Raw genomic sequence first — 72089 nt, 5'->3', positions numbered from 1 at the left:
CAGCTATGAAGAAGCAGTCCAGTGGACCACTAGGTCTTAGGTTGACCAACTTTCTTTTGTCCTACAATGCTAACCCATGATGCTACAGACACCTCATCGGCAGATCTACTGATGGGCCGTCAGTTAAGAATCCGGTTTGACTTGGGTTTCCCAAATTTGGTTGGGAGGGTGAAGGCACGGTGGCCTCCCACAGAAAACAAAATACTTTTATAACAATCATTTTTATTGTCACAAGTAGGCTTACATTAACACTGCAATTAAGTTACTGTGAAAATCCCCTAGTCGTCACATTCCTGCGCCTGTTCGGGTACACAGAAGGAGAATTCAGAATGTCCAAATTACCTAACAGCGTGTTTTTCGGGACTTGTGGGGGGAAACGACAGCACCCGGAGGAAACGCACGCAGACACGGGGAGAACGTGTTGACCCCGCACAGACAGTGACCCAAGCCAGGAATCGAACCTGGAATCCTGGAGCTGTGAAGCCACATTGCTAACCACTGTGCAACTGTGCTGCCCATAAAAGGTGACAGACCTTTCTAAGTAGGTGACCTGGTCCTTGTCAGAAACCTTTCCTCACTATGGTTACCAGGCCAACTTGTGTCCAAGTCAGGCCAGTCTCGTATGTCATGGACTTGGGTGGCAACACGGTAAGGCAACACTGAGACCACATGAGAAGCCGGGGGACCATAGCACCAATCTCGGAACAATTGGAGCCAATGGTCAGCACAAGTGCTCTTGCAGTGGAGCTGGATCAAAGGGGATCCAGATATTTCGAGGAGGCCCCAGCGGTGACCCCAGACCAGAGGGGAATAACACTGTAGGGTAGGTTGACCCCAGGAGCATTCTGCTAAGTGTGACAACATTGTTACCTTTGAGCTGGAGGATCCAGTTGATGGATTCGGACAGTCCACGAGACCCTGAAAATCTCCTGATCGTGAAACATACTGATGGGCTATTTAGAACATAGAACATAGAACAGTACAGCACAGAACAGGCCCTTCGGCCCTCGATATTGTGCCGAGCAATGATCACCCTACTCAAACCTACGTATCCACCCTATACCCGTAACCCAACAACCCCCCCTTAACCTTACTTTTTAGGACACTACGGGCAATTTAGCATGGCCAATCCACCTAACCCGCACATCTTTGGACTGTGGGAGGAAACCGGAGCACCCGGAGGAAACCCATGCACATACGGGGAGGACGTGCAGACTCCACACAGACAGTGACCCAGCCAGGAATCGAACCTGGGACCCTGGAGCTGTGAAGCATTTATGCTAACCACCATGCTACCGTGCTCTGTCTCCTTAGATTACTCAGTTTTATATCGTATTTGTATGTAGTCTATTTGCACGGACATCAATTGAGGGAGTTAAAGGGAGAGGTATTGTAGCATGGCCCCTTTAAGGGGCGTGCCCTCACGGTCCAAGTGAGTTGCTCGGGGCCTATCGTGCGGGACTGTGTGAACCCTGACCAATGAGGGATCAGCGTGGGTCCTGGGAGTGGGACTCTAGTCAGAGTGAACCCGGGAACAAAAGTGTTCACACCTGTATTATAGACTCTGTACCTGTACATAAGATACTCTTGTTGGTTGCCAATAAACACTTTGTTCTTCATTACTACCATCTACTTGGTAATGCCTCGAGCCACCACGTTATTAAAAGCGCCCTGGTCCAAACTGATTGCCAAGCAAAACTGCATTATTCAAGTCACTTGTTGTCATGGAATAGCGAGATCTTTAGAAACATTTGGATATCACTTTTCCTTTCAACCTTATAGAACAAGAATCGACAAGACGAGGGCAGACTGATGGCATAATTCACTAAACTAAATATCACTGATCTTCTGTTGAATTGAGAGTCAGTTTATGGTATGGAATTCTTGGGCTGTAGATTGAGATGAATTCTTGTGCCTCACATTAGGTTGTTGACTCCAACCCTGAAACATTCACAGTCCAAAGATGTGCAGATTAGGTGGGTTGGCCATGATAAATTGCCCTTAGTGTCCAAAAAGGTTGGGTGGGGTTACTGGGTTACGGAGATAGGGTGGAGGTGTGGGCTTAAGTCGGTTGCTCTTTCCAAAGGCCGGTGTACTCAAAGGGCTGAATGGCCTCCTTCTGCATTGTACATTCAATGATTCTATGAACTCCAGCTGAACACTGACTGCATCTCTCAATTGCAGTATTTCATGAAACCCTTTCAAGTTCAAGGTCACTGTGGGGTTAATTTCAATCTACTCCGTCCTTCTGGAAATTGAGGAGATTGAGTGCAACCGTGATTTTACATTGATTTTACTGATCAGGCAGGGTGTAATATCAGTGTTCTACCTGATCCCACAGGATTCCCAGCCTCGGGTTAGGCTAGAATTCACCCCAGTTTGGCAGACTATGCAGTCTTTTTTCACTCAACTTGAAAACTAGGAGAAGGAACAAATATCATGAGCAGAATTTTCCATCATCCGACGCCAAAATCAGGAAATGCAATTGGGCGGAGAATCGGTTTTGACGCCGAAATCATGGCGGATGCCGGGTTCACGCCAACTAGGAATTCTCTGGTGCCTTGATAGCGGTGTTAATGCATTCCACTCTGCACGTACAGTAAACACCGTTGGCATATCATTAGCAGGCCTGACCCAGTATTCTCCGGGGCTTCCACGGTTCTCCAGGTCCACCGAGGGGGAACTCCCAATGGCGAGGTTCACTTGTGCTTTCGAAATTGTGAAACAGGCGCCGTGGCTGATGAGGGGGAGAGAGGGGGACATTGCAGGAACTCACCAAGTCTCCGCAGGCAGCAGCCTCTAAACCCACGACTGCTACCATCTGAAAGGACGAGGGCAGCAGACACATGGGAACACCACCGTCTGGAAGTTCTCTTCCAGGCCACTCACCATCCCGACTTGGAAATGTATCGCCCTTCTTTCAAAATTCCGGGTCAAAACCCAGGAACTTCCTCCCTGACAACACTGCGAGTGTTTCCAGAAAGAAGCTCACTTCAACCTTCTAGAGGGCAATCAGGGATGGGGAATAAATGCTGGCCTAGCTAGCAATGCCCACATCCCGCAAAAGTGAATTTAGAAAAACAATTACAGCTATTTGATTTGACCTGGGATAGCTGGGGACTGTGAGTACAAGCTGAAACATAGGTATATTTAGAACATAGAACATAGAACATAGAACGATACAGCGCAGTACAGGCCCTTCGGCCCTCGATGTTGCACCGACATGGAAAAAAAAAAACTAAAGGCCATCTAACTACACTATGCCCTTATCATCCATATGCTTATCCAATAAATTTTTAAATGCCCTCAATGTTGGCGAGTTCACTACTGTTGCAGGTAGGGCATTCCACGGCCTCACCACTCTTTGCGTAAAAAACCCACCTCTGACCTCTGTCCTATATCTATTACCCCTCAATTTAAGGCTATGTCCCCTCGTGCTAGCCACCTCCATCCGCGGGAGAAGGCTCTCGCTGTCCACCCTATCTAACCCTCTGATCATTTTGTATGCCTCTATTAAGTCACCTCTTAACCTTCTTCGCTCTAACGAAAACAACCTCAAGTCCATCAGCCTTTCCTCATAAGATTTTCCCTCCATACCAGGCAACATCCTGGTAAATCTCCTCTGCACCCGTTCCAAAGCTTCCACGTCCTTCCTATAATGAGGCGACCAGAACTGTACGCAATACTCCAAATGCGGCCGTACCAGAGTTTGGTACAGCTGCATCATGACCTCATGGCTCCGGAACTCAATCCCTCTACCAATAAAGGCCAACACACCATAGGCCTTCTTCACAACCCTATCAACCTGGGTGGCAACTTTCAGGGATCTATGTACATGGACACCGAGATCCCTCTGCTCATCCACACTACCAAGAATTTTACCATTAGCCAAATATTCCGCATTCCTGAATATTATTTAGGCAGGGCTTTTGACAGCATAGCTTCACAGAACAACTTACCAAGGGTGCACGAGAGAGGCAAATAGCTCAGATCTATTTAAGTCAAATGAGCAAGCATTTTGAAGAGAAACCGTCCATTGGTGAGTGACACTTGAGAGGACAGCAGGAAAGGGGACTTGATAGGCCAGTGATTTTTCTGACCGTAGGATTTTCCATGTTTCTAGCCAAAACGATTAGAAATAAGACACTGCAGCGAGTGACTGAAATTGTTTATTTGTCAGTGTGACAGAGAATCCCATCAGAAAGACCTTTCACCCACACACTGACCAAAGTAAAGTGTAAACATCTTGTTTAGTTACACAAAAGTTCTTAACACATATTATTGGGCGTTGACTTTGCAAAGGCCGACCTGTGCCACTGGATCCATCATGTTTGCTTACTATTTTTTTTCTTTCAATTGTTAAAGGACAAAAGAGGAACTAAGGTCTGTGTACCACTGAGCGTTGTTGTTCATGAGCTATGACTTGGATCCAAAGTGGGGAAAAAGGTTACACACATAGAGGGCTGTTAACATGCCTGTGAGGAAGTGAAACCTAAAATTGACACTTGTGCAATGGGTTTTAATTTACGAAGGTGGGAGGAAGGGATGTTGTTATAAGCTTAGTTATTTTTTGAATATACATAGTAATTCAATGTGTTTTATGTTATTTGCGGTTTTGTGTATTTATGTTCTCACAATCTAGATTGCCCCTCATGTTTTGTAATGTCTTACATCATGTGGTGAATGAGATTCACACGGTATTATAAGTTACCAATGTCACTCTGTTCCCATTTATACGTACCGATATTGTAAGTGGTGTTGCACTACCTGACCACCAGGGGGAGTAGCTCTGGGAGTACTCGAGTGTTTGTACTGGGCTCCCCCCTTGGCTCCGCCCAGAACTCCTCCCCCTGGAGCTGCTGTATAAACATCCGTGCCACAGAGCCAGCCGGCCAGTTCATCGAAAGTTCAATGGCGAACAGGCTGGCTCTGTTGTAAGCATATTAAAACCGCTATTCTAATCCTACAAGCATGTGTCCGTAGAATTGATGGTTCCATCACGTCACAATTTATGTTTTCAAATGTTTAAATCATCTAGCCCAATGGGCGGCTCTTAATCTTATTAATATAGGTTCCCCCTCTCAAACACTCTCAATATGTGCTGCACTGTGGCACATTGGTTAGCACTGCTGCCTCACAACGCCAGGGACCCGGGTTCGATTCTGACGTTGGGTGACTGTCTGTGTGGAGTTTGCCCTTTCTCCGCATGTCTGTGTGGGTTTCCTCCGGGTGTTCCGGTTTCCTCACACAGTCCAAAGATGTGCAAGTTTGGTGAATTGGCCATGCTAATATTGTCCAAAAGGTGTGGTAGGGTCACAGGGATAGAAGTGGGGGTCTGGGAAGGGTCCTCTATCAGAGCAAGGGCTGGTGCAGACTCGATGGGCCACTGTAGGGATTCTATGAGTCTATTCTATGATTCTATGTATGGACATTTAGGACCAATAAATGATCCAGTGATGGTCCAGGTTCTCGTTCTGCCTGCCTTCTTGCCAGCTCTGTATTGGAGGGGGTATTTTTAACACAGTTCCTGCAGTTCACGCTACCTACATTCAGGCAGTAGTATGACAGTCAGTATCAGCACTTCAGAAATACAATTGTGCATGGATCTAGAAAACAGTGGGCTGATATAACATCATACATTTGTGCTATAAAATAAGCATTCACCAATGTGTGTAGTGGAGTACATAAATATGTGGCATCTCATGTCCACCCTGTCAGATATCCATATCTGCCTTGTAAGGAAAAGCACTACATCTTCCATATTTCAATGTTAAAAACTGGTCACCGACCCTTTGCAAACAAGTCTGTGCCATCTTCGTGAATCATTCATACGACGAGGCCGTATATGATTTTTTTTCATGCACAGGATGTGACTGTCATTGGCAAGGCTAGCATTTATTTCCCTTCCCTGAGATTTACTGACATCTTTTCTGACATTGACCTCCGGCCTTTTCCTTTTATGTTGCCTCTCAGTGGGGTTGGGTAGTGGTGGGGGTGGGGGTGGGGGAGGGGTGAAAATGTGGTGGGGCTGGTGTGTATGTGTGGGGTGGGGTGGGGGAGGGGGGGGGTGCGGAGATTGATAGTACAACCTGTGCGCAGCATGTGCGGATGGTCAGGCTTTAACATGTGACATAACTTAAAAAAATACAACAAAATGAGCAAAAATGAACCAGTGGTCGACGTTTGCACACACATGGCTAAGCAACTGCTAATCCAAATTAGACTGCCTGGTACAAATTGCCAGCCTAAATCTAAGTCAGCATAATGTAAATTCCATCTGCGGAAAGCTGTGATTTTCCATTTAGCTTCGAATGCGCCTCTCTTTGGAAACAAGTAATACATTCCAAACACATGCTCTTGGCAGTTAATGCATTTGCCCAATTTTTCTGAAATAGACACCATAGGAAATGCTGTTCTTTTAATTTTAATCCCATTCTAAAAACTTAATGGTGGGATACCTGCAACCTTATGTTATATGTACTTTGAGGCGGCATGGTGGCACAGTGGTAAGCACTGCTGCCTCATGGTGCAGAAGACCTGGATTCGATCCCAGCCCCGAGTCACTGTCCGTGTGGAGTTTACGCATTCTCCCCATGTCTGCATGGGTCTCACAATCACAACCCAAAAAAGATGTGCGGGGTAGGTGGATTGGTCATATCTTTTTATTAAAACAGTAACAAATATAAACAAGGCCAAAGGGTACAAACACTAATTTTGTGTTGGAGAGAGCATGAAGGCACTGCAGAGATTCAAACTCAGGATCTCCTGTTTACTAGACAGGCGCTTTAACCATCGAATCCACAGCGCCAATCTTTAGACTAAACTGCCCCATGATTGAAATTTTTTTTTTTATATGTACTTTGAAAGTGCTTTCTTATTAACCGATTTTCACTAATCATTATGGGGATGGGGAATAGATCACTCAAGCTTATATTCGCCAGGACACTGGAGACCAAAAATTATCGGTTGGAATTTTATCAGTTGATAAACAAAAAATATTAATAGGTAGGTTGAAAACAGAAATGACAGTCATTTTATCTAACTGTTGTAAGGAATGAGCAATTCTGCAGCTACATTAAGGCATCACATGAGGGCTTTAATCTTACATATGTTTCAATATGTGGGGCAGCACGGTAGCATTGTGGATAGCACAATTGCTTCACAGCTCCAGGGTCCCAGGTTCGATTCCCGGCTTGGGGCACTGTCTGTGCGGAGTCTGCACATCCTCCCCGTGTGTGCGTGGGTTTCCTCCGGGTGCTCCGGTTTCCTCCCACAGTCCAAAGATGTGCGGGTTAGGTGGATTGGCCATGATAAATTGCCCTTAGTGTCCAAATTGCCCTTAGTGTTGGGTGGGGTTACTGAATTATGGGGATAGGGTGGAGGTGTTGACCTTGGGTAGGGTGCTCTTTCCAAGGGCCGGTGTAGGCTCGATGGGCCGAATGGCCTCCTTCTGCACTGTAAATTCTATGTAAATATTCATATTTAGGTGTTTGGTAATTGTAAAAGTAAGGAATTTTAAATAACAAGTATGATAATTATAGGTTTGGTTGCCTGTTTGGAATTTGCATGTAGATCTTGAAATTTTAAATGTAGCTTTGTCAAGTTCACAACAGTGATTTACTTTTTAGAAAGTAATTGGCATTTTAATCTTGTTATATTTGAATGTTGATACACAGTGCTCGACTTTTATCAGTGCATACATGTAGGTTTTAGAATTTCCAGAAATTGGTGTTGCATTTTTCGATATGAGAATTTGGCTTCATACAGATGTATTTGAAGTTTTACGTGCAGTGGTTAAATTTTTATGTCTGAGAATATACCTTTTTACATGTGGATTTGAATGTATATTGAGTATTTGAACTATTATGCCTTTTTCATTTCTATCTATATTTACTTAAATGGGCACATGAACCTTTACATACAATCTTTATTCAAATTGTTTACTCGTGTGTTTGAATGTTTCCACCTTGTGTATTTAAACTTTTGAGAGTGTGTTGTCACATTATTATTTTCAGTCTTTTAAATTTTTATATTTACATGTTTTAATTTTAGATGAAGGCATTTGGCAATTTTACAGATTTCAATTTTTAGAAACAGGGATGTGGATGATGAGATATGTATTTGAACATTTGTTCAGTATATTAATGTTTCTAAATATTGTCATTGGCTATCCTTTGCTGGCGAGGATTATTGTCTTCCATGAATCCGAAGATGGCTGATTCGGCTGATTCAGAATCTGCAGATTTTATAACATGTAGGGCAATTGATCTCATGTGTGATGTCTATATTATTTAATATATAAAGGCCATTTGTGACGAATGGAGGATTTTAGGAACATTGGATTCTAATTATTGAGACAGTTTAAAGGTTAAAAGCTTGGGGTTATAGTGTGTTTAAGTGCAATGGTCATGTTTTTAAAAATAATTTTTTGTGTGTGTGTAAAGGCTCGGAGCTTCCAGGAGCCAGAAGGCAAAATTGACTAAGAATTCTGGTTTCAATCTAGGCCAATGCCCTGTGAGTTGACTGGGGGAAGTCCCTGGGGAGTTAACGTACTTTCAGTCTGCAGAACTAATTTGTTTTTCAGCTTGGGGAGATGATGTCATTGCTGGATGGAGCCAAGGAATGTAGAGGGTCAGTTTTGGAGAAGGCTTTGGAGAGAGAAGAGTTGACGACTGATCTGTCTGACACTGGGTCCATAATTCTTTCAAAGTAGGATAGGTATAAAAGAGCAAGAATATTTAAAGCAGAGCAGTCTTACCTGGAGACAAAGAAGAAGGTGAAACACGCTGGGTGAACCACTTTTTTGAAAACATTCAGCAAAATCATGAAGGGGTTCTAAGAGGAGCCAAATCTATTTTCTAAAACAAGTATTTATTATTCTATGCCCCATGTTGATTTTAAGATAGATTGGGAGCTGTATGAACCCTGTTTCTTCATTCCTGAAGCGAATCATTCTTTCCACACAGTCTTACAAATAAACTAAAAAATTGGGGTTTCAGTCCAGTATTTTAGCCACTGTTGGGGTTTAGTCTGGGATCCTAAAACATTGGAATATATACGTATATATATTCAACACCCTTTGGTAATGCCAGTGGGAAATAAGGACAACATGTAAACTTCAGGTGAAGTGAGAGTCTGGGTAAATTGGTGCCATAATCTGGCATTTAGAAGAATAAGAGATGATCTTATTGAAACATACAAGTTCTGAAGGGGCTTGACAAGATGGGTACTGTTGACAGGTTGTTTCCTCTGGCTGGGGAATCTAGAACACAGGGGCGCAGTCTTGGATTAAGGGGCCGATCATTTTGGACTGGCTTATACAGTTAGATATTACACTGAGGTGAAGGGGATCAAGGGATATGGGGGGAAAGCAAGAACAGGCTTTTGAGTTGGATGATCAGCCATGATCATAATGACTGGTGGAGCAGGATCAAAGGGCTGAATGGCCTCCCCCTGGTCCTATTTTCTATGTCGCTATGTAAATATCTTTATTCAGAGGGTGACAAATCTTTGGAATTCACATCCCCAGAGGGCTGTGGGCGCTCCACCATTGAGTACATTTAATGTTGAGATGGATTCTGCAACTCTCAGTGAATCAAGGGATACAGGGAGTGGACAGGTAATTGGAATTGAGGCAATAGATCAGCCACAATCTTGTCGAATGATGGAGTAATCTCTACCCCTGTTCCCATTTTATCTTGTCGTATGTAAGTAGGATTAGCGACTGGGGAATAATTGGACAAGGGTTCACAAATAAAATTCAGCCCACATTTGAAGCTACATATTCTGTCCTACATTTTTGTTTATTTCCATGATAAGACCTGGATTTTTCATCCCCCAGGGGCGCATGCTCAGCAGTCCCAGAAACCGACGTGAAACAGTATCCTGGCCGCAGCTGGCCCCGGAGCCCCATTTCACGCCAGATGGCCAATTAACAAACGGTCAGTGTGAAAAGTGCCCCGTGAAAGGCTGAGTGCTGCTGGAGAGGGCAGGAACAGGGCAGGAGCTGGAAAAAGAGAAGGTGCGAGCTGGTACTTCTGCTGTGCTCCCTCAGAGGGACAGCCGTCGCGGAGCTGTCTCAGGGAGCTGCTGACCCATGAAAAATCCATCGCCATGGAAAACTTTACAAAGAATGTCTATAGGCAGCACATTCCAGCACAGACCTCATGTCCCCAGACATCGTTTAACATTTTATTTCAGCCCTGAAATTTCATCCTGACATGGATCGAGGTTGCAGCTGAAGCATAAAGGCCGCCTGGCTAATCACAGGCCTGTCAACCATAAAAGCAGACAAGCCACATCAAATTGTGTTCGATTGACCCTTTAATGGGCTAAGTTACCATTTTGATCGTCATTGGGCACACGTGCCGCTTGCCTGCAGACTGAGATACTGCGCGGTGTTAGTGGGACACTTGTCTGATGTCCTTTTGCACGACTTCAAGCACTTCCGGGCCTTGCACGTTAATGTCCGAGCACCGTAAAACTTTGGCTGAAGATCCAGTTTATCCAGTATTCATTATTGAGATGTTAATAATGGATATTGACCAGGACATTAAGGGTAACGTCACTGCTGCTTTTCAAAGTTGTGCCTTTGGATCTTTTATGTCCAGCTAGACAGGCGACTTAAAGTCTCACCTGAACGGCAGCAAATCTGATAGTGCGGCACTCCCTCGGAGCTGCACCAGAACATTAGCCTTGATTTCTGTGCTCAGGCCTCTGAGACTTGAACCCGCAATATCCTGACTCTGAGGAGAGAGAGCTTCTAACTACACCATGGCTGACACTTGCAGCCAGAGCTGGAGAAATAACTTTGCTTGTCATGAGTCCTGTTTGCTGTGGTTTGTGAACACATTTGTTAAATAGACTGTTTGCGGAGTAAACAGAACAGGTTTGCTGTAAAATCAACTGCTTGCTGTCGGTCCTGCCAGGCCTCAATCTCATTGGCTGACACAGTGCAACTCATTATTGACACTTGCCAGCCAGCTACTCTGTCAACGGAAATTTTAAATTTTGCTGCCTGCCAAGGATAGTCACTCCCATCTCACCTCTTAAGTTCTGCTCTTTTATCCATATTTGAACCAAGGCTGTAATGAGGTCAGGAGCTGAGTGAGCCTGGCAGAAACCAAACTGAATGTCAGTGAGCAGACTTTGCTGAGTAAGTGCCGCTTGACAGCACTGCTGATGGCTCCTGCCATCAATTTACTGGTGACGGAGAATAGACTGATTGGGCTGTAATTGGCCAAGTTGGATTTGTCCTGCTTTTTGTGTACATTGTAGATGCCAGTGTTGTTGCTGTACTGAACAGCTTGGCTAGGATTTACAGCAAGTTCTGGAGAACAAGTCTTCAGTACTGTTGCTGGAGTATTAACAGGGCCCATAGCCTTTGCAGTATCCAATGTCTTCAGCCATTCCTTTATATCACGTGGAGTGAATGAAATTGCCTGAGGACCGGCATCCATGGTGCTGGGGACCTCAGGAAGAGGCTGGGATGGATCATCCACTCGACACTTCTGGTTACAGATGACTGAAAATGATTATTGGGCTGCATTCTCTGTTCCTGAGTCAAAGTGCTGACGCCAACGGAGGATCCGCGGAATTGCACGTCAGAAAAATCGGTGCCATACCCGTGTCGATTCCGCTACTGGTGAGGGGTTAGCACCGGCGCCACATGAAACACCACAGAACATGAAAAATAGTGCAGGAATCGAATCACTGGGTCCGTGATGGACATGCGCAGGGCTGACAAGCTGCAGCCGCGCTTACACTATGCACCAATCCCCCCCCACACACACACACTGATTGCGCCTGAAAAGATGGCAGCGGTTGTACTGGACCTCATCCCCATCCGGCCCGCCCCTTCAGCCCACCTCCTGGCCAACCCCCACTACTCCCCCCAGCCCTCGCAGAAGCCTCCCCCAACCAGAGGCAAGACTGTTAGCGAAGTATGGCGGTGCTGGACACTGTCTGTACACTATCTCTCTCTCTCTCCACTGCCACCACGCCAGGTTCACAACTGCTGAGAGCACACGTAGACCGCGCCATCGGGAACTTGGCCCATCTCAGGTGGAGCATCGCAGGTGGGCCCGATAATGAAATGCGAGCCGTGCGTCGCAATGACGCTGTTTTGGAGGGGGCGGAGCATTAATGATTTGGTGTCAAACCGGCGCCTGCCGTGATTTTGGCATTGGGAGCTATTCTCCACCCGATCACCGTTCCCGATTTTGGTGCTGGCCAATGGAGAATCCCGCCCATTGTCTTTTCCACTGATATGCTGGGCTTCTCCATCATAGAGGACTGGAATGTTTTGTCATTTCTACTTCACCAGTGAGTTGTTTAATTGTCCATTACCATTAATGGCGTATGTGGCAGGAATGCAGAGCTTAGATTCGATCTGTTGGTTTAGGGATCACTTAGCTCTGTCTGTCGTTTGCTGCTTCTGTTGTTCAGCACGCAAGTGTTCTTTTGTTGTAGCTTCACCAAGTTGATATCTCATTTTTATATATGCCAAGTGCTGCTTCTAACATGTGCTTTTGATGGCTTTATGATAATGGTATAATGAGGGATGGCCATGAGGTTACAGATCGCGGTTGAACACAATCCTGCTGCTGCTGATTGCCCGCAGTGCCTCATGGATGCCCAGTTTTGAGCTATTAGATCTGTTCTGAATCTATTCCATTTAGTGTCACACAACACAATGGATGGTATGTGTGAAGACTGGACTTCATCGCCCTGCTCAACAGCCGGGTATAGTCATACCTTACAAACAATTTCCCAAATCCCTAAATCAACATCCCTGGATATGTCTTGTCCCACCAGCAGGACAGACCCACCAGAGGTGGCGGCACAACACTGTCATGGTCAGTTGCATCTGCAACATGTAGATTGCTGAGGACAATGTCAAGGTAGTCTGTTCCCTATTGTTCGTTCCTTCACCACCTGCCACAGTCCTACTCTAGCACATTTGCTTTTCAGCACGAGGCCACCTCAATCAATAGTGGAGTTACCAAACCGCTCTGATGATGGGCATTGAAGTTCCCCACAGTACATACTTGACCTTTGTACCATCACTGCTTCTTCCTAGTAGTATTCTGCATTGAGGAGTACTGATTCTTCAGCTGAGGGAGGCGGTAATCAGCAAGAGTTTGCCTTGTTCATGTTTGACCTGATTCCTTGGGGTCCAGAGTCAATGTTGGGGGATTCAGGGGAGAACTCCCTCGTAACTGTAAAACACTGTGCTCTGGGTCTGTCCAGACGGTGGAACAGGATATTCCTCAGGGATGGTGACAGTAGTGTCTGGGACATTGCCCATAAGGTTTCATTCCATGTCACAAGTTCTCAAATGTTGCCAAGAGGGCTTTGCAGGGTCGACTGCCGTAGTCATTTCTTGCCCCAATGGGTGGACCTTCCGGTTTTATTCCTTTTGAATTTTCTACAGGGGTTTGGTACTTGGCTTGCTGGGTCATTTCAGAGGATGGTTGAGTCAACCACATGGTGTTGGTTTGGAAGTTATAATAGAGATATACACTGAGGCAAGAATTTTATTATTTGGACATTTAATATTGTTCTATTCAGGTTTTTATCTACACGTGCTTCAATTTGAATGAGTATTTAATGACGCACATCTTCCAGTTTCGGGATTGTTGGAGACCAGATGAGGTGTGCGTTGGAACACCAGGGAAGTCCTGATGCTCGGACCTCCATGGGAATTGTACAGGGTCTCAACTGCTCCCCGAGGACCCTCCATGAATGTCTCTGAATTTGAGCTGAAGTTGAGGATTTCTGACGTAGTTACCTATAGTTAGGCAGGAAATGTTATACATTAAAACAGTCTAACACCTGGATAACTATACAACTGACCACCCATCCGCTCATCCTGTGCCCCGAACTACCCCCCCCCCTTGACTTCTGAGGCCAGACTCCCTCCGATCATCTGACTACCTCCGTGACCCCGCCAACTATGCCTGCAACCCCCACCTTCCACCCCAACACCCCACTGATGACCCAATTATTCTTTGACCACCTGGCAATTCTGCCCCAAACCAACCAGTCCCTACCTGGCATCCATTCCCAACCACCCAATTTCTGATTACCCGTCCCCAACCGGATCCGACTAGCCCGCAAACATCCAACCACCTCCGACCCAAACCAAATAACCCCTGACTGCCAAACTGCCCCGTCACAGCCCGACTACCCCTCCAACCACCTGACTAACCTCCCAGATACCTGACTATTCCTCCTAACCAGACCCAACCACATACCACCTCGACCAGACCCAACTACACCCCGACCACCCAACTATCCAATGGCCCCCCCTCCACCATGCAACCAACACACACTGACCACCTAACTACCACCCTACCTACAGAGCTGCCTCGTGTAGTTTATTTAAAACTAAGGTCTTTGAATTTTTGGAATTCTCAAATAAAAACAAAATATTTTTAACACATATGCTGCAGTTAGTGTAAATATTTGATGTACTTTGCACAGGTTACATAAAAGATTTGGCCATGTTTGCTGTGCCTATTTCCGGAGCAATTTCAGTGCAGTAAGGAAATAGTTGAACGATGCGAGCAGATAAAATTTACTCATTATTGCTGTTATTTTCATTAAGTAAATATATCCCCAAATCTCTCTCGGTATAAAATCACTGTAATGTGGATCGGCACAGAGTAGGGGCAAGAGACAGTTGCTAAGTTCCCAGCTCTTCCCCCCCCCCCCCCCCCCCCCCGTTTTTAGATATATATATCCTGGGCTGGATTCTCCGTCCCGCCGTGCTTCATTTCTGTTTCACCACGCTGGCGGGATGCTCCGTTACGCCAGCTGGTCAATGGCCTTTCCCATTGTGGGCAGCCTCACGCCGGCACGAAAACGCCGGGCTCCCGGCAAAACGGAGCATCCTGCCAGCAGAGGGACCAGCCCCCCCATGTCTTTCTGATGGGATGTTTAACTGAGGTGGTGTCTGCTCCCAAGCTGCTATGTGAAGATGAGCCAGTCAGTTCTCCTTGTTGGCATGGCCAATATTTACCCTCAATCCAGTACCACTAAACCATCTCCAGAATGTTGCTATCTGTGGGACCAAGACATGCCAAAATTGGCTGGCACCTTCCCTCCACTGTAACAGTGACTACGCTTCAAAAAGTATTTACTTGGCCATAAAGTGCTTCAGGATGCTCTGAAGTCATGAATGAACCTACAGTAAACATCATTTGCATATCATTAGCGGGCACAACCTGGTATTCTCCGGGACCACCACGATTCTCTGCCTCTGATGGGCTGAATTCCCGACGGCGAGGTTCACTTGTGATTTTGAAAATCGGGACTCAAGCGCCGAGGCTGATGAAGGAGAGAGAGGAGGTAGGACATGGAGAGGTTGGGATGGCTTGATGGGGGGGGGGTGGGGGGTGGGGCCCTGCCAGGGCCGGAGTAGCGGGGGAAGGGGGTGACGGGGGGAAAATAGGCAGACGGATGAGTGAGCCCACACGGGACTGGGGCGGTGTCCAGTCCCGGACCGCCATTGCCACGTCCTTCAAGGCAGCCATCTTGTTGCGCATCCCACTGACCACCCAGCTTAGCACCTGGTTCTGCAGTGTGACACCGGACATACGGCTGCTCCCACACCATCTTCTCCACACCCCAGCCCCCACTGTACCCAACCGCCCCCTCACTCCAGCCCCAACCCTCCACCCCACCATCCGCCATACCACATCTCCGTTAACCGGCTGCCAACCGCCGGCAAGGCATCACTCAGACTGCCCGATGCCTGTAGTCCCTACAGGGTACACCGGAATAGGGTCGCGGAGCGTGCCGCTGCATGGACAACGCCACCTGACAGTACACCTGGAAACAGCAACGGGCGCCAGGGTGTAGGTACCGACGGGGAAAGTGTGGGGGAAAGTGGGGGTAGGAGGGGGGAACATGCGAGGGCAGAGTCCACGAGTGGGGATCTGTCAGGGAGATCACAGAGCTCAGTGCACAAAGCATCCACGCCATCATGGAAGCCCTGTATGCCCAGCCGGCACAATACATCCATTTCAATGTGGGCCGAGCCCACCATGATGCCTGGGCAGCCGGGTTCGCTGCCATCACCATGATGGCCGGGTACAAGGGTGATCAATGGAACGCAAGTCACCCGACGAGCACAAGCAGATGACAGGCCGCTGTACTCAAACCAAAAGAAGTTCTACTCGATGAATGTGTAGCTGGTATGTGACCATCAGAGGCGCCCAGTACCCAGGCAGTATGCCTGGCGCCTATGCCCTAGCACACTCAACGATTCCTGACCATTTTGGGAGCACCCCTGATTGGGGGGGGTTGGCTCTTGGGTGACAGGGGTTATCCATTGCTGGCGTGGCTGATGACACCTATCCGGAGGTCACAGACTGACCAAGAGACCTGCTACAATGACACACACATCTCGACCAGTGGTGTGATCGAGTGGCGCATTGGCCTCCTGAAGATGTGGTTCAGGTGCCTGGACCGCTCTGGGAGGGGGGGGGGGAGGCCTCCAGTATGACACTGAGAGGAGGAGTATGAATGCCAGGCCTCCTCAGAGGATGCGGGCGGAAGATGATGATTGGTAGGATTTGTGGCCTATGCAGGCACGGTAGGCCGCATGACATGTGTTCCAGTGCCAACGCTCACGGGATGCTCTGATCGCCTCCAGGTTCATCGGGGGAGGGGAAAACCAGTCAGGGACAAGGACATCCTATCCCACTCCTACAGTCCCTCCCCCACTCCCCCTGCCCATACCCCCACCTGCAAACCCCTCTGTGATAGATACATGCTGCACTATAAGGTGCGTGTGTTTACCCACAGTAACATTTAACTTAATATTGTTACGACCGGATGAGAAAGGGTGAACTGGTTCCTCCCTATACAACCTCCTGGGTTAGTCACAACAAAGGTTTGAGTTTCTTCGTTACGAGGATATGCCTTTTCCAAATCAGAATGTATTTACTAACTAAGCTGAGAGCAAGAAGGAACCAATCAAACAAGGTTTTATTGAGTCAAAGAAAGAGCACTGCTAAACTAAAAAAAAATCTATAAACTCATCAAACATTTGACCCTCATGCAGTCACTTGAGCCCACAAACAAGCGCACACAAGTATGTATACATGCACACACACACACACATGTACATATGCACACAATGTAGTGGCCCATTTAAGTTAACTGGTTTCTTAGATGCATATAGATAACGATCTCGAGATACGACTCGTTTCACTGGCAGGTTTCTGGTAGAACTCAAATGAATCAAAACATTAACTCTATTTATCTTTCCACAATGCTGCCAGGCCTGCTGAGTTGTTCCAGAGTTTTCTGTTTTTATTTCCGGTTTCTGGCAGAGTCGGTTTCTGAACCTGGGTGACATGTTTATTCCATGAGAGACAGAAAGAGAGAGAGCTCTCAGCTTGTTTCCTCTGCAGTATTCCTGGACACCACCAGTGTCACCTGCAATCTCTCTCTAGTGGGTGGCAGTGTTGCCTAAAATACTTCACCCATTGTGCATTTCCGAGAGGTTTTAGTTGGGTGTTGCTGTGGTAGCCATTTTCCAATATCCAGCGCATGGCATTTTTAATGTCTCTTCCTCAGACAGTTTCAAGTTTCAATAGGTATCTGGATCATAGGAAATGTCACTCTTTTCAACCTACCCTGAGGGGGATGTCTTGGCCTCTCACCCTCGACTTGGAATGTGGCCTTGCATTTTTAAACAGTTTTCCATATCTTAATTCAAATCACAAAAGGTCTAGGCAGTTGCAAGTTGAAAAACAATATTTAAAAAAATAAAGGGGCATAGCCTCGTGACAACATTCCTGTATTCATTCTTTTTTTCTCGGTTTTTCTTTAGAACTATGGAGTACCCAATTATTGTTTTCCAATTAAGGGGCAATGTAGCATGGCCAATCCACCTCACCTGCACATCTTTGGGTTGTGGGGGTGAAACCCACGCAGACACGGGGAGAATGTGCAAATTCCACACGGACAGTGACCCAGGGCCGGGTTTCGAACCCGGGTCCTCAGCGCCATTGTCCCAGTGCTAACCACTGCACCACTGTGCTTCCCTTCCTGTATTAATTCTATATGATCGAATTCCTTTCCTTCATAATATATCGGAAATATTTTGTCAGCAGGTATGTTAGCTTTTGTTGAATATATACGATGTGGAGATACCAGCGTTGGACTCGGGTAAGCACAGTGAGAAGTCTTACTGCACCAGGTTAAAGTCCAACAGGTTTGTTTGAATCACTAGCTTTCAGAGCACTACTCCTTCCTCAGGTGAATGAGAAGGTGGGTTCCAGAAACATATATATAGACAAAGTCAAAGATGCAAGACGATACTTTGAATGCGAGTCTTTGCAGGTAATTAAGTCTTTACAGGTCGAAACGGAGCAACTGGAGAGAGGGATAATTACAGGTTAAAGAGGTGTGAATTGTCTCAAGCCAGGACAGTTGGTAGGATTTCGCAAGCCCAGGCCAAATGGTGGGGGGTGAATATAATGCAACATGAATCCAAGGTCCCAGTTGAGGCCTTACTCGTGTGTGGAACTTGGCTATAAGTTTTTGCTTGGTGATTCTGCGTTGTCGCGCATCCTGAAGGCCGCAATATATATGTATTGGGGAACGTGCAATATGTATGTGTGGTAGTATGACTAGAGATATTACGGTAACTAGCAATGTCGAGACACCATTGGTGGAGAAGGCTCGCTGCTCATTGGCCTAATGGTATGTAACACTAGTCACCCATTGGTTAGAGCTGTAAGGTAGCTCCGCCCTGTAAGGCAGGGTATAAGAGCCCGTGTGTTCCCCACAGCTTCCTTTCTGTACCTGAGCTGCTGGGGAAACATCTTGTCTATTAAAGCCTTCAGTTTTGGACTACAACTTCACTTCCGTGGTCAATTGATAGTGCATCAATGTATCGGGATATTTTGTATTGTGTGTGAATCCATGATTCTGAAAAATTGTGGGCACCCATAAACAATAATTCTATGTGCAGAATTCTCTGGCTGTGGGAGCAGGCCATTCAATACTAATTGAGTACTGATTTCTCTATTAGCTAGCTACATAGCTGCAGTGAATGATGGTATTTGGCTTACTGGAATAATCTATTCACCATTATGTTGATATGTGGTATTCGTACCCAGTCATGTAGCAATGAACCACAAACTAACTGATGTGAGGCGCAAATGGTGCTGATGTTGATTAACCCATTCACCCATGATTTCATCTTGAATATATGAGATTTGATCGAGATATTCAAAAGCATGACTGGTCCAGACAGGGAGAAATAGTACCTCTCATGACACGGCTGAGATCAATTGATAGGTGTTAAGTGTTTGGAGCCTCTGCTATTGATGCTGTAATTGTCTGTCTCATTGGCAAGTTTACAAGGTTGCGGAAACAACAGTTTTTTTTTCAAAAGAAAATTTATGAATGGATGCTTTTTTTTTCTCTCTCACACAGTTCCACACTTGACATTGTCATTTGGGTTTTTTGGGCAACACAGTGGCACAATGGTTAGCATTGATATTTCACAGCTCCAGGGACCGAGGTTCTACACCGGCCTTTGATGACCCAATGTGTGAAGTTTGCACATTCTCCCCGTGTCTGCGTGGGTTTCCTCCGGGTGCTCCATTTCTTCCCGGAGTCCAAAGATGTGCAGGTTAGGTGGATTGGCCATGATCAACGCGTGGGGTTACAGGGATAAGGTGGGGGAGTGGGCCTAGGTTGAGTGCTCTTTAGGAGAGTCAGTGTAGACTCAATGGGCCGAATGGATTCCTTCTCCTCTCTAGGGATTCTGTGGATTCTTTTTGAGAATCCAGACCCATGAAAATTGGGTTACGGGTATAGGGTGGATACGTGGGTTTGAGTTGTAGCCATGCTGGCCACGCAAAATGGACACTGAGCCAAACTAAAATGGAAGGCTGCTGGGAAACAGACAGTTTAGCCAGAACAGCAGTCTGCAAAGAGCAGTTTGCATTCTGCAGCAGCAGAAACCAGTTTGGGCTCAGGTGAAAAGACCTTAGCTAGGTGCAAATGGCAAAACGCTTTGCATGCTAATGAGGCCATCAGACTTGAACACCCACACAATAGATACATTTGGTTCTGAATGGACACATTCTAATCAAGACCCAGACATCGAGGCACCAGAAACCTCCAAACAAAAGGACATAAGAAACGCCCCCTCCATCACGGAGACCCCCTCGCATTGGGGAATTAATCCAGTATCGATAAGAAATTGATCCAATAGGTAGAGCCCGCCCGAGAAGAGGGAAGGACAATGGAACCCCTATAAAAGATAGGGACCTCGTGTTGTCCTGTCTGTTAAACCCGTGCTCCGGCTCTGACTGACACCTGGCATCCTGACTCCAGCCGTTGAGCACCAGCCGCCGAAACCGTAAATTCAACGCTCGCTACGCGATCCAAGCCCGCTAGACTCCCAAGTACCAGAACGCTTGCTGAAGGCTGCAGACAAAACCAGGACGAAGGCCTCGTTCTCTGACCTTGCCTGTTCCTGTTAGATAAGTATTCTGTTTGCTTAAGTTTAGTTATAGCTTAGTCTCTTAGTGTGTGCATGAGTATTTATTATAACTGTATAATAAATATTGATCGTTTGAACTTTACTAATCGGTGTATCGTCTTTATTACTTTGAACTTGACCTTGGAATACTTGTGACGTTGCCTATACGGCAACTGGCGACTCCAGAGCTAAATAATTACATAGAACAGAGCCTAGCAGTGTTAAGCACACGTCGAACTCGGAGGCGTGTTAATACACTCCAATAAACGCGTTTTACGCCCATAGTAAAACGTGCAACATTTAGTGGCGACATCCGCCGGGACCCTGTTGTAAGTGGAAACACCACAGTGTCCAGGACCCTGAAATTTGAATTAGAACTCCAAATTGCAGAGAAAGAAAGAGATCACAAGTATTCAAGGTGTTCAAAATAATAAGCGAAATTCGGAAGTGTGTTTAGTGCATGCGTACTAACAGGGCTGTAAGGTAAAACTGAAAGCTTTTTGTTGCGACAAACTTTCGGTAGTTTTGTTAACGGAAAATAGCGTAAGCCGTACCCTTTTTACGAAACACCACCCCAGCAACCCCCTGTTCCAAATTATAAAAAGAGAGTCAGAGGAAATGGCCATGCAGGCAATGGAACGTCTGATGGACCCAGAAAGGTTTGTGGTCGCAGCGACCAGCAGCAGTAGCAGGGTAGGCCAGTGTCCCACGTGGGAGCTGGAACTCCGCAAATATCTGCAGGGAAAGGGATGGCCCCTTTGGAAAGAGTTTTGTGCAAATGAGGAGACAGGTCCCGGAAGTATAGGTCATACTTGGTGGGAGAACCTCTCTCAGATACACAAAAAGAGTTTAGGTAAAGCACGCAAGCCGATGGCGATTGTGTCCTGCTTGGCACAGTTGCGAGGCGCAGAGGAGGTCATCAGGACGCTCCGGACAGATTTAGAGGAAAGGAACCGAATGAGTAAGGTCGATGTCAGGGACATCGAGAAAGAAAACCTGGAATTAAAAGGGAAGTTGGCAGAGAAGGATAGAGAGGTGGATGATGCCAAGAGGGCTCACCAGTCTTGTCTAGCTCATCTGAACAGTTCCCAGACCCAGTATGAGAAAGCCTATCAGGACGTGCAACGTGCCGTTCTGATAAGACAGGAATCGGAAAAGCAGGTGGAGGCATTGCAGAGGCAATGTTCCGATCTCAAAGCAGCTTTGAGAGCACTCCATGCTGCAACGACCGAACAAAGACAAAGCACAGTTGACCACGCGAAATGCAGGAAACAGATTGCGGAACTGCAATCTCTGCTTTCGGTGCAGAATGGCTTCCAAAGCACCTTTGGAGCTCAGTTAGATGGGGAAAATGCCCCAGATTGGCAGGAATTAAGCGAGACAGCGCAGCGTTATGTTCAGGGAACATGTGCGCCCGCAGCTCAGCAGAAACGACAGGCACCCCAACCCCCCACAGCTCAGACCATAACCGCACCCATGAATCCCGTAACCACACAGAGAAAAGCCGAATCAGAAGGCGCCCCAGACATAACTTACACCACCCCTTTAACAGTAACCCAGCTAAGGGACGCTTGTGAAAAGATCACTCCGTTCCTCCCCACCGCAGACCCCCACCAGTTCTTTGCTAAAGTAAAGCAGCAGGCTACCATGTACGGCCTGGATGAGAGAGAGCAGGTTAAGCTCACCGTGTTGAGCTTAGACCAGAGTGTAGTGGCAGCCCTCCCCGACCCACAAAACGTGGCAGGAGGCAGCCTAGAGGAGATGCACACTGCCATTTTAGATGCCATCGGGTACAATAGAGGTGACCCCGTAGAAGGATTGAATAAGTGCAGGCAGAAGAGATCCGAACACCCCACAGCATTCGCAGGAAGGCTGTGGATTCATTTCAGCGCAGTTTTCGGACAGCTAGATAGAGCGCATTTAACCCGCGAAAACATGGTTAAGTGGACGCGCACAATTATCTCACACGCAACAGAAGCAGGACAGAGCGCTTGCAATAGTTACGACCCCTCAGAAGAGGCCCATAACGAAAAATGGATCCTGAAAAGATTGTCCCGCGCTTGGGAGCAATCGCTTCAGGCAAAAGGAAAAGTTAGATCCCCAGAAGAGGCTCAGGCTGCTGCAGATATCCAAGCAGTCAGAGAGCACCAGAAGCCCGCATGGGTAAATGAAGGCATGAGCAGCCCTCAACAGAAAGGACAGGAATGCTATAACTGTGGACAGTTAGGGCATTGGGCAAAAGAGTGCCAAGCACCCCAGCGATCTCAGAGAGGCCAGCAGACAGGCACTCTGAACCGCCACAAAGCAAAACCCATCCACAATGTAGCAGTACAGTCAGGACCCACCAATGTGGACGAGACGAACTGACGGTGTTCGGGCTCCCCCAATTGGGTCTGTGACACACTATGGGACTCATCAGGGAGGCCCGTAGTCACGGCAAAAGTCAAAGGGAAGCCCATAGAGTTACTGTGGGACACAGGAGGATCCCGCACCACCATTAACTCCACAACCACGGCACACGCAGACACGTGGCCGACCACCTCCACCATCACACTTAGCGGGTTCACCGAACACTCGCAGCAGGGACACATTACAGCACCCATAGCAATTCAGCTAGGGAACATTAGCACAAGGCACCCCGTAGTTTTAGTAAATCTTCCCCGGACAGCAGAGCACATCCTGGGGATAGATTTTATGAACGCTCACAGCTTGTCGTTCGACCCAGTGAACCAGTGTGTCTGGCGAATGGCTAGATCAGACAGAGCCCCAGCCACCCTCACAGTAGGAGACTACGCTAATCGGATTAGCGCAGTGGGAGAGTACTCATTCGACCTGACTACACTCCACACCGACCGACAAATTAAGGCCCTACTAAACAAACACAGGACAGCATTTGCAAGTCACCGTCATGACTGTGGCAGAATGACTGGACAAGTTCATGTTACCGGACAGGACCCCCGACCGCAAAAGCAGTATAGATTTCCCCTTGAAGCAGAGGTGGAAATAGAAAAAGTTATAGGCAGCTTGTTGGACCAAGGTGTACTAAGAACGGTAGCCTCCACCAACAATGCCCCTATTTGGCCAGTGAGGAAGCCCGATGGATCATGGCGTCTGACCATCGATTATCGGGAACTCAACAAAGTAACCCCCGCAGTAGCCCCAACGGTAGCTACTAGTCCCGAGACCATGCTCAAGCAGGGTCTCAACGCCAAGTACTTCACGGTATTGGACATCAGTAATGGATTCTGGTCAATACCATTGGCAAAAGCGTGCCAATACAAATTCGCATTCACTTTTAAGACTCAGCAGTACACGTGGACATGCCTCCCACAAGGATTCCACAATTCACCCTCCATTTTCCACCGACAGCTGGCAAGTGGATTAGAGAAATTTTCCCGACCCGAATGTCTGGTACAGTATGTAGACGACCTACTACTGCAGACAGACACAAAGGCAGAGCACATTTCGCTTCTGGCCGAACTCCTGGAACTCTTAACTGAAATTGGCTGTAAAGTTAACCCGAAAAAGGCCCAAATATTGGAAAGTAAAGTGATGTATTTGGGATCAGTCATCACGCACGGCAAACGCGAGATCGAATTCAAAAGAATTGATTCGATTGTCAAATTGCCCCTTCCCCAGAATGTATCAGCCCTCCGGTCGTTTTTAGGACTGGTTGGCTATTGTCGGAACCACATCGACGGATTCGCGACAAAAGCCGCCCCACTTTCAGACCTCCTTAAGAAAGGAGCCCCCTGGGAATGGCTTCCGCAGCATACAGGCGCTGTGGAAGAGTTGAAACGAGCCCTTAGTGCAGCACCCGCGCTGCTAGTCCCCGACCAACTTTCACCGTACGCAATAGAGGTAGCGAGCACCGATCTGACCCTCTCGGCCGTGTTGCTTCAGGAACGGCACGAGCAGCTAAGACCAGTGGCTTATGCCTCCCGACTGTTAGACCCGGTAGAACAAGGATTTTCAGCCTGTGAGAGGCACCTCCTTGCTGTCTTCTGGGCAGTACAGTACCTTTCCTACATAACCGGACTAAACCCCATCACCATTCTAACCGAACACACACCCACACAGCTACTACTAGACGGTCGACTGAAGGACGGTTCAGTTAGCCAGATTAGGGCAGCTAGGTGGACCCTACTTTTACAAGGACGGGACATTACAGTGAAACGGACACGCACCCACACATACTTAGCCGACAACCTCCAATACCCCGGACAGCCCCATGACTGTGAAATTGTAGCTCCCCTGCATAACACAGGACCCTTTTTAGCCAAAACACCCCCCAGGAAGATAGGGAACCCGAAACAAAGCCCCCAGCCCACAGACACGTGTGGACCCTTGAGGATTTATGTAGACGGTTCCTCCACAGTTTTAAATGGTGAGCGTATCACAGGATGCGGCATCTACGTAGAGGACGCGCAGGGGCGCGCTCTCGAAGAGATAGCTCTTAAGTTACCAGGTCACTTAGGCGCGCAGGCAGCAGAGCTAGCAGCCATAGTGTACATAGTGGACCACCCCGATTCTTTCCCCAGCCCAGCAGACATATATTCAGACAGCTTATATGTATGCAATAGCCTAACAGATTTTCTGCCCCTGTGGAGGACACGAGGTTTTGTCTCCGCAGACGGAAAACCCCTTCCATCAGCCCCCTTACTCCAGCATATCCTAGAGAAAGCGAAGGACAGGACCTTCGGCATTATAAAAGTTCGAAGCCACCATAGGTCATCACCCCCTGGGAATGTAAAAGCCGACGCGTTGGCTAAGGCAGGTTCCAGGAGAGGACACTTATGGACCCCCCCAGCTAGCGCACCAGCTAGCGCCCCTGTGAGCGCAGTCCAAGTCTCACAGACTGATATTAAAGATCTCGTGGCAGCACAAAAACAGGACGGAGACCTCAGGGAGGTTTTCAAGGGAAACTTTGTGCCTGCTTACGAGCACTTTAAACACGCACTGACCACACATGAGGGTGTGATCATTAAGGACCAACTTTATGTGGTCCCACAGCAGGACAGGAATCAGATGATTGCCTTGTTCCATGACGGACACGGGCATCAGGGAATTGATGCAACAACGAGGCACCTCAGGCAACTCTGTTGGTGGCCTAATCTCAGGAATGATGTAACGCACTACATAGAGAATTGCCTGATTTGTGCTCAGAATAACCCGGAGAGGTATTCTAAGAAAGCACAACTTCGGCATACTCGCCCAGTTAACGGCCCTTGGACAAACCTCCAGATCGACTTTATAGGTCCATTGCCCCCTTGTCGGAATGGCTATAAATACGTTCTGGTGGTGATAGATACCTTTACCAAGTGGGTAGAGGCATTTCCCTCACGAACAAATACAGCAAAGACAGCTGCAAAGATCCTGACCCACCACATCTTCACGAGATGGGGTTTACCCCGAAGTATCGATTCGGACCAGGGATCTCACTTTACAGGACGGGTCATGAGGAACGTCCTGACAATATTCGGAATCAAACAGAACTTCCACATTGCGTATCATCCACAGTCCAGCGGGATTGTGGAGCGCATGAATCGGACCCTAAAAACTACCCTTAGGAAAATGGTTCAAGAGAACAATTCCACATGGGATTCAGTGCTCCCATTTGCACTTATGTTCATAAGGAACACTGTCTCCACATCGACAGGATACACACCACACACACTCATGACCGGACGCCCTATGAAAGGTACAGAATTCCTTTTAGGACTGGACATGACAAGCCCCGAAGTGACGGCTCTCACACATGAAAAGGCAGTTAAAGATCTAGTTGAGACTGTGAGGTCTGCACAGCTCGCAGCCGCAGTCCAGCTAGGGAAACGCCGACAGCAACGGACTGCCTGTTTCAATAAGACCGTCCACACCACAGAATTCCAGGTTGGGCAACAGGTAATGTTATCTGTTTATAACCCCAGCAGTTTTTTGGCTCCAAAATATTCCGGTCCCTACTCAATTTCGGACAAAATTAGCCCCTCCGTTTACAGGATAAAGTATCCTAATGGGAAGACCGCGTGGTTCCATATAAACCAGTTAAAGGCATATGGAACACAGGCCAACCATGCTCACCATGTCCTGCTGGATGCAGCAGAACACTTCACCCCGCCCACCAGAGACACTTTTCCACCATCCCCCTCACAGACCAGTTCATCCACGGACTCGCCCACGACTCCGCCCACAGACCACTACAGACCACGCCCCGACACGCCCACAAGCTGCCACAGCAGAGACAGTAGGACAGACACTGACTCTGAAGACAGCGACAGCACACAGCCATACAGCCCACACTGCACCAACTACGACCCCGACTCCAGTGACCCCATGGAAGTCACCTACCTCAAACATCCAGAACCACCACCCGACCCCGACTACCCCGACAACACACTCGACACTACACAATGGCACAGGGACAATTCCTACAGACTTGTCCGCAATGACGAGAGTGACCCCCGGTCACACAATTCCAAAGTTGCATGCCTGATCCACACAAGGGTGTGGGATCCGGGAGAGCAGGACGACACGGTGTCTGACTCCCGACACGGCAACCCCTTTGTGACCCTGTTCACAGAGGCAGAATCAAAGTGAGGTGCCCAGATGATGTAAGATAGGAATCGTTTAAGGGAAACGATGTCCTTTCTGATGGAACCTGCACGTATGTTTGTCTTCGTTTTATGTTTGTTTGTTTTCAGGAATGTAAATTGTTCAGCTGGAGGATGGACATCTTCTTTTCAGCTGAAAAGATTGTGACCACCTCACATACACGTTAGCTTGTCTGCCGAAACTTTTGAGAACTTCGGTTTGATTGGAGATCTTTTCCAAAGTTGTAAGGCCACACGCCAAATAGCTTGTCCGCAGATATCTCTGAGAACTTCAGTGATGTCCTCAGTTGGAGCATCTTGGCTCCCTTGGTTTTTTAGGTGCCCCTCTATTCGGCGAAATAGAGGCTGCAAGTCATGGTCAACACATTCGTACCCGTTTCTTTCTAGGTTACTCAGGCAGTGGACAAACGGCACTGAGGACCCGCCCTGTCTGAGAACCAACCCTTGGTCAGCCAAGCTCGGGTATGGCACAGCACGCCCTACCCGGGGATCCCATCCAACTCGTACCCGTAGCGGCCCATACGCAACTCATTCGGATGTTTGTTTCCAAGTTTGTTTTCATTTTACGTTAGGTAGCCCTTCGGCCACCATCCCACATGCTATTTACATCCGGAAACATTCGGATGGTAAATCAGCAAAGCCTGCGAGACGGCTCGCAGAAGGAAGGATTGTTAGGTGTATGCTGGTCTTTAAATTCGCTTTTTGAAAAAAAAAAAATGAGGGGAGTCACAGGGCGTGACTTAGCCAGTCATTTTAAAGGGTCAATTGGGATTTGAAAGACAGATGCACTAACAAGTAAAGGTCTTAAACTGTGTATTGACAGATACTGTGCTTGATCCCAAAGGTTTCAAAGGACGAGACAGAGGTCGAAGCCAGGATTGTCAATACCGGAGGAAGAAGGAAGAGAAAGAAGAAGAACAGCAAAATGATGGAAGCCCACTTATTACTATTTAATGTCATATGTATATGTGTGGAAACAAGACACGTTTCCCCCACAACCCCCACCGTAAATGTTAGTACAACAAACCCCCAGTGCTCAGCTCTGATCAGCGAGGTTCAGACCTGGTGTACTAAATTCATGACGTGGTACTCCATGTCCTACATAATCGAATCACTGTTGGTGATCGCGATCCTCATCATCCTAGTGCAGACCCTCAGGTTGAGGAAATGGAAGAGGAGAGCCTCTCGTTCCAGCACCTCACCCATCTATAGAGTGCAATCCCCCATCTTCGGATTCCACCAAACCCCTCAACCCCTCACTGATTACAACACTCTGTAAATAAAATTCAGCCATGTATTATATTGTTCCATACTCGACTGCCGAGTTGGGAAGTGTGATGTTGTGGTGTGAATGGTTAAGATTTTAGAGTGATTAAATGTTTAAGTTAAGGTTAAGGTTAATAGTGATAGGTAGAGGTTCCCAATTGTAGTAATGCATGTCCCTTTGACATAGGGCCAAGTAGAAATGTTAGTTAAAAATTTTTTTTCTCTTCTTCCCATAGTTTAGAACAGAGTAGAACAGGAACTGGCAAGAGGTCAGAACACAAGGAGGCAAAGTACATAGGTGATCCTTCACAATAGTATGATTGTGAGGATCACAAGGAGGGAATGTAGCCATGCTGGCCACGCAAAATGGACACTGAGCCAAACTAAAATGGAAGGCTGCTGGGAAACAGACAGTTTAGCCAGAACAGCAGTCTGCAAAGAGCAGTTTGCATTCTGCAGCAGCAGAAACCAGTTTGGGCTCAGGTGAAAAGACCTTAGCTAGGTGCAAATGGCAAAACGCTTTGCATGCTAATGAGGCCATCAGACTTGAACACCCACACAATAGATACATTTGGTTCTGAATGGACACATTCTAATCAAGACCCAGACATCGAGGCACCAGAAACCTCCAAACAAAAGGACATAAGAAACGCCCCCTCCATCACGGAGACCCCCTCGCATTGGGGAATTAATCCAGTATCGATAAGAAATTGATCCAATAGGTAGAGCCCGCCCGAGAAGAGGGAAGGACAATGGAACCCCTATAAAAGATAGGGACCTCGTGTTGTCCTGTCTGTTAAACCCGTGCTCCGGCTCTGACTGACACCTGGCATCCTGACTCCAGCCGTTGAGCACCAGCCGCCGAAACCGTAAATTCAACGCTCGCTACGCGATCCAAGCCCGCTAGACTCCCAAGTACCAGAACGCTTGCTGAAGGCTGCAGACAAAACCAGGACGAAGGCCTCGTTCTCTGACCTTGCCTGTTCCTGTTAGATAAGTATTCTGTTTGCTTAAGTTTAGTTATAGCTTAGTCTCTTAGTGTGTGCATGAGTATTTATTATAACTGTATAATAAATATTGATCGTTTGAACTTTACTAATCGGTGTATCGTCTTTATTACTTTGAACTTGACCTTGGAATACTTGTGACGTTGCCTATACGGCAACTGGCGACTCCAGAGCTAAATAATTACATAGAACAGAGCCTAGCAGTGTTAAGCACACGTCGAACTCGGAGGCGTGTTAATACACTCCAATAAACGCGTTTTACGCCCATAGTAAAACGTGCAACAGAGTAGGGTGATCATTGCTCGGCACAACATCGAGGGCCGAAGGGCCTGTTCTGTGCTGTACTGTTCTATGTTCTATGTTCTATGTTCCCTCTTGTGACAGGGGTGAGTTTCAATCCACAACGGAAAGCCAGGTGAATCTTGCATACCATTTTGTGGTTTTTAAAAATATATTGACTGAGAGTTCATAACCTACTGGCACACGAAACTTTGGAGAGGCACAGAAAATATCTTTGAGAATCGCTTTAGAGTTGAGGGACTTCAGTTATGTGGATAGATTGGAGAAATTGGAGTTGTTCTCCTTAGAGAAGGGAAAATTGAGGGGAGATTTGGTAGAGATGATCAAAATCATGAGGGACCTAGACAGAGGACAAGTTGTTCTCATTGGCACAAAGGTTGAGGACCACAGGACAGTGATTTAAGGTATTGGCAAAAGAACCAATAGTGACATGAGAAACAATTTTTTTCCAACAGTAAATGGTTAGAATCTGGAATGCACTGATGGAGAGTGTGGTGAAGGTGTTGACTCAATCATAGCTTTCAAAAGGGAATTAGGTAGGGACCTGAGAGAGAAAAAAAGCTAGGAGGAATGGAACAGGCTGAATTACTCCTTAAGTGGGCCAGCACAGACATGACAGGCCAAATGGCCCCCTTCGGTGCTGAAATCATTCTATGATTCTATATCCATAGAATTTACAGCCAAGAAGCTATGTGCCCCAATCGCAGCTGGAATTTCTGTTGCACACAAACCTTCTTGTCCCTCATTATTTTACTTAACCCTATCTGTATGCCCTTTGAAAGGTAAAGTTTCAGTAAGCTTTGAGAGTGGTTGTATGAAATGCAATGTGAAACTAGGGCAGCTGTTTTCATCCCTTCAAGCTCAGGAGGCCCTGGCACCAGTCAGATTACAGTCTTAAAAGTCAATCAGTAATTACAACATCTTAATTCTAAAAGTGCGTCAAGAATGAAATCTACTCCATTTGCTTAAAGCTCAAAGTCTTTCAGGAAGCAGGACGGATCCTAGTATACGATCGCATAACCCAGGCTGTGTTTTATCAGTTCAGTAAACGAATATACTTTTTGGGTGTGTGATTCAGCCCATTATGTATTTATAATCAGGGCATCATGTGATAAAGGGAAAACAAAGGTTACGATTGGGTGTTGGTTCTGTCGCACACAAATATTTGGCACTGACGTGGAGATAATCAAGCTACAAAATCCGATGATTCATTCCAGGAAGTTGATTGCTTGACCAGAAAGTGTAGATGGGAGTCATATACCTCTGCCAGAATGAAGGACAGGCTGAAGGAGCTGATCAAAACTGCAGAGGAGAGCCCTGCTGACAATGTGTTCCATGGAGTTGATAATCCAATGTTTGAAGGGTCAGGACTCGGCAAATTTGACCCAGTTTTTAACGACGTTTCAGCTATTTCCTCTCGCCTTCGTAAACTGGAAAAGCTAGTTTTCAGTGTTCAGAAGAAGCAAGCAAAGGTGCTTTGTGGGACTGCAAAAGATAGCATCTACAAGGAAAAGAAATGCCTGAAGGACGTAAAGCACGAGTTTATTCAGGAAGCCAAACTCATTCAGTCACAGCTGGATGAGATGAAAGCCAAACTTTCTGAGAGGAGGGATGATGAGCAGCTGTCGGTCGAATGCCGGATTCGCCAGTGCCAGTTCAACGCACTGACAGCCCGCTATCAGGAAATCCTATCTTTTCACTATGTGAAGGATACTGAATACGTTGGTAAGTTGAAACAGCAAATCGCCCGACAGACTCAGCTGGCGGGTTTGCAACTCCAAGATGAGGATGTTGACCACTTGGTGGAGAGCCTTGCGCCCCCACAAATCGTCGGCCAGGACCTGGAGACCCTCAAAGCCAAACAGCATCTGGCTCTTGCCCATGAGCGCCACAGGCAACTACTGGTTCTTGAATCGCAGATTGTCGAACTACATGAACTCTTCCTGCACTTTGAGGTGCTGGTAACTGAGCAGCAAGAAGCTGTAAACAGCATTGAGTATAACGTGCTGCGGACAGTTGACTACATTTCACAGTCGAGCGACCAGGTTAAAACTGCAATAAAATATCAAAAGAAATCTCGGGTTACTGCAGCAGCAGCAGCAATATTAGGGCTATGTGCCTGTGCACCTTGCATTGCAAAGTTGTCATCTTAAGAACAATCACACAGCCCATGGTTTTTGAAGCTGTTGTCTTGGAAACATATAACTCCTTGGAGAGACTGCGATTTTCCCCTCTTGATACTATTTGGATTACAGTATGTCCATCAACAGATTTCTGTGCATTATTGACTTGCCAGCATAATTATTTCTTTCTTGATGCAGTGTTTCGGCAATGGACACCTGGGAGTGTGTTAATGTTTTCGGTGGGGAGCCTAAGAACATGTTTATATTTATTTTGGGTCACAGGAAAATGTCCCACTACATACGGGGCAGGGAGGGTGTGTGGGAATTGCAGTTTGTGGGAGCATGTTAGTATTAATCAGGGGATTTCTCCGGAATGGACAAATGTGAAAAACACAGCTACAGTTGACAAGAGACTATTAGTCCACACCTGTGTTGTTACGTTTGCGCCATGCCCATGGGACTTTTTTTATATCATTGACAGAGTTTCCCAGAGATAAATTTAATTTTCATTCTATTTTGAAGATGATTTCCATCCATTTTGGGAGTTTGTCCAGACGTTTCCAGATTTCTGGGAAGGTATCGAAAGCTTGGGTGAAAAATGTGTCTGTTAGCTATCCTAAATCTGCCAATCTTCTTCAAGGGTGGACCACTTACTTGTTATTATTTACTGGTACACATCTTCTCGGAGCTCTGGAAAGTGTAGACCAGAATTTATTGCCCGGCCCTAGATGACTTTAAAGGGCGTGGGTGGTGGAACCTCATCCTTAAAGAGGTGCTGTTCTAGTCTCACAATGCTTTGCAGCGGGGAGTTCCAAGATTTTAATCCAGTAACAATCAATTTGTGCCCAGACAAGTATGGTGGTGACTTTGAGAGGAACTTGGAGATAATGGTGTTCCTATGCATTGCTGCCCTTGCCCTTCTGAGTGTTGGAGGAATGGCATATATGATCAAGATGGGGTGAAAAAAAGCAGGAACTGAAGCTGAATTAATACTCATCTACCCTGCATCTCCAGTGCAATAACCATCCATTATATAGTTTTAAAAATCTTGCATGTGTGCACACCTTAAGTCAACTCTTTATCTATGTTTAAATTTCTTTGTCCAAATGTTGTAATGAAAATGACTGTAAACTCTAATTGCTGCTGTCGTACAATTATGCAATTCGCAGGAGGGGCATGCTTACAGCGTGACAAGCTTATGTAGACAGTGACCACGTTAAAAATGAACATAGGAATTTATTCTAGAAATATGAATGATGTGGAGACTTTGGACTGGGATGAGCACGGTAAGAAGTCTTACAACACCAGGATAAAGTCCAACAGGTTTGTTTTGAATCACTAGCTTTCGGAGCGCAGCTCCTTCATCAGCTGAGTGATATAGACAAAGTCAATGATGCAAGATAATACTTTGAATGCGAGTCTTTGCAGGTAATTACGTTTTTACAGGTCCAGAAGGTGCGACTGGAGAGAGGGATAATCACAGGTTAAAGATGTGTGAATTGTCTCAAGCCAGGACAATTGGTAGGATTTTGCAAGCCCAGGCCAGATGGTGGGGGGTGAATGTAATGCAACATGAATCCAATGTCCCGGTTGAGGGCATACTCATGCATGCAGAACCTGGCTATCGGTTTCTGCTTGGCGATTCCGTGTTGTCGCGCGTCCTGAATGCCGCCTTGGAGAACGCTTACCCGAAGATCAGAAGCTGAATGCCCTTGACTGCTGAAATGTTCCCTGACAGGAAGGGAACATTCATGCCTGGTGAATGCTGCTCAATGTCCATTCATCTGTTGTCGCAGCATCTGTATGGTCTTGCCAATGTACCACGTCTCAAGACATCCTTTCCAGCAGCGTATGAGGCAGACAACGTTGCCGAGTTGCACGAGTATGCACAGCGTACCTGGTGGGTGGTGTTCCCATGTGTAATGGTGGTATCCATTTGGATGATTTAGCACATCTTGCAGAGGTTGCCATGGCAGGGTTGTGTGGTGGTGTGGTCGCTGTTCTTCCTGTGATTATCCCTCGCTCCAGTCACATTGTCTGGACCTGTAAAGACTTAATTACCTGCAAAGACTGGCATTCAAAGTTTCATCTTGCATCATTGTCTTTACCTATGTATGTGTTTGTAGAACCCACCTCTTCTCTCACCTGAGGAAGGAGCAGTGCTCCGAAAGCTGGTGACCCCAAACAAACCTGTTGGACTTTAGCCTGGTGTTGTAAGACTTGTTGAAGACAGAATTGCATGATTTTAAAAAGAGGACTGAACCAAGTCTGATGATCCAGGTCCAAATATCTGCCATGACTTGCTTGAACAGTACATGTGGTAATAGAGTCATAGAGTTTTACAGCACAGAAGGAGGCCCCTTGGTCTATCATATCTGTGCCTGCCATCAAACATCTATCAAAATAGGTCTTGACTCTCTGTGCGCTAAAACCATTGGAGAACTCCTAGTTTTACGCAAATATTTTTTCTCCCACTGCAGTTTTTCAGAGCTTTTGAGAGATGTGATTGCCTGTAAATGCAGCCAGAACTGCTTGAGTCCCAGTGCAGATAGGAGCAGTCACGCCAAATGCTTTCTGGTTCAAGTAATTTTGCGTTCACCACATCTGCTGTTTATAAATGACAAGAAATCACAGTTTGAATTTGAATCAAGTGTCTCTGGCCATCTGTCAATTCACCAAGTCCTAAAAATCCATGTTTTTGTATACTGTGTGTGGCGATATGAAGAGCGTTATCAAAGAATAACAAAGAACAAAGCGCAATACAGCATAGGGACAAGCCCTAAGGCCCTCCAAGCCTGTGCCGACCATGGTACCTGCCTAAGCTAAAACTGTCCACTCTTACAGAGTCCGTATCCTTCCATTACCAACTATTCATATATTTGTCCTGATACCCCTTAAATGCCACTATCGTATCTGCTCTCACCTCCTCCCCAGGCAGCGTGTTTCATATATTTACAACCCTCTGTGTAAAAAAACCTGCCTCGCACATCAGTTCTAAACTTTTCCCTGCACACTTTAAACGTATGTCCCCTAGTATTTGACTCTCCTACCCTAGGAAAGAGCATCTGACTATCGACTCTGTCGATGCCACTCATAATCTTGTAGAGCTCTATCAGGTTGCCTCTGAACCTCCGTGGTTCCAGTGAGAACAGACCATGTTTATCTAACATCTTCTCATAGCGAATGCCCTCCATACCAGGCAACATCTTAGTAAACTGCTTCTGTACCCTCTCCAAAGCATCCACATCCTTCTGGTAGTGTGGTGACCAGAATTGTACACAATATTCCAAATGAGGCCTAACTAAGGTCTTGTAAAGCTGCAACATAACTTGCCAATTTTTATATTCAATGGCCCGACCGATGAAGGCCAGCATGCCATATCGCTTCTTGACCACCTTATCCACATGCGTTGCCACTTTCAGTGATCGGCGGACATGCACAGATCACTCTGCCTGTCTGTACTCATGATCAACCAGCTATTACTACTGTCAAAGAACAATGACAGGATCATGCAATTTGATGCCCAAAATCCCTCAATGAGATAATGAAAATGGGATTTGATTCGGTCATTATTGACCAAATTGTTGATAAAAGAATGAAAGGATGTGTTCCCAAAAAGTGAGGAAAAGTCTTGGAATCGCTTGTAACAGAAACAGAATTTGACCTGTTCTGTCATCTCAAATCAGTGACCTTGTGTATCAGTCTTGAATCTAACAATAAATATTGGGCTGTGTAATTATGTATTAAACACTGCAGATGCCTTTGTCTGTATGTTACGACCTGATTACTCAGTGTTAAATTTTGTGGAACAGTTATGCTTGTCAAGTTTGGAGTGATTAATAGACAGAATATTTGCTTTTGGGGTGGGGGGGGGGGGGGGGGGGGGGGCGGCCATTGGGGGTGATTGTGGCAGAGGGCAGGCTGGGGTTGGGTGTGGGCTGGAGTAGCGTGGGGGAGGGTGCTGGACCGGAGTTGGGACTGGTGGTGTGGTGGGTCCCCTGAGGGTTTGTGTATGTGTGTGTGGGATCAGGGGTTATGGGGAGAAGGCAGGAGAATGGGGATGAGAAAATATCAGCCATGATTAAATGGTGGAGCAGACTCGATTGGCCAAGTGGCCTAATTCTGCTCCTATGTCTTATGGTCTTATAGAAGTGCTTATTTTCCTTTCACCTTTTTCAGAGTAACTATCAGGGTAAAATTGGCAGAACTATCCAAAGTTAGCAATTTAATTTGCTTGTGATGAATGGTTCCCAGCCCAGTGCGATTGTCCAGAGGAAGTTGGTGCTTCTGGGCAATTGTCGGGGAAACACTTATGTGAGAACATCCTGGATCCCCCAAACATGATGCTGGGGAACCAGGACTTTATGGTCTACTTCACCTTCCTTAACACCTATCGGCATGACCAAGCTTTTTGTCATTTGACCGAATATCTCCTTTATGCCTCCGTGTCATATTTTCTTTTGTAATATTCCCGTGAAAGACTTTTGAGGTTGCTCTATTAATATCAATCTGTGATTGTAGGACCTTGCAAAAATAATGTCTCTCACCATGGCTATACAAACCTTGGTATTGGGGCAGACGTGGCCGTGGGATCAACATCTACTCATTCAGCACTGTGCTTTCACTAGTACCACCAGTGCAAGGAAACACTGTAGAAGACCACTAGAGTGATGTCATATGCACAGAGGGTGAGGAGCAGCAAGCAAATCACTGAAGCAGTTGAGCACTGAGGTGGTGACTGATGTGTTGGGCAGGCTGGGTCTATGTGGACTGCGTTTGATGCAGTGTAGAGAGAGAGAGACAGGTTTCTAACACTTGATGAGATGCAACACGATTTTATTTAACATCTAACTATATTACATGCTTAACTGTGGGTTGACACTATGCTGACTTGACTGGAGACCTGAGGCTAGCCTGACCAGACTTACTGACTACCACATGGTGTTTGCACTGGCTGCTGCTCACGAGCTCTGACTGTCTCAGAGGCAGGATCCCGAGAGAGCGGGAAAACTGGTGCCCTCTGGCTTTATAGTGGTCGTGCCGTGTCTGGTGATTGGCTGCTGTGTTCTGTGTGCTCATTGGTCATCCTATGTGTCAATCACTGCCTGTCTGCACTCCATCATATACATGGATGTATATTATGACAGTGACATATAGATTACTGTAACAGCAGTAGTGAGCGAAATATAGGAGCTGAGGCGAGATGTGTTTTGGAGATGAAAGGAAGCATTCCTAGTCAGGAAGCAAACAGGAAAATGGATATTCTGTTTGGGATTGTCGTGGAAATTATAATAAAGACAAATTCTTCGAGGTTCAATTTAAGGAAATGTATTTCCACAAAGTTCTGGCTGCATAGCCAGTCCACTGCACTCTGAGATTCAGTTGAAGAAAGCATATCTTTATTGTCTGAAATAACAGCTTGAAGTAAACAGCCATGTTTATATTAAATAGACCTTGGAAAGTACATAAGATGAAATACGTAGTACCTATGTTCTTGCCCTTGACTAAAAACAACTCGAGTACACATTTTGTTATCTTTCGGAGGACAATGTGTGATCATAATATTAAGCAGTATTTCGTTTATGTTACCTGACATACATATTTTTGTTCAAAAGCTGTGTTAAATTATATAGTCAACCATTTCCCAGCATGCTTCTAAGTTGGCAACTCATTAATTTCCCTTCCACAATTCCCTCCTTGTTAATCTTTTGATCAACACTTTTGAGTAAATTATCGTGTCCTCCGTAGAGAAGGGTGGATTATAATGTAAGGGGAACGGACGTACGACAGTTCCCTGCGTGTTATGAGCCTGGTAGCAAGGAGGCAAGGCGGCTAGGGCTGTTCCCGTGTTTGTACTATAAAAACATCTTGTGCAACATTAAAACAGTAACCATACGACAATCAAAATTACAATTCCGATTGTAATCCAGAACACAATCCTCTGTCCTAACGATCCTACCATCCAAAGCCAAAGTCCCATCCCTCATTTTCATGTAATCTTGTTACCTCTCTACGACTGTGAACCACCAGATTATCAATTTTCTCTGAGTTATCAGGGATGTACGTGCAATAGTCACTTCCAATCAGGGCACAAATGCCTCCCTTTTCAGCAAACAAGAAATCAAGAGCCATTCTATTCTGTAGGGCAATTGCTCTTATTGCAACCATCTCGGTTTCTATCTGGTTAACAACTTCTGCAGTATCATCAGCTACCTGCTCAAGAATGTCTCGTAGTTCGCGTAGTTCGTATGCATTAGTGGCTATTCCTAATGGTGGTATCATTATTCCCAGCATTTGTGCTCATGTCATAATACTTGTGTTGTCCTGTGATGGGGATGGTCCTGCAATTGCTGAACATGATGCACATAAGGGACTACGTAGCCCAAATAGCAGGAGCCTTCCCAATTTTCTGGTAACCTTATGGCCACAGGTAAAATACGTGCCGCTATATGCTGTCAGGTTTCCTTTAATATCAGTCATTAGTCTAATCGATCCCCTTCCCAGGAGCCTCCACTAGTTTGATTTTCAATTCCTGACCAATCAAAGATGAATAATCCTTTAGTTGTAAGGTGGAACATAGGGAGTTGCCAATTCTGATCACACTGACTCGTGGCTACCGAGTGGGTCCCATATGTTTTATGATTCTTAAAGCATACACTTCCTTTTGGGACTCCAGTATAATTGGGAAGGATCAACCAGGACGGTTAACGTGTTCCATTAAACCTAAGCCCCCACCATTCCTCAAACCTATTCATATAGTATCCAGTTAATCTCCAATCTAACATATTCTGTGTATCTTCACCACGTCCTGTACTATTTTGTCTTAGAGCCCATTCTGCTATCTTTTTACTGGTGAATGGGATAGGTCGTACAGAACATATACTTGATCCCCAAGTTTAAAGGGTGTGTATTTCCCTCTTTTAGATGCATCTGAGCCTGCAGCACCTTTTCATGTTTCTTTTCAGCAGTTTCACACATGGCCTGGACATATTTTAGTGATGCCTCATCTGCCCATATTGAGGCTACTGCCGCTGGAGTCACTGGGGGTTTAGTTCCAGTTGTCATGGGACATTCCATTAATATCTCATACGGGGTTAAACCCGTATTATGATTTCTCTGATTTCTCAGGGCATACATTACTATGGGTATGGCATCGGCCCATAGCAGCCCATTTTGTTGACACACTTTTGTAACTGCAGTTTTAATTATTCCATCCGCCCTTTCCACCATTCCTGAGGATTGTGGCTGACATGGTATATGCAATTTCCAATCAAATCCCATGGCTTCTGTTAGGGCTTTGGTCAATTTGTTAGTGAAATGAGTTCCCCTGTCACTGTTCATACTCATTGGTATCCCAAACCTAGGTATTATTTCCTTTAACAGAATATTTACCACTGTTCTAGCATCATCTCTTTTGGTTGTAAAAGCCTCTACCCACCGTGAAAACATGTCCACTATCACCGGTTATTCCTTTAACAAATCATACATGTGCGGGCTACTTTTTCAATTGTTACCGTAATACCTCGAGCATACCATTGTTGACATATGGCATGTGTCATTCCTCCTTTGCCCACATGAGCCTGCCCATGGGCAAGGCAACATAGTGGCAAAAACAGATTTCTGGGGCATACTGAGCGAGTATCTCGGTGATTTAATAACTGTCTTGATAGCAACCCACTTTTAGCCAAGAGCGATGCTCCTGTAGCGAGGCTCGCTCCTGTGCCTGTTTTAACTTTGGTTCAGTTATGGTGGGCGGAGGTTCAACTGTAGCCGCTTGCAGTTGTGGCTGCTGTTTGAGAGCCACTTCCTTTGCTATTTTATCAGCGAATCTATTGCCGCATGAGACTTCATCATCTGCGGTAGTATGAGCTTCACACTTCAAAACGGCTATCTTGCTGGGCAGCTGAACAGTGCTAGTAAATTTAAAACCAATTTAGCATGTTTAATAGGTTGGTCGGAGAAAGTTATGAATCGCCTATTTTTCCATAATTGGCCAAAATCGTGTACGACCCCAAAGTGGATCGGGAATCAGTATAAATATTGACTGTTTTATTTTTAGCTAGAATACATGCTTTAGTAAGGGCAAACTATTCGGCCACTTCAGCAGACATTCCCGAAGGCAGAGCAAAAGCTTCCACTACCTTGAATAGAGTTACTATTGCATAGCTGGCCAGGAGGGTCATATCACATTTGGCCGGTTTGCTGACCCATCGGTGAAAAACATGATGTCATGATTTTCTAGTGGGTGACTCAATAAATCAGGTCGAGGGGTTCTGGTGGCTTCAACCAATTGTAAACAGTCATGATCATACATATGTTCTGCTTCCAAGGGCTTGGGCAAGATTGTAGCAGGGTTGACAGTTGGCACTCGCGTTGAGGTAAAGTTGGTTTTAGAGAGGATTACTTTGTACACAGTGTGTCGAGCCGCAGTAAAATGCTGCGTTGCGGATGAATTAAACAGCAGCAAAACTAATTTTTCTACTCTGGCGGCCGTGGCTGCTATTGCTCTTAAGCAACTTGGCATACCCTTTGCCACAGCACATAGGGCCACCGAGTAATAGGCAAGGGGTCTTTTCCCTCCTCCATGCTCTTGCACCAGGACCCCTGTTGCAAATCCCCCTGCTTAATTCACATAAAGAGTAAAGGGCTTGCTGAAAATAGGAAGTCCAAGGCAAGGGCGCTAATCATGACTTGTTTCAAGTTACGAAATGCTTGCTCCCTCTCTGGGATCCAGGTAACAACTGAAGGGGCGTCCTGTAGGGTAGCCTTGCGCAGTACTGCATACAACTCTCTGTAGTCCGCTATCCACTGCCTGCAATAGCTCACCATTCCGAGGAAGGTAAAGGTTTCCTTTGTCGTGCGTGGAGTGGGAACCCTTGCTACAGCCTGTAGTCTTTCAGACCCAAGTCTCCGCTCTCCTTGCTGCAGCTGAAATCCCAAATACTGAACTGTCTCCTGACAGAATTGCAGTTTGTCCATTGAGACCCTATGCCCTCTTTCTGCCAGATGTGATAATAACAAAAGGGTATTCTGTTGACAAACTAGCCCTCCCTCTGAGGTTATCAATAAATCGTCATCATATTGAGGGAATGTTGAGCCTGCAGACAACTGGCACTCGTCCAAGTCTCTTTTAATACTGTTAATTCTGATATATAAAGCAAATAGATATTGACTTTCCCGGTGCAATGGTATGGAGAAAAAAGCTGAGAAAGTATCTGTTGTTGGTGGTATAGAAGACAAAATGAGATTTGTGTCTGGCGCCAATGGAGCAATAGTGATAATAATTTTATTGATAGGTCTGAGATCTTGCACAAACCACCACTCGTTGGTCTTCCTATCTTTGGAATGGGGAGTATAGGGGTGTTACAGGAGCTTTGTGTTCTCTTCAGAACCCCTTGCTGTCATAGTTCATTGATCACTCCCTCTATCCCCTTTTCAGCTGCCGGTGCCAACCAGTATAGTTTTAAGCCGGGCAGGGCAATTTTCTTCTGTAACTGCACCCTATGTGCTGGGTACTTTTCCAACATGGTTTTTATGTTGGGACCATAGATTGGCCAGGATTGAAGGGAGTAAATGATGGCTCTCTTGGGGAGGCTGTTGTCTTTCAAATGTAGCGGGCCATTGCTCCTCTTTCCAGGTCACTCTGCCTTCCTGTTTGCCATAAGATTCTATCAGGCAATTTTGCCTTAGCGGGATGTCTTATGGCCAATGTTAAATGGGGTTCTGAAGTTAAACACACCCTAAAAAGGTCCCTCTGACTATGGGTCAACTGTACTAACATTCCTAATTCCATAATACCGAAAAAGTAAAAGGAGTGACATGCAATGATGTCTGCTTTCCTAAGTGACATTGTGCTTGTAAATTGTGTGCCTGCTCATCCTCACGAGCATCCCAAGCTGTGCAATGGGCTTCTCTCGTCTGGACTCTATCAGGTGTTTTAATAGTTGTGCCCAAGGGTCATTAATCTTTTGTAAGACTTCCTGCAGTTTTTTTTAACAGTGGTACTGTAATGGTTAATGTTCAGCTGCCAGCAGACAACACAGACACAGAGCGATCGGGCGCAGGCTCAGAAGTTATTAAATTTTGCAGCTGGTGAGCTCGTACTTGAGGCAGTTCTATAAACATTCCATTATCAATGCAATGTAATACCACTCCTAATTTACAGAGTGTCTGTCTGCCTAATAGGGGAAGGTGTCGTGAGGTGCGGTACATCGTTCCTGGGGGTTAAATGCTTCTTGGCCGCTTGCATAATAGCCTCTTTCCCTCTATTTGCTAACCAGTGTTCGAGGGACTCATTTCCTTCATTCAAATGATTATCATTATTGGGAACCCAGCCCCCATTTATGCCAGGGGAGACTGCAATCCCATCCTTCAAAGCTGGCCAAGATGCACCATAAGAGTATTTTAGAGCAGCAAAACATCCCCTGGGAAGGGGCAAAACATACCACACATTTAAGTAAATTTCCAATGATTGATTTTACAGGCATTAGCTATTCTTAGAGACATATATTTTTCTTTGTCAATGCAGAAAAGGTCAACTGTCTGCAGAAATGGTTAATGTTCCCTGCAGAACCTAAGGGGGCGGAGAACTTGGAATGATGCCATTTACGTCTTTTCACATAATCTAAAAACTTATTCATGTTCAATTACTTTTATTCGTAAAGGCATTTTGTTTCCTTTAAACTGATTTTAATTTCCAATGTTTCAGTGCAGAAATTTCAACACAAATCACATAATTTCGGCCTCACAATGACAGATGGCATAATACAACCCACTTAGCACTTCATGCTTTGACTAAAATTAATTGGTTAAAACAAAACACAGATTCTCACAGCTCACAAATATCACAGTTAACCATTAGCCTTATCTCACGGCTACAGACAAATCTGAATTCCCTTTTGAAATGAAAATGAAATGAAAATCGCTTATTGTCACGAGTAGGCTTCAATGAAGTTACTGTGAAAAGCCCCTAGTCGCCACATTCCAGCGCCTGTTCGGGGAGGCTGTTACGGGAATCGAACTGTGCTGCTGGCCTGCCTTGGTCTGCTTTCAAAGCCAGCGTTTTAGCCCAGTGTGCTAAACAGCCCCATCTGTTACGTTTTTACCTTAATCTTCTATTTACTTTTACTCCCCTGTTTTTTTTTCCGAGAGAAGGTCAGCTTAATTAGATTCCTATGGGGGATATATAGGTTTTCATACCTCATTCAAGATTGTTTCTTTTCATTTTTTCACTCATTTTGACTACCTTATCTGTCTTCTTTAAGGAGTTCACCTTCCTTCTCGCTCCGATGTCTTTACCGAGGCTTCGGGGTGACCTGTGAGGGGGCGTCGAGTTTATTGCTCATTTTTCCTTCTGCAAAATACTTTTGAACATACATATAACAATAACAACGACCGTGGAAATCATTTACAAATTCTACAGGGAGCGCACACTGGTGTTTATCCTTTCGCAAACCTCAAAGTCTTTTTATTTAAAATTAATTTTAGTCTCTATGGCACCTTTTTCTTCCCATGCAGCTGTCGTTAATTTATTAATTAAGGAAACTTTTCCTTGCATGAGTCACTGGCCAGTAATTAAGGCTGCCGAGTGTCGCCCCTCCCCCCCCCCCCCCTTTCAGCTGGGGTCGCGCTATGGCTCTCTCCCTTTAAGCTAAGAGAGTCCTATTTATAGAGGCCTTTCGGGGTTCACGTCCCATTAAATTAGGGAAACTGCAACGACTATGCCAATTTTGTCGTTAAAATTATAATAAAGACAAACTCTTCGAGGTTCAATTTAACGAAATTTATTTACACAAATATATTTGCAGACAGAGGGTTTTCTGGCTGCATAGCCAATCCACCGCACTCTGAGATTCGATTGAAGATTTCGATTGACTTTATAGCCTGAAATGACAGCTTGAAGTAAACAGCCATGTTTATATTAAATAGACCTTGGAAAGTACATAAGATGAAATACGTAGTACCTAGGTTCTTGCCCTTGGCTAAAAACAATTCGAGTACACATTTTGTTATCTTTCGGAGGACAATGTGTGATCATAATAAGGCCGAGACCAAAGTATTAAGCAGTATTTTGTTTATGTTACCTGACCTACTTATTTTCATTCAAAAGCAGTGTTATTAATTTCCCTTCCACAGGGGTTATCCAGGATAATAAAGAAATATACTGTCTGTATACTCCAAACAGAATTAACCATGCTTGCATAATGTAAGACTAATTTACATTGAAAATCTCATCAGAGGTTATATCCCGTCTAAAACTTATAATACATTTCTCAATTCACGACCTACATTTTCCTGTCTTGCAGATATAAATTTATGAGGAACAGAGAATATAAAATGTGGTTGCAGCTTTCTTAACATAATAATAATCATTATTGTCACAAGTAAGCTTACATTAACACTGCAACGAAGTTACTGTGAAAAGTCCCGAGTCGCCACATTCTGCCGCCTGTTCGGGTACACAGAGGGAGAATTCAGAATGTCCAAATTATCCAACAGCGTGTCTTTTGGGACTTGTGGGAGGAAACGGGAGCACCCGGAGGAAATCCATGCATAGACGGGGAGAACGTGCAGACTCCGCACAGACAGTGACCCAAGCCGGGAATCGAACCTGGTTGCCTGTCGCTATGAAGCAACAGTGTTAACCACTGTGCTACCGTACCGCCCTGCGCTTAAGGTCAGTGATTATTCACGATGTACTCAGGCATTAGATTCTCCGGACTTAAATAATTCTTGTGATATGGACATTGCTACTAAGGGCAACATTTATTGCTCATCTCTGCTTGTCCTGAGAAGGTTGTCGAGGATCTTTTTGAACAACCAACAGCAGTTTGATGTAACCAAGTGGCTGGTTAAGAGTCACTTCCATTGATATGGGATTTAGAATTAGATGTATGCCAGAACTGTGTAAAGACAGCAGGCTTCTTTCCCCAACAACATTAGTGAACCTGCTGGGTTTTTATGACAATCCAACAACTCCATAGGCACTAACACGGAAGCAAAATAATGCGGACGCTGAAATCTGAAATAAAATTAAACTGGGCACTTGCTCCACCAGTGGAACGTGAGGAACAGCTCAGATTGTGACTGTGGTCATCCAATTCGGAACATTGCTCATTTACTGAACTCCTGCCCTGAGAAATCCATCCATTGGGTTGGCTGAAGCTGTTGAATGGATTAATAACCTCGACATCAAACGATAATTACTTCCCTGCGCATATGAATAAAAAGAAAATCTGACCTTCTATCTGCTTACGTGGCTCGGGTTCATACTTTGTTTTACAATGCTCTTGTGACGTGCCTTGAAATGTTTTGTTACATTGAAGCACTATATATATATATATATATTAGTTGTTGTTGAAATTTGAGCTTAAAACAGGTGTTCAATTCCTCGAGTGAAATGTGAGCCCACAGGCGGGTTTTCCGACCTTCCAGCAATGGAAGTGGCTTGTCGTTGGCAGGCGGGATCTTCAGGTTGCTATGATGTTTATGGTGTTTTTTGTAGCTCACCCATCCTGACGCCATGGCGCATGCCTTCAGGGGGAGTGGAAGACCCCGACATCTACCTTACTTAGAGATGACGGGGCTACCAAATGAGCCAGGCATTGGGATTTTGCTCCCGAAATCAGTTGAAGTGGATATGAGAAATGTAGGTTGGGCTAACTATGATGGCCTTCGGTTGATTCATCGGACATTCACAGACAAAAAGCATCCACCGTCATGAGGCAGCAAAGAGCCCCTGGTAACCATGGAATCAAGAGCCAGAGGCTTCAGGAAGCGACAGAAGAAAACTGGAGGGGAAAAAATATGCACTCAGAACCTTGTGTCTCCTCTCGGGGTACAGTATTACATACAGGCTTGGCTGAGTGATAACAGTTCAATCACCTGAACTTAAATATCATAGCCTTGAAATTAATGTTCAAAACCAATGGATAAGTACTATGTATTCCCTCTGTCTATTCGGACTTTAAGTGGTTAGCATCTGGATTAAAATAATAGATAGGAATGTCATGGGAGGTTATTAAGCCGCTAATGCATTATAGAGTGTTATGGTAAGCATCCTCCTTTATGATTATATGTATGGATGTCTTTAACAAGTGTGAGCATACACGTGTGATATCATCGGTAGCGCAGACTTATGTGGGTTTTCGATATCACCACCAAGAACTTGTTTGCAGATGTGTGTAACTGCCACTAGTTTCTAAATCCATTTTGTACTATTATTTCAACATTCTAATAAGTAAAGAAGATTTTTGCGGTCAAATTACCACATCTTGGCGACGAGAATTAAACAGGGCAAGAGAAATTTGAGGGGCAGCATGGTGCCACAAACTTTTGTATAGTGAGTAGCCAGTTTGCAATGTGGATGGCGCTCCATCCCAGGGGTGGGTGGGGTGGGGTGCAGTTTTGTGAGTTTACTGGCAGGAAAAAAATTGAATCAGCAGCACCATGGCTACGTTCGGGACTATCAATGAGTTTGTGTAGGGGCACGAAGACTGGACTGAGTATGTGGAAAGGTTACGACACTTTTGCATGGCAAATGGAATTGTAGATGAGGCTAAATAGTGCTCAATTTTCCTGAGTGTGTGTGGGGCAGACTTACAAGTGGATGAGGAAATTAGCGACCCGCAGGAAACAGGGGGACATTTCATTTACAGAATTAGTTGCACTCATCCAGAATCACCAACAACCTAAGCCCTCAGTGGTTGTTCAATGTTTTAAATTCCATAGTCATTTTCATAAGGCAGGACAGCGCATTCAGAGTTGTTGCTGAATTGCGTCAACTCTCTGAGCATTGTGGGTTTGGGGAAGCGTTGGAGGATATGGTCTGGGACAGATTAATTGGTGGCATTAATGAAGACAGCATACAGTGTTGCTTGTTGGGAGATGCCACACTGACTTTCAAGAAGCCTCTGGACATTTCTCGAGGCATGGAAATAACTGCCAACAATGCAAAATATCCAAAAGGCCAATGAGGAAGTTAGCATAGTCGGATACAGTGCATCAAGTAAGGAAAGAGCCAACAAACACAAAAGCAAAAACAGTGCAATTTGTCAGGTGTGGAGGCACACACTAAAAATTATGGATGTTGTCTGTCATAATTACAACAAAAAGGGACATTTGGCTAAAAGGTGCAGGGTGCTAAGAGTAAGTCCAAGGCTGGGCAGGGAAATTCAAAGAAGCCTCAGTCAGCTACGCATCACCTGGAAAGCACAGAGGAGGAGAGTGTCACTCCAACACCATGTTCAATGTGAGTGAGGTACGCCTGGAGCATATCTATGCTACAGTGGAGGCTGAAGGACAGAAACTTGAGCTGGAGGTGGACACAGGAGCTTCTGCATCTGTCATCAGTGAAGAGACCTATGGGAGGATTTGAGGCTCTAAGAAGGCACTAGCCCTTATTCAGGAAGGAATCAACATTCGGACATACACTGGCAAGACTATACCATTACTATACCATTACATGGGCAGCACGGTGGCTTATGGTTACAGTGGTTAGCATTGTTGCTTCACAGCACCAGGGTCCCAAGTTCGATTCCTGGCTTGGCTCACTGTCTGCAAGTTCTCCATGGGTCTGCGCGGGATTTTTTCTGGGTGCTCTAGTTTCCTCCCGCAAGTCCCGATAGACATGTTTGTTAGGTGAATTGGACATTCTAAATTCTCCCTCAGTGTACCCAAACAGGCCCCATAGTGTGGCGACAAGGGTATTTTCACAGTAACTTCATTGCAGTGTAATGTAAGCCTATTGTGACACTAATAAAGATTCTTATTATTATTATTACTTGAAGCATTAGAGGTGGACATTGCACACAACATCCAAGAAGCAAGAGCATGGCTCCTGGTAGTAAAAGGCCTAGTCTACTCGGGTGTAACTGGCTCAGGAAATTTCAGTTGAACTGGGTGAGAAAAAGAACACCAAAGTGACAGAGATGGTCATTCAGGAATACCCTGAGGTTTCTAAAGTTGAACTGGGTACATTGTGGCACTACACTGGTTATTTCGAGATCCTCAGGCTATTACGCGCTTTCTCAAGCCAAGGACAGTGCCTCCAACTGAAAGGCAAAGTGGACGAGGAGTTAGGGTACATGCAAATGCTAGCAATCATTGAGCCCCTTCAGTTTTCTCATTGGACAGCTCTAGTTGTACCAGTTCTTAAAAGTAATATTACTGTGCTCGTAGGTGCGGATTGCATACTTATCATCAATCAGGTTTCCAAGATGGATGCTTACCCGTTGCCGAGGGTTGAAGATCTGTTTTCAACCGTTGCATGAGGCAAGGTGTTTTCAAAACTTGACATGAGTAAAGCCTACCAGCAGCTCTTATTAGAGGAGGAATTAAAACAGTATGTCACCACCGGCAACCACAAGGCTTTGTTCCAGTGTAGCGATTTTTCAAAGGACAATGGACAACCTGTTGCAGTGGATTCCCTGTGTGACAGTTTATTTGGACGGGAAACTGAGGAGGAGTACATCAACAACCTGGATCAAATGTTGAATAAATTTTCAGAGGCTGGCCTGCGTCTGAAGCGTAGCAAATGCATTTTCCTGAGCGTAGAATATCTGGGTCATAGAAGCACAGTGCAGGGTCTGTCCATGTGGAGAAAAAGGTTCGAGCTATCAACGAAGCTCCAAATTCCAAGAATGTGTCCGAGCTCAGACCATTTCTGGGCTCAGTGAACTATGACGTGAATTTCTGCCAGACCTTTCAACAGTGTTGGCACCACTGTCTCTGCTACTCAGGGGCTGGTTTAACACAGTGGGCTAAACAGCTGGCTTGTAATGCAGAATAAGACAGCAGCGCAGGTACAATTCCCGTACCGGTCTCCCCAAACAGGTGCCAGAATGTGGCGACTAGGGGCTTTTCACAGTGACTTCATTGAAGCCTACTTGTGACAATAAGCGATTATTATTATTATTATTATTACTCCACAAAGAGACCAAATGGAAGTAGAGGCCAGCACAAGAGAAAGCTTTCAAGGATGTCTAAGCACTCCTACAATCCAGCTGATCTGCTGGTTCACTTTGAACAGGGCAGAGAGCTCATTCTGTCATCTGACACTTTCCCTTTCGACACCGGGACAGTGCTCTCCCACCTGAAATAGGACAGGTTAGAAAACCCCATTGGATTTGTATCACGAATGTAGACAAAAGCAGAGGAGGGATATTTGCAACTAGACAAGAATGGTCTAGCCATTGCTTCCGTCGTGACATGGTTTCATCAGTACCTCTATGGGTATTTTTTCACACCATGTACAGACCATAAGCCATTGATGAGCCTTTTTAGTGAGTCCAGATGCATTCCTCCCATGGCCTTGGTGAGATTACTGCCCTGGGCACTCACACTGCCAGCTTATCATGATGTGGAGATGCCGGCGTTGGACTGGGGTGAGCACAGTAAGAAGTCTTACAACACCAGGTTAAAGTCCAACAGGTTTGTTTCAAACACGAGCTTTCGGAGCACGGCTCCTTCTTCAGGTGAATTCATCTGAAGAAGGAGCCGTGCTCCGAAAGCTCGTGTTTGAAACAAACCTGTTGGACTTTAACCTGGTGTTGTAAGACTTCTTACTGTGCCAGCTTATCAGTACAACATCATGTGCAGGGCAGAGAAGGACAATGCAACGCAGATGTGCTGAGTTGTCTTCCTTTATCTGTCATGGCAACCAAGACGGTATTTCCTCCATGACAATTTTCTTGCTTGAGAGTCTTTCATATTCCCCTGTGAATGCCATCAGATTAAACAATGGATGGGGAGGGATCCTGTCTTGCCTAGGATGAGAAGATTATTTTTGCAGGGTTCATCTGCTATAGAGCTTGAGGAACTGATACCATATGCAACACGCAAAGATGAGCTGAGTGTGCAGGATGGTTGCATTCTTTCAGAGTCTAGAGTGGTTGTCCCACCCCCTGGTTGCTCGTAAGTCACAGATTAAATTCATGAATGAAAAGTTTTGCAAGGTCGTTCGTTTGGTGGCCTATTATGGATCAGGACTTGGAGAGCAAGGTGAAATTTTGTTCTGTGTATCAGATAACCAAAAGAAGATGCCACCTGACCGAACCATGGTCTAGATTTCATGTGGACTTTGCAGGACTTCGTATGGGTTATCTGTTTCCAGTCAACATGGATGCACATTCTAAGTGGTTAGAGGTGCACACCATAAGTGTGCACACCATAAATAACATTACATCTCCCATTGCGATAGAGATGCTACGCCAAATTTTGGCAACCCACGGCTTACCGGATTCTTTTGTTTCTGGACAATGGTCATGAGTGATTTGCTTCCAAGAGTTTATGCAAAGAAATGGAATAGGCCATTTGTATACTGCTTCTTTTTACCCATCATCGAATGGTTTAGCATAGTGAAATGGACAGGCTCTGAAAGAAGGACTGAAGAGGATGACAGGGGATACTTTGCTTTCACTATTCTTGTTCCTGTAGCATGCCATGAACGACAACACGACTCTCACCGGCTGCAATGTTAATGGTTAGGAAGCCAAAGTCTCACCTGGATCTGCTACATCCAGATGTCAGACCGAGAACGGGAAGGAGATAGGAAAAGCAGAAGGAGAGGCACTTCAATCCAAATGACTGGCGATGGAAGGAATTACAGCAGTAGCCAACAATGGCAGCTTGGAGTTATTCTGAACCAAAGCGGGCCAGTTAGTGGTGAAACTAACTAATGGAACTTCGAGATCACACGGCAGAAGGAAATGCCGCTGTGGAAATTCGACAGGAAGTGATTCCTGTTACTCAGTGGCATCCAGTGGACTCTACTCAGGGAGAGGTTGAGCGACATTCTTTCACTGACACCCAATCTACTTTTTGCACCCATAAGTTCAGCTCAACTGAGCCAAGATTCACCAGGGTCTACTGAGTCACCAGTGGTTCTACGCAGATCACAACATAGTCGCAAAGTTCCTGAAAGACTGATGTATAACTGAGACATTTGTGTTATAATGTTTCTTTCCTCAAGGGGGATTAAAATTCAAGGGGGGACAAGTGTTGTAGTAAGTATCTTCCTATTTGATTATGCACATGGATGTCTTTAATAAGTGTAAGCATGTGCATGTGATATCATCGGTAGCATGAGATTGCGCGGGTTTCAGATATCGACCCAAGGAGCTTGTGTATAGAATCATAGAATTTACAGTGCAGAAGGAGGCCATTCGGCCAATTGAGTCTGCACCAGCACCTGGAAAATGCACCCTACCTAAACCCACACCTCTACCCTTTCCCTGTAATCCAGTAACCCCACCCAATCGTTTTGGACACTAAGGGCAATTTAGCATGGCCAATCCGCCTATCCTGCACATCTTTGGACTGTGGGAGGAAACGGGAGCACCCGGAGGAAACCCATGCAGACATGGGGAGAATGTGCAGACACCGCACAGACAGTGACCCAAGCCGGGAATTGAACCTGGGACCATGAAGCTGTGAAGCAACTGTGCTTACCACTATGCTACCATGCTGACCGTATAATTGTGTATAACTGCAGCTAGTATCTAAATCCGTGCAGTACTGCTGTTTCGGCAAAGAAGATTTAATTTTCACAACGTGTTCAGCTACCTTTTTGTGGTCAAGTTACCACAGATTGTTAATGTCACCGGAAGATCAAGGCTAATGTGTTTAAACCAAGGCTATTGGGAAACATCAGTGAGGGATAAGATATACCACAAAACATGAACACAACTTGGTTCTAATGAGTTTTAGGCAAGTACACTGGGTTCGGGTTGCACTTGAGTATTATCATTTAATTGATTTTCGCTGATTAAAATCCAGGACCTTTCTTTTCAGCTATTAAACTGATTAAAAACCAATTTCCGCAAACAATTGAGAGAATAATGATTTTTTGTGGAGAGTCAGACTCAAAGATACCTGCACATTGCACCCATCACGTCAGTACTATACATACAATCCTTTTATAAATTTAGATTACCCAATTATTTTTTCCAATTAAGGGGCAATTTAGTGCGGCCAATCCACCTACTCTGCACATTTTTGGGTTGTGGGGGCGAAACTCACGCAAACACGGGGAGAATGTGCAAACTCCACATGGACAGTGACCCAGAGCCGGGATCGAACCTGGGACATCAGCGCCGTGAGGCAGCTGTGCTAACCACTAGGCCACCGTGCTGCCCTCTATACATACAATCCTGACGCCACGGATATAATATGTGTGTAGCCTTTCAGGCTGGATTCTGGGAAGAGAATAGAAACCATGATGCAATTTGGACCTTTGGACCATTAGCAGGCCCTGTGTCTTCTATACTTCAGTAATGTCAGTTTCTCATTCCTAGTTAGGTGTGATAGAAGCGAGATAACAATAGTTAGTCATCCAAGGTTAATCAATCAACGGTTGACCCAAACATCAAGGCATTGGCTTGTATTCTCAGCTTCGAAGATTATGGCGCGATCTGTCCAAGGAGTTTTAAAATGTTAAAAGAATTTGTCAGAAAGATATTGAAAAACTATCCTGACCACCAGGGGGAATCATAGATCAACAGCAAGGGGTTATATTAGCAAAATTAGAGGCAGACTGTATATGAAAGAAATCAGGAAGTACTATTTCCACACACAGAGTATTAGAAATGGTAAATTCTCTCACCCAGAAGTTCGCTTGAACAACTGGAACTTTCAAGCCTGAGAAAGATAGATTTTTGTTGGATAAGGGTCTCGGTGGGCAAATAAGGTTGAGGTGCATATCAGCCATCATCTAATTGAAAGCAGAGTAGGCTCAAGGGGCCAAATGGCCTATTCCAGTTCCGATTTAAAAGCAATATTTCACATTTCAACTGCTCTCTTTCTTTCTTCTTTCATGGGAGGTGGGTGTCACTGGCAGAGCAAACATTTGTTGTCTATCCCTAATTGCCCTTTAACTGAGTGGCCTGATCAGCGGGCAGTTAAGAGTCAACCACATTGCAGTGTGAGCCATATGTAGGCTAGATCAGGTAAGGACGGCAGATTTCCTTCCCTGCAGGACAGTAGTGAACCAAGGATCTTGATGAAAATTGATGATAGCTTCATGGCCACTATCACTGAGACCAGCTTTATAATCCAGATTTATTCTTTGCATTTAACTTCCACCAGCTGCCGGGACGGATTTGAACCCATGTCCCCAGAACATTAACCTGGACCTCTGGATTAATGGTCCCTGACGTGACCCACCACGTCACCATCTCCCCCAATTTAGGATAATCTTTAATTTATTTATTTATCTCACCAGGATAATGAATGGATACACAATAAGAAACAAAAGGGGAGTGATATCCCACATGGATAATGTGGATATCCCACATGTCTAACTTAGCAAGTCAGTGGAGCGCCATGCCAGGCAGCCGCCATTAGCCTTTTGCACGTTTCTTCTAATTGATGGGAGATCCAGAGAATTTCACCCACTCCTTGTCCCCAAACCCATGGGAAATTTCCAGGTGATGTTCAATTTCAATTTCAATTTTTTATTCATTTTTTTTCTTTTTGTAAGGGGCAATTCAGCACGTCCAATCCACCTACCCTACCCTTTTCGATTGTGGGGGCGAAACCCACGCAAACACGGGGAGAATGTGCAAACTCCACACGCCCAGTGACCCAGAGCCAGGATCGAACCTGGGACCTCAGTGCCGTGAGGCAGCAATGCTAACCACTGCGCCACAATTTCAATTTTTTAAACCTGGGATGGAAAATCGCAAAAACGGCACCGCCCCCCAATTCCGGCGGAAAAGGGATTCTCCGTCCGATCACCGAACGCAATTTTGGCATCGGCGATCGGAGAATCCCATCCCCCATCTATGGTGGAAGCCCTCATCTGCCTCTCTCAGAGAGCATTTCACCTTCTCCAAATACATGAACTCCATTAGATCCCCCAGTCATGCCGAGATACAGAGGGGAGAAGCTGACTTCCACCATGACAGGACACACCTTCGAATAATCAATGAGGTAAAGGCTAAAACACCTGCTCCCGCACCTGTCTGCAGTTTCGGCAGATCTGACATCCCAAATAAGGGACCCGGCTCCAAATCCACATGCAGGACCTCAGACATTGTGCTGAAAAACAACCCCCAAAATTTTTCCAACTTCGGCAGGACCGCTCACCACTAGCCTCCACCCCCTCATAGAACATAGAACATACAATGCAGAAGGAGGCCACTTGGCCCATCGAGTCTGCACCGACCCACTTAAGCCCTCACTTCCACCCTATCCCTGTAACCCAATAACCCCTCCTAACCTTTTTGGTCACGAAGGGCAATTTATCATGGCCAATCCACCTAACCTCCACGTCTTTGGACTGTGGGAGGAAACCGGAGCACCCGGAGGAAACCCATGCAGACATGGGGAGAACGTGCAGACTCCGCACAGACAGTGACCCAGCAGGAAATTGAACCTGGGACTCTGGTGCTGTGAAGCCACCATGCTAATCACTTGTGCTACCATGCTGCCCAAACAGCTGGTTCACCCTTGCCTTTGTTATGTGCGGCCTGTACACCACATTTAATTGAATCAATCCCAGCCTCATGCATGAGGTCGAGGCATTAACCCTTTGCAGCACTATCCTTCCTCTAAACGCACCCCCAGCTCTTCCTCTCATTTGGCCTTAATCCTTTCCATGGACTCCTTGTCCTCCTCCATAATCCTACCGTATTTTGCTGAAACTACCCCACTCTCCAGACCCCCACACACAGCACCTCCTCCAACAACGAGGTGGATGGTGCCACTGGAAAGTTCGGGAAGACCTTTCTTCCAAAATTCCGCACCTGGATATACCTGCACACTCTACTCACGCTGGAACCCATACTTCACCCTCAACTCTGTCAAGCTTGCGAATCGCCCCTTCAAAAACAGATCCCTTTCTCCTCCCATGCCCAGAACCTCGCATCCATCCTCACTGGCTCAAACCCATGATTTCCTCTTAATGGTACCCTCGACCCTGCCCTCATCGTAAAGGGACACTCCTTCTGGTCTGCGTTACACTGAACCTCACCTGCTTCACACTCCATCCGGTCTGCTTCACAGTGATCCTGACTCGCTTCACACTCCTCACTGTCTAGTTCACAAGTAATCCTGACCTGTTTCACATTCCTCCCGGTCTGCTTCACAGTAATCCTGACCTGCTTCACACTCCTCCCGGTCTGCTTCACAGTGATCCTGACTTGCTTCACACTCTTCCCGGTCTGCTTCACAGTGAACCTGACTTGCTTCACACTCCTCACTCTGTGCAGCACCATGATCCTGACCTGCTTCACATTCCTCCCGGTCGGTTTCACAGTGATCCTGACTTGCTTCACACTCCTCACTCTCTGCGTCACCATGATCCTGACCTGCTTCACTCTCCTCCCAGTCTGCTTCACAGTGATTCTGACTTGCTTTACACTCCTCACTATCTGTTTCACAAGTGATCCTGACCAGTTTTACACCCCGCCTTGTCTTTTCACAGATTCGAACCTGCTTCATATTCATCTTGATCTGCTTCACACTGATCCTGACCTACTTCACACCCCTCCAAGTCTGCTTTCAGTGATCCTGGCCTGCTTCATACTCCTCCCGATCTGCTTCACACTGATCCTGACCTGCTTCACACCCTCCCAATCTGCTTCACAGTGAAACTGATTTGCTTCAATTTCCTCCTGGTCTCTTTCACAGTGATCCTGATTTGCTTCACACCCCTCCCTCTTGCTTCAGAGCGATTCTGACCTGCTTTGCACTCCTCCCAGTTTGTTTCACAGTGATCCTGACCAGCTTCGCACTCCTCCCGGTCTGCTTCACAGTGATACTGATCTGTTTCACGCTGATACTGACTTGCTTCACAACGCTCCGGATCTGTTTTACAGTGATACTGACCTGCTTTACCACCCCGCCCCCCCTCCCCGTTTGTTTCACAGTGATCCTGATGTACTGTATACTCCTCCCGGTCTGAGTCATAGTGATCCTGACCTGCTGAACTCTCCTCCCGGTCTGCTTCAAAGTGATCCTGACCTATTGCACCCTCTTCCCGGCCTGCTTCACAGTAATCCTGACCTGCTTCAAACTCCTAATGGTCTGAGCAGGGGAACTCTCTCTTGTACCCTGGTCAATAACTAACTCTTAACAAAGATCTCTACTATCTGGTCATTGCCACATTTTTGTCTGTGGAGCCTAATTATTAACAAAGTGGCTACTTTGTTCCATATCTTACAACAGTGACTAATCGCTGACACTTTAGTGACTTTAGTTTTATTTTGGAGTACATGGAAATATGTTTCGTAGAATAATGGAATATTAAAAGGTTTGTGTGTAATGATTTCTGAATCTGCTGCTCACATCCCCGCCACTGTTCAACAATTGTCTCAGTCTTGGCAGCCTCGATGCATCTGATCACTGTGAAAGCAAAGCAGAGTCTATTTGAATTGCTGCAGAGATTTGTTTTACTTTGCTTGGGGGAAGTGTTGTGACTGAGTCATTCCCATGCGGGATACACTTTGCATGATAGGTACCTGAAACCAGACACTGGGAAAGGAAGCCAGGATTGTATTTGAAGCAAACTACTAATGTTGAGCATTAAGCCAGATGTTGTGATTAGTGCTCAAAAAACATCAGGAATTGAGACTTCTGGTTCCTGATTGATAGAACATAGAATATAGAACATTACAGCGCAGTACAGGCCCTTCGGCCCTCGATGTTGCATCGACCTGTGAAACCACTCTAAAGCCCATCTACACTATTCCCTTACAATCCATATGTTTATCCAATGACCATTTAAATGCCCTTAATGTTGGCGAATCCACTACTGTTGCAGGCAGGGCTTTCCACGCCCTTACTACTCTCTGAGTAAAGAACCTACCTCTGACATCTGTCCTATATCTATCTCCCCTCAAATTAAAGCTAGCACCTCGTGCTAGCCATCGCCATCCACCCTATCTAATCCTCTGATCGTCTTGTATGCCTCAATTAAGTCACCTCTTAACCTTCTTCTCTCTAACGAAAACAGCCTCAAGTCCCTCAGCCTTTCCTCATAAAATCTTCCCTCCATACCAGGCAACATCCTGGCAAATATCCTCTGCACCCTTTCCAATGCTTCCACATCCTTCCTATAATGCAGCGACCAGAACTGCAGGCAATACTCCAAATGCGGCCGCACCAGAGTTTTGTACAGCTGCAACATGACCTCATGGCTCCAAAACTCAATCCCTCTACCAATAAAAACTAACACACCGTACGCCTTCTTAACAACCCTATCAACCTGGGTGGCAACTTCAGGGATCTATGTACCTGGACACCGAGATCTCTTTGCTCATCCACACTACCAAGAATCTTACCATTAGCCCAGTACTCTGTATTCCTGTTACTCCTTCCAAAATGAATCATCTCACACTTTTCTGCATTAAACTCCATTTGCCACCTCTCATCCCAGCTCTGCAGCTTATCTATGTCCCTCTGTAACTTGCAACATCCTTCCGGACTGTCCACAACTCCAGCCACTTTAGTGTCATCTGCAAATTTACTCACCCATCCTTCTACGCCCTCCAGGTCATTTATAAAAATAACAAACAGCAGTTGCCCCAAAACAGATCCTTGTGGTACACCACTAGTAACTGAACTCCAGGCTGAACATTTCCCATCAACCACCACCCTCTGTCTTCTTACAGCGAGCCAATTTCTGATCCAAACTGCTAAATCACCCTGAATCCATGCCTCTGTATTTTCTGCAATAGCCTACTGTGGGGAACCTTATCAAACGCTTTACTGAAATCCATATACACCACATCAACTGCTTTACCCTCTTTACCCTTGTCCACCTGTTTGGTCACCTTCTCAAAAAACTCAATAAGTGAGTTTGTGCAGTGTAGGCACTGGCATCGAGACCTTTGACTCCGGGAGCACGTCGTCCTCACAACAGGGTCCCGGACAGGATGACGGCGCAGGGGCGGTGCTAATGAACTTCGGAGTTGATGGGGTAGATGGGGAGGTAGAAGGAAGCGGTGAGGTGATGGTGGGCGTAGGGGTACCGGCCGGGCCCAGGTCCCTGAGGGAGACTGTGTCCTGCCGCCCGTTGCGGTGTGTCACGTATGCGTACTGAGCGTTCGCATGGAGGCGGTGAACCCTCTCAACTAAGGGGTCGGCCTTATGGCTCCTCATGTGCTTCAGGAGGAGGACCGGCCCAGGAGTCATGAGCCAGGTAGGAAGCGAGACCCCAGAGATCGATGTCCTGGGAAAGACAAATAGACGGTTGTGAGGGGTCTCGTTAGTGGGCAGTACACAACAGTGACCGGATGGAGTGGAGCGCGTCAGGGAGGACCTCCTGCCAGCGGGCGACTGGGAGACTTCTAGACCGTAGGACCAGAAGGACTGCCCTCCAGACCGTAGCATTCTCCCTCTCCACCTGCCCGTTTCCCCTGGGGTTGTAGCTGGTAGTCCTGCTCGAGGCGATGCCCTTACTGAGCAGGTACTGACGCAGTTCGTCGCTCATGAACGAGGATCCCCGATCACTGTGAATATAAGTGGGGAAACCAAACAGGATGAAGATGCTGCACAGGGCCTTGATGACTGTGGCAGAGGCCATGTCAGGGCATGGGATGGCAAAAGGAAAACGTGAGTACTCATCAACAACGTTGAGAAAGTACACGTTACGATCAGTGGAGGGGAGTGGCCCTTTGAAAACTGAGGTGTTCAAAAGGGCGGGAAGCCTTCACCAGGTGGGTGTTGTCTGGCTTGCACTCCGCACAGACTTGGCAGCCTCTGGTCATGGCCCTGACCTCCTCTGTGGAGTAGGGCAGGTTACGGGCCTTGACAAAGTGGAGAAGCTGGGTGACCCCCGGGTGACAGAGGTCGCTGTGGATAGTCCATAACCGGTCAGCCTGCGCGTTGGCGCAGGTGCCACGGGACAACTCATCTGGGGGCTCATTGAGCTTCCCACGACAATACAAGATGTCGTAGTTATAGGTGGAGAGCTCGATCCTCCACCATAAAATCTTGTCGTTCTTAATTTTGCCCCGCTGTGTGTTGAACATGAAGGCAACCAACCGTTGGTCTGTGAGGAGAGTGAATCTCCTGCCGGCCAGGTAACGCCTCCAGTGCTGCACAGCTTCCACAATGGCTTGCGCCTCCTTTTCAACAGAGGAGTGTCGAATTTCGGAGGCATGGAGGGTACGGGACAAAAAGGCGACAGGCCTCCCTGCCTGGTTAGGAGTGGCTGCCAGGGCAAAGTCAGACGCATTGCTTTCCACCTGGAATGTGATGGATTTGTCCAGGGCGTGCATTGTGGCCTTGGCAATTTCGGATCTGATGCAGTTAAAGGCTAGGCGGGCCTCAGCCGTCAGGGGAAAAGTGGTGGACTTAATGAGTGGGAGGGCTTTATCCGCGTAGTTGGGGTCCCACTGGACATAGTAGGAGAAGAACCCCAAGCACCTTTTCAGGGCCTTGGGGCAATGGGGGAAGGGGAGTTGCAGGTGGGGGCGTGTGTTCGGGGTCAGGCCTTAGGACTCCGTTTTTCACGACAGAGCCGAGGATGGCGAGCCGGGTTGTGCGGAAAACGCATTTCTCCTTATTATATGTCAAATTAAGGAGTTGGGCGGTGCGGAGGAATTTTTGACGGTTGGCGTCGTGGTCCTGCAGGTCATGGCCGAAGATGGTAATATTATCCAAGTACGGGAACATGGCCCGCAGCCCGTACTGGTCGACCATTTGGTCTATCGTTCGTTGGAAGACCAAAACCCCATTGGTGACGCCGAAGGGGACCCTGAGGAAATGGAAGAGACGGCCATCTGCCTCAAAAGCAGTGTATTGGTGGTCCTCCCGCCGGGTAGGGAGCTGGTGCTACACGGAATTCAAGTCCACCGTAGAGAAGACTTGATACTGCGCAATCTGATTGACCATGTCAGATATGCACGGGAGGGGGTACGCATCGAGCTGCGTGTACCGGTTGATCATCTGCCTGTAGTCGATGACCGTCCGGTGTTTCTCCCCGGTCCTGACGACCACCACTTGTGCTCTCCAGGGGCTATTACTGGCCTCAATGATCCCTTCCCTCAGGAGTTGCTGGACCTCTGATCTGATGAAGGCCTTGTCGTGAGCACTGTATCGTCTGCTCCAGGTGGTGATGGGCTTACAGTCTGGGGTGAGGTTCGTGAAGAGCGAGGGAGGGGCGACCTTCAGGGTCGCGAGGCTACAGACGGTGAGAGGGGTCGGGGGTCCCCAGAACTTCAGGGTTAGACTACGGAGGTTGCACTGAAAGTCTAAACCCACTAGGGGAGGGGCGCAGAGATGGGGGAGGACGCAGAGTTTGAAATTGGCATATTCTACGCCCTGTATTGCCAGGTTGGCGGTGTAGCACCCCCGGATCTGCACGAAGTGTGATCTGGAAGCTAGGGATATGACTTGTGAGACGGTGAGGACCCGGAGGGAAGAGCGCTTTACCATGTCCGGTGGTAAACAACAACAGCCAACAACAACATCAACACAACAACAGTAACATTGAGTAAATACAATAATATATACAACAGCCATACGTGGCTCACCACGCTATCTCTGACAGGCATTGGGTGTGACACTGACCCCCTGGACCACCCTGCCGGCCCCCTAAAAGTTGCTCAGCAATGCAATGGATTCACTTCAATGAAATATTGAGCATCTGCTGCGTTTTGCTGCTGGCCACCTCTTTCAGATGAGATGCTAAGCCAACAATTAAACCAAGATGAAAACTCCCAGGTGAAAGTAAATTACCCTGTGATGCATTTCTAAAGCTGCCTATGGTTTTGTGAGTGGGAAATCATCATTATCTAATCTGTTGGAGATTTTTGATGAAGTACCATTCAAAGTGGATGGAGGGGAACCAACAGATGTGGTGTATTTGGATATTCAAAAGACATTTGATAAGGTACCACATGAAAGTTTACTAGACAAGATAAGAGGGCAGCACGGTAGCATTGTGGATAGCACAATGGCTTCACTGCTCCAGGGTCCCAGGTTCGATTCTGGCTTGGGTCACTGTCTGTGCGGAGTCTGCACATCCTCCCCGTGTGTGCGTGGGTTTCCTCCTGGTGCTCCAGTTTCCTCCCACAGTCCAATGATGTGCAGGTTAGGTGGATTGGCCATGATAAATTGCCCGTAGTGTCCAAAATTGCCCTTAGTGTTGGGTGGGGTTACTGGGTTATTGGGATAGGGTGGAGGTGTTGAACTTGGGTAGGGTGCTCTTTCCAAGAGCCGGTGCAGACTCGATGGGCCAAATGGCCTCCTTCTGCACTGTAAATTCTATGATCTATATGGCATGGGGGGTAGCATATTCATAGAATTTACAGTACAGAAGGAGGTCATTCAGCCCATTGTATCTGCACCGGCCCTTGGATAGAGCATCCTACTTAAGCGCTCGCCTCCACCCTATCCCCAAAACGTACTAACCCCAGCTAACCTTTTGGACACTAAGTGGCAGCTTAGCATGGCCAATCCACCTAACCTGCACATCTTTGGACTGTGGGAGGAAACCGGAGCACCCGAATGAAACCCACATAGACACGGGGAGGATCGTGCAAACTCTACACCCTAGGCTGGGATTGAACCCGTGACCCTTGAGCTGTGAGGTAGCAGTGCTAACCACTGTTCAACCGTGCGTAACGCCCCCCCCCCCCCCCCCCCCCTCCCCCCGGGCTAGTCCAGCCCCACTGGTTCCGGAGCCACAACACAAGTGAAATTAGATGTTATTTTAATGCACATGTCTTTGGCTGTTAAATTGACTTCAGTCACCAGGTTTGTGAAATGGAAAGACAACCTTTTATTATTTTATTATTAACAGTAATTATAATTAAATAGGCAAAATATATAACTAGCTATCGACTATCTGAACACCTCTCCCCTTTCTAACTACCCCCACTCTCCCTGTGCACACACACAGAAAAGAATGGTTGAGAGGGAAAGAAAATATTAATGAAATAAAAGGATAAAGGACCTTTGATTCAGATGGCTGTCTTCCAGTTAGTTTCTTTCTCAAGGTTCGGCCTTCAGATGGGTGCTTTCTTTTTCTTCAGCTTGTAATGATCTTCACTGCAGACTCACAGAGACAGCAGGCAACTGGCAGCAGAGAGAGAAGAGACACAGCTCCTCTTCCTTTGAGGATCATTTCAAGTTTACAACAAGGGTGAGCCAGGCACTCACTGGTTTTAGAACAATAAAGCAATTATTTCAGCGAGAGAGAGACAGATAAATCATTCCTTCTCCTTCCAAGATCTAATCACTTCTGGCCAGATCTCTCAGAAAGCATGACGCAGGAACCAATCACTGATGGTTGTCAGGCAGTACACTGTCCCTGGCCAACCCACATGTTGCCAGTTAGCCAGTCAAACTGATTTCCTCCAAACCAGTTCCTAAGATTCACTCGGCACCCAACAGTGTTTCTCCTCTCCAAAATATGAAACCTCGGAACACGATGTCCTGACAAGCAAGCTGCTTCAGCTTGAGTCCTCTGCTTAAAGGTACATTCCAATTATCAGTCAACCAAAGAAAAGAAAACAGGAGCAAAGGAAATACATAGGAAGGGCTTTTATATACCTCCCCCTTAGACGGATCCGACATCATTGCAAGGACTTTTCATCACAAGATATGTGACATAAAACACACATATATTCATCCTTCCTTTCCCACTACCAAAGGTCCCCCAATTCCTATATCTGCCACTTATCAACATTTAAGTCCGTGGCAATGCATCTGCAATAATATTGTCCCTTCCGGGAATATGTACAATTCTTGATTGAACCGTTGCAAGAACAAACTGCAATGGAATAATCTTGCTTTCCGGGTTTTAAATTTTTCTACAAATGGAAGTGGGTTATGATCAGTATAGGCTGAGCTTTGCTTTTTATCCTGCCGGTTATAAACTTCAAAATGCTGAGGGGCGGGTTGCAATGCTAAGGCTTCCTTCTCAATGCTGGAGGGCTTTCTTTGGCACAGACTTAAAAGTGTCCCACTGGCCTCTCTATTCTTGACTCGTCATCCTGTAGTAATACTGCTCCAACCCACAGGTCACTGGCATCTGTGGCTATTTTAAAGGTTTGGGAAAATGAGGAGTGTTCACTTACCAATATGGCGCTTAATTTCTCAAATGGGGTTTAGCATTGTGCAGACCATGCCATACCGCAATACATTGGTCAAAAGTACTGCTATGGTACAGAAGTTAGATACAAAGTTTTACAGAACCCGCATATGCTTAGGAACCTCATAATCTCCCGTTTCATTTTGGGAACCGGGAAATCTAGTAACACCCTGGCCTTGGCCATTCTATTCATCCCTGTCCCACAATGTGCCTGAGGCACGTCACGTTTGCTTTGGTAAATTCGCTTTTGGCCAAATTAATGATTAAATCAGTCAACTGCAGTTGTTTAAATTACTCCTCAATTGTTCTACATGCTCCTTCCATGTGTCACTGTAAACTACTACTTTGTCCAAGTAGACCACGCAGTTGGGCACCCTGGCTTCTACTTAATGCATGAATCATTGGAGTGTAGCCTGCGTTTTGAAATCCAAATGACATCACTTTACACTGATACTCCTCTTGGAATCACAAAGGCAGATATCTCTTTAGCCCTGGGTGTTAAAGGAACCTTCAAATATCCCTTTAATAGATCAATTTTTGAAAGGAGTGAGGTACTGCCTATCCTATTGATCACAGCAAGAAGTCCTACAACACCAGGTTAAAGTCCAACAGGTTTGTTTCAAACACAAGCTTTCGGAGCGCAGCTCCTTCCTCAGCTGCACTCCGAAAGCTCGTGTTTGAAACAAACCTGTTGGACTTTAACTTGGTGTTGTAGGACTTCTTGCTGTGCTCACCCCAGTCCAACGCCGGCATCTCCACATCATGTTTATCCTATTGATACAATCCTCCAACCTTGGAATTGGATACAAATCCATTTTGGTGATGGCATTGACTTTCCGCTAGTCTATACAGAACTAGGTTGTCCCAGCCAGCTGAGGTACTAACACAACCGCAGAACTCCAGCTACTCTTACTCGGCTCAATTAAATGATTCTCCAACTTGTGTAGGATTTGCACTTCTATCTGAGCTAGTTTCTGTTTGTTCAGTCGATATGGATGCTGTTTTATTGGTCGGGGTCACCTACAGCTACATAATGTCCAGTTAGTGTACTGCACCCCGGTGTGTTCTGATAAATCTTTTAATACTTTTGCAGTATCCTTCTGAGATCTTTTCATTGCTCTTCTTCTCAGTATGAAACGCAGCGTCTAACTGTTCCAGCATTAACGTATTTGCTAGTCGTACCAAAGGAGGGTCGCTCTGTGATCTGTCTCTCTTACTATCTCTTCCTATTCCACTACTTCTACAACCTGACACACTTATTCCTTCCTATCTTCTTCCCTATGATTATATTTCTTCAACATATTTATATGGCATCATTGGTATCTATTAGAAATTAACAGGAAGGACTCCGACAATGGATAAAGATTGGTTGGTTAACAGGAAGCAGAGTAGAGGTACATGAGTATTTTTCAGATCGGCAAATTGTTAGGAAAACAAAGGTAGTTCCAAGGGATTTATATTTGTACGAAGACCAGAAGACCATAAGACATAGGAGCAGAATTAGGCCACTTGGACCCATCAAGTCTGCTCTGCCATTCAATCATGGCTCATCTTTTTCTTATCCCCATTCTCCAGCCTTCTCCCCATAACCCCTGATCCTCTTATAAACCAAAAACCTAATTATCTCTGTCTCAAAGACACTCAGTGATTTGGCCTCCACAGCCTTCTACGGCAATGAGCTCCACAGATTCACCACCCTCTGGTGAATTCCTCCTCATCTCAGTTTTAAAGGATTGTCCCTTTAGTCTGAGATTGTGCCCTTGGGTTCGAGTTTTTCCTACAGGTGGAAATATCCTCTCCACATCCACTCTATCCATGTCTCGCAGTATCCTGTACATTTCAATAAGGTCCCCCCACATTCTTCTAAACTCCAACAGGTACAGACCCAGAGTCCACAACTGTTCCTCATATGACAAGCTCTACATTCCAGGGATCCTCCTCTGGAACCTTTCCAAGGCCAGCACATCCTTCCTCAGATATGGGGCCAAAAACTACTCACAATACTCCAAATAGAGTCTGACATGAGCCTTAAACAGCCTCAGAAGTACATGCCTGCTCTTGTATTCAAGCCCTCTTGACAAGGGCAGCACGGTAGCACAGTGGTTAGCACTGTGGCTTCACAGCGTCCCAGGTTTGATTCCCGGTTGGGTCACTGTCTGTGCCGAGTCTGCATGTTCTCCCTGTGCCTGCATGGGTTTCCTCCGGGTGCTCCAGTTTCCTCCTACTAGTCCTGAAAGACGTGCTGTTCGGTAATTTGGACATTCTGAAATCTCCCTCTGTGTACCTGAACAGGCGCTGGAATGTGGTGACTAGAGGTTTCTCACAGCAACTTCCATCCATCTCCACACCGACCTCTCTTCCACATCCCACTTCCGACCCATGGCTATGTTCGCTGCCCAATAATAATTCTGCAGATTTGGCAACCCCAGCCCCACCCACTCATGTATCCCTTTCCAGAAACACCCTCCTGATGTGGGGAACCTTACTCGCCCACACAAACCCCAGTATCATCTTATTCACCCTACTAAAAAAAGACTTGGGCACAATAATCGGGAGATTCTGAAACCCGAAAAACTGTGGGAGCGCCATCATCTTTACTGTCTAGACCCTTCCAACCAACAACAATAACACCATATCTCACATTATAAAGTCCTCCTTTTCATTCCCTCCACCAGTTTTGCTCAAAAGAACTTGTGCAGCTGTGCCCATCCCTGTGCCACGAGTATCCCAAGGCAACGAGAGCCTGTCTCTACCAACCGAAACGGCAACCTCTTTTAACTCCATCCCCCCACCCCACCGCCAACCACCTTCTCCACATTCACAGACACAACGGTGTTGCTCGTTCTGGGTGAGTGTGCTTATCACTCAATTTGGCTCTGTTTCGTTACTTAGCTCTGGAGTCGCCGGGTATCGTTAAGATACCGCCACAAGTTTCAAGGTCAAGTTCAAAGCAATAAAACCATACACCAATTAGTAAGTTCAAACAAATGAGTTTATTATAATACAATTATAAACTACTCATGCACACGCTAAGATGATTAAACTATTCCTACCACTAAATAGACCAATACTTATCTGAATAAGGAACTGCCGGAGAGGGGACAAGGGCCTCTTGCTCTGCACTGGGTCCGCAGACTTCAGGTTGGTACGGGTTAAAAGGGGTCAGGAGTGTCTATCTCTGGTAGCGATCGTTGTGAGACACTTACTTGCTGGTGGCTGCTGTCCGAACCTCTCCTCTCTCTCGGTCAAGGTCTTCTTCGGTAAAAGCTGGTCGAGAGGGCTGGTCAAGAGAGGAGGGCTGGGCAAGAAAGGAGGGCTGGTCAAGAAAGGAGGGCTGGTCAAGAAGAACGAACTAAGTTTGGGACCTGTCTTTTATAGGTCCCAGGGCTTCACGCCCTTTTGGGCGGACCCTCTATCTGCTGGGGATCGATTGGGTCTCTTCCCAATCGATTTGTTTGAATCCCCCCAATACGGAGGCTGTCCCTCGGCTACTGGGCGGGCCTTCAGGTGCTTTGTCTTCGAACCCCGCTGGTGCCGGGGTGTCTGGTATCCTATACAATGTTGCAATCACATCCCTATTTGTGTCCATTGTCCCTGGGATTGTTCCATTACTATGTTAACTGTCCCGGAGATTGCCTCATTAGTATGTGGAATGTCCGTTTCGGTGCTGTCTGCTCTCTTAGCAGACAGAATACACATTGGCTTGGTGCGGCCTGCTGGTGCTGCAAACTTTGTCCATTTTACCCTGCAAGCTTTGCGTTCCTCCATTTTGTATTGAGGGAATGGCCAACATCGGTGGCCACAACGGCCGGGATTGGAGTGGCGTGAACCACTCTGGCGTTGGGCTGCCCCAAAGGTGCGGACGTCTCCGCACCTTTAGGGGCCAAGCCCTCACCTTGAGGGGCTAGGCCCGCGCCGGAGTGGTTGGTGCTCCGCTAGCTGGCGTGGACGGCCTTTGGCACCACACCAGTCAGGGCCGAAGGGACTTCGCCGGCTGGCATAAGTCCGCGCATGCGCCGGAGCGTCAGCGGCTGCTGATGTCATCCCCGCACATGCGCAAGGGAGGGGGTCACTTCCGCCTCCGCCATGGTGAAGACCATGGCGAAGGTGGAAGGAAAAGAGTGCCCCCACAGCACAGGTCCGCCCGCCGATCAGTGGGCCCTGATCGTGGGCCAGGCCACCGTGGGGGCACCCCCGGGGCCAGATCGCCCCGCGCCGCCCCCCCAGGTCCCTGGAGCCCGCCCAGGCTGCCTGCTTCTGCCGGTAAGGTAGGTGGTTTGATCCACGGCGGCGGGAGAGGGTTGACAGCGGCGGGACTTCTGCCCATCGCGGGCCGGAGAATCGGCGGGGGGGTCGCCGACCAGCACGGCGTGATTCCTGCCCCGTCGAATCTCTGGTGGCGGAGAATTCGGGACACGGTGGGGGCCGGATTGACGCCGGCCCCGGGCGATTCTCCAACCGGGTGGGTGGTCGGAGAATCCCGCCCAACGTCTCAACTTCCTGGCCCATCGAGGGCATCATTATCACACTCAATAGCCTCCGACCATTGTCAGATAGCTGCCGCCCCCTCACGAACCCCTTCTGATCATCACCTTACACCCAGCACACAATTCTCGATCTGCACCAGCACCTTCGACAATATCCTTGCATCCGCATTTAACAACGTTACCAGAGCCCTTTCTGGACTTCCTAGCCCTTTCTGGACTTCCTGGCGGAACGGTAGGGAAATAGGCCGACAGCAGCAGCAACCCGGGGAGGGGGGGGGGGGGGAAGGACGGGGGGGAGGGAGAACTGGGTTTGTGGGGGGTGCTATCTCTCTCCCTTGTTTTTTTTTTCTTTTTCTCTTTTCTCTGTCTTTTGGTTTCTGTTTTGTTTTGTTTTTGTTTTTTTTCCCTTTTGTTTGAAGTTGCTCTTGCAGCTGGGGGGCACTGTTTATGGGGTGTTACCGCGGGTGTACGTTAATAGAGTTATGATGTTTATATTTTGTAAAAACTTCAATAAAAATTATTTATAAAAAAAAACAACGTTATCAGGCGGTGTGACCAACACTGCTCCAGATCTTTATCTCTCTTTAAAAGGAGCGAGTTAGACCACTGACCCAGCATGAGGGGAAGTTCAACCTCCGTATCGCCACTAATAGGAGATCCAGCTCGAATAAAACTCCTCAGAGAACCCGTCCAGGCCTGGGACCTTCCCCGACTGCATTTCTCCCCCCAGTCCAATCGGGGTCCCCAGCCCCTGCACCCTGCCCAATCACCTCCCCTGTTGACACTAGTCCAAACTCCTTTTGGAGCTTCTGCTTCTCCTGCAACTGCGCCTCCTCAGGCACCACTGCATGTCTCCAGTCCACACCAGAATGGCCTCCACCAGTCTCAGCCTCTCCGCCCACTCTGCCCTCACCTAATGCGCCCTATTGAAAATAAACTTCTCTCTAACCACTGCCTTCAAAGCCTCCCACAACGTAGCCTCCGAGACCTCCCTGTCTTATTGTGCCCCACGTAGTTCCGGATAGTCACACTGTCTTCTCACAGATCTCATCGGCCAATAAACCCACATCCAACCTTCACTGTGGCCCCTCTACTAGCCCCTTGTACCCGGAAGTCCACCCAATGTGGTGACACCATGATTGCTGAATACTCGGTCCCAACCACCCCTGCCAGCAATGAATTGACCAGGACAAAAAAATCAATCCGGGAGTACCCCCTGTGGAAAGAACGAATATTCCTTTGCCCTCGGCCTCTCGAACCACCACGGGTCCGTCACCCCCATTTGCTCTCGCACGTTCAGGGGTTGGCATGGTGGATCTGTGGGCACTGCAACACTTATCTCTCCCCCCACCCCCACCAGCCCAGCCCAGGCCTTGGGTGGCCATCTCCCCCCTGCACTGCAACCCACCCCCCCAATCGGTGGCGCCCCATCCAGACTGAGGCTAGCCCGCTGGTGATTCCCCCCATCCCTCCCTCTGATCACCTTGGCAGACGCCCCAGTGCCGCCAGGCTCTGTGCCTGAGTGAAGATGGCTACTAACCTCCTTGTGTCCCCACATCAGCCATTCCGCCAACTTCTCGATTTTAAAAAGGAGTACGAATTGGCGCCCGCGTCAACTACTTGCTGGAGAAGCGGTTAGGTCAAGGAAGGCCATTAGATAGGAGTCACTCCGGTTAATTGCAGGGAGATTAGCCTTAAGTGGTGATTATTGGTTTCTTGCTATGTGAGGGCGGGTTCCTGATTCACACGATTTACCGGTCTGGGCGTGCTCTCGCTTAAACTGTATGTTCTGTTCTCTTTCCTCTTGTACTTCTATCTTTATCTGCTGACAGATACACAGGTATTACAGGCAGGAAGGGATTTGTACTGGAACAGCCCAGATTTCTCCACACTACCTGTCTGTAAACATGATGTGGAGATGCCGGCGTCCATTGCCCATTTTTAAGCTGCTCAGAAACGTCCAGGATTACCATCATGTGGTCAGTGGCCGTCTTTTATCTGTCCAGCCATTTTCGGCCGGCAATATCCTCCACACAGCAGGAGATAAGGGCTCAGTTGTTCTGCTTTGTTGACGGAGGGTGAAGCCCATTCACTGGGATAATGATATTCTGCATCCAATGTCAACAGACCTCCAATGGCTGACTGAGCCTTGGGCGTGCTTGCTTTATCATCTCACCTCTGACAGTACAGCACTCCCACATTAGCTGACTGGAGCTTCAGACTATGATACACCTCAAAACCTGATTAGGCGACTCAGACCCTCAACCTTCAAAGGTCAAGGACATGATATTACCGACCGAGTCAAGCTGAAACCTCCTTTTTTCCTCCTTTGCCCTCTCTGTGTCCTCTCCCACTAGAAATATTGATGTCCAAGGGGACCTGGATGTCATTGTTCATAAGTCACTGGAAGCCAAAATGCAAGTGCGTGCCAGCAATTAAGAAGGCAATTCGTATGTTGACCTTTATTGCAGAAGGCTTTGAGTACAGAAATAAAAATTACTGCAATTGTACAGAGCTTTGGTGAGACTGCACCTGGAATGTTGTGTGCAGTTTTGGTCCCTTACCTCAGGGAAGATACACTTGTCAGAGGGAGAAGGCAACAGAGGTTTACTAAATTAATTCCTGAAATTGAGAGGTTGTCCTATGCAGAAAGATTAAATAGACTGGGCTTTTATTCTCTGGAGTTCAGAAGAATGAGAGGTGATCTCATTCAGCCGGACAACGTTCTGGGATCTACAGGGCAGATGTTTTCCCTTGGATGGCACAGACTCGGAATAAGAGGTAGTCCAATAAGGACCAAGATAAGAAGGAATTCTTTTACTCAGAGGGGATGAATCTTCTCTACCCCAGGGGGCTGGGTAGGCTCAGTCACTGAGTATGGTCAAGATAGAACATAGAACATAGAAATAGAAATAGAAATGTACAGTGCAGAAGGAGGCCATTCGGCCTATCGAGTCTGCCCTGGCTCTTGGAAAGAGCACCCTACCCAAGGTCCACACCTCCACCCTATCTTCATAACCCAGTAGCCCCACCCAACACTAAGAGCAATTTTGGACACTAAGGGCAATTTAGCATGGCCAATCCACCTAACCTGCACATCTTTGTGACTGTGGGAGGAAACCGGAGCACCCGGGGGAAACCCACGCACACATGGGGAGAATGTGCAGACTCCACACAGACAGTGACCCAAGCCAGGAATCGAACCTGGGACACTGGAGCTGTGAAGCGATTGTGCTCACCACAATGCTACCGTGCTGCCCACATATAGTGCAGAAAGAGACCATTCGGCCTATCGAGTGTGCACCGATCCACTTAAGCCCTCACTGCCACCCTATCCCTGTAACCCAATAACCCCTCCTAACCTTTTTAGACACTAAGGGCAATTTATCTTGGCCAATCCATCTAACCTGCACGTCTTTAGACTGTGGGAGGAAACTGGAGCACCCGGAGGAAACCCACACAGACATGAGGAGAACGTGCAGACTCCGGGCAGACAGTGACCCAGCGGGGAATCGAACCTGGGACCCTGGCGCTGTGAAGCCACAGTGCTAGCCACTTGTGCTACTGTGCTGCCCAGATTGATAGATTTCTAGGTACCAATGAGGGATGGGGGGATAGTATGGGCGTTGAGGTAGAAGATGAGCCATGATCGAGTGGAATGGTGGAGTGGGCTCGAAGGGCTGAATGGCCTACTCCTGCTCTTATTCCCTCTGTTCTACTCGTGCTTCGTTTTTCCTCACTTTTTATTCTTCCCCATCATTCGGAAGCTCACATGGCTTTTAAAACATCAGATAAATGGATATTTGCTGGACTGGAAGGAAGCAGTCGTGGCTGACCTTCCTCTTGACCCCATCCATTTTCCCACTCCGTGTGAGGAAGAATCCATTCACTCGATAGATACTACAAGACAGATTTGTTTGAAATTGTTTCCCTTAGGGTTTCTAATTGAATACGAACTACCAATTAGGCTTTGTTGAAAGCAGCTACCTTATGAGCTGAGCACACAAAAACCAAAAGGATCAATAACAGTTTTTCAGACGAAGCCTTCGAGCAAAACAATTGCTTTTCAATGTCCATTCAATTAGCATGAATTAATGAAGGTACCTCCCATCCACCTCGATCACCTTAAATCAAGCGACAGATACTGTGTAAAGCCCCACTGAATGAGCAGGAGAGGAGGGAAGAAAGGAGCATTTCAACTTTCAAACAATTCCAACACAGCTTTCTTAACAAGGATATAAGTCTCGGCCTTTTGGCTAAGATCAAGGTCGGATCATGCTTGGGATCAGGTGCAATGCCTCTTATTGTCAGCTTTGATCTAGTACGTCTCTTTTGTGGAGGACCATGAATTGGATTCACATTGAATTTTAATCGTTTTTTTCAGCAAACAAGGAGATGGATTAATGGCCATTGCCCAGTCCACTCTGCACATTGGCTTTGTGAGGAAAGCCTTTGTCTGAGAAAGGAATAAACATTTTTTCAAAAGAGATAAGTCACTTAAATTTCCTGCACAATATTTCTTTGTTTTCTAGGAAATTCAAGAGGAACGCGATTAAAACATGACGCCAATGCTAGCCATGGACAAAAGAACTAATCCTGGATTAAGTTGATGGCAGGGCTATAACTTAATTGGACCTTTGACAGTTGAAATAACAATGATCCTGCTTTGAAGTGCCATGTGATGTCTTGTGAGATAAGTGAATTCAAGGAGTTTAATTTTTTCTATGCTTCAAGA

The 72089-nt window shown here is 46.6% G+C and overlaps 1 protein-coding gene and 1 long non-coding RNA gene across 3 annotated transcripts; one reads left to right on the top strand and one right to left on the bottom strand.

Moving 5' to 3' along the window:
- Positions 1–13567: 13567 nt before the first annotated feature.
- Positions 13568–62040, bottom strand: LOC119952349. Of its 2 annotated transcripts, none has more exons than XR_005457836.1 (3): positions 61728–62040; positions 43022–43137; positions 13568–13792 (listed from the first exon to the last, which is right to left on the bottom strand). It is a non-coding gene; the product is annotated as an uncharacterized LOC119952349 (long non-coding RNA). The 2 variants fall into 2 exon arrangements; XR_005457837.1 differs by having other exon boundaries at positions 43068–43137.
- Positions 30920–33101, top strand: LOC119952347 (syntaxin-1A-like). The gene has a single exon (XM_038776041.1). The coding sequence runs from the start codon at positions 30971–30973 to the stop codon at positions 31850–31852; it is 882 nt and encodes a 293-aa protein (XP_038631969.1). The 5' UTR covers positions 30920–30970; the 3' UTR covers positions 31853–33101.
- Positions 62041–72089: the final 10049 nt, after the last annotated feature.

Source organism: Scyliorhinus canicula, chromosome 17 (genome assembly GCF_902713615.1).
Source record: "Scyliorhinus canicula chromosome 17, sScyCan1.1, whole genome shotgun sequence".
Taxonomy (NCBI): Eukaryota; Metazoa; Chordata; class Chondrichthyes; order Carcharhiniformes; family Scyliorhinidae; genus Scyliorhinus; species Scyliorhinus canicula.
Note: the sequence above shows the minus strand (reverse complement) of the source record. Positions and strands in the feature narration are given on the sequence as shown.

Bases quoted from the DNA above. Each gene is read 5' to 3' on its own strand.
- LOC119952347 (XM_038776041.1), top strand. From the start codon at position 30,971: ATGAAGGACAGGCTGAAGGAGCTGATCAAAACTGCAGAGGAGAGCCCT.